The sequence below is a fragment of the Alosa alosa genome, chromosome 7 (genome assembly GCF_017589495.1).
Source record: "Alosa alosa isolate M-15738 ecotype Scorff River chromosome 7, AALO_Geno_1.1, whole genome shotgun sequence".
NCBI classification, from domain to species: Eukaryota; Metazoa; Chordata; class Actinopteri; order Clupeiformes; family Clupeidae; genus Alosa; species Alosa alosa.
In genome coordinates, this window is record NC_063195.1 from 13,061,221 (window position 1) to 13,129,212 (window position 67,992).

General features: G+C 41.0%; 2 protein-coding genes and 1 pseudogene across 3 annotated transcripts; 1 reads left to right on the forward strand and 2 right to left on the reverse strand.

The window, feature by feature from the left end:
• Positions 1-11,459: 11,459 nt before the first annotated feature.
• LOC125298238 (serine/arginine repetitive matrix protein 1-like) lies at positions 11,460-15,063 on the forward strand. The gene is made up of 11 exons (XM_048248943.1): positions 11,460-11,483; positions 11,828-11,839; positions 11,931-12,006; positions 12,123-12,236; positions 12,336-12,428; positions 12,692-12,772; positions 12,859-12,915; positions 13,552-13,721; positions 13,867-13,932; positions 14,569-14,663; positions 14,928-15,063. Exons 1-10 carry the CDS (start codon positions 11,460-11,462, stop codon positions 14,632-14,634), a joined length of 759 nt encoding a protein of 252 aa, XP_048104900.1. The 3' UTR covers positions 14,635-14,663; positions 14,928-15,063.
• A 17,461-nt stretch (positions 15,064-32,524) lies between these two features.
• Positions 32,525-45,942, reverse strand: LOC125298460 (annotated as a pseudogene).
• A 7,562-nt stretch (positions 45,943-53,504) lies between these two features.
• LOC125298461 (GTPase IMAP family member 9-like) lies at positions 53,505-56,416 on the reverse strand. Of its 2 annotated transcripts, none has more exons than XM_048249210.1 (3): positions 56,326-56,416; positions 55,095-55,221; positions 53,505-54,684 (listed from the first exon to the last, which is right to left on the reverse strand). In XM_048249210.1, exons 2-3 carry the CDS (start codon positions 55,105-55,107, stop codon positions 53,684-53,686), a joined length of 1,014 nt encoding a protein of 337 aa, XP_048105167.1. In that variant the 5' UTR covers positions 55,108-55,221; positions 56,326-56,416; the 3' UTR covers positions 53,505-53,683. The 2 variants fall into 2 exon arrangements, with proteins under 2 accessions (XP_048105167.1, XP_048105168.1); XM_048249211.1 differs by having other exon boundaries at positions 55,095-55,181; positions 56,326-56,410.
• Positions 56,417-67,992: the final 11,576 nt, after the last annotated feature.

Here is a 67,992-nt window from a genome sequence, read left to right on the forward strand (position 1 = left end):
CAATGTCCAGGATGTTATGTAGCTGAGGGTGGAGGGGGGAGAGGAGGGAGAGAGTTCAGCATCCTTACAGCTTGGTGTATGAAGCTGTTGGTGAGTCTGGTAGTGCGGGAGCGCAGGCTTCTGTACCTCTTCCCAGAGGGCAGTAGATCAAACAGATTGTGAGCGGGGTGACTTGCATCACTCACAATTTTGGTCGCCTTTGGCGGGTGAGGTGGGTGGTGTAAATGTCCTTCAGGGAGGGGAGTGAAGCACCAATGATCCTTCCAGCTGTGTTCACTATGCTTCGCAGGGCTTTCCTGTTGTATTCAGTGCAGCTTCCGCCCCACACAGCGCATACAGCTGGAGAGGATGCTCTCAATGGTGCCTCGGTAGAATGTGGTCATGATGGCTGGTGGAGCACTTGCTCGCCTGAGTTTCCGCGAGGAAGTACAGGCGCGCTGAGCTCTTCGCCAGTGATGCAGTGTTGGTGGTCCAGGAGAGGTCTTGGGCTGATGTGCACCCCCAGGAATTTGGTGCTGCTCGCTCTTCCACCACAGCACCGCCGATGGTCAGTGGCAGGTGTTGGGTGTGACCTCTCCGAAGTCAACAACAATCTCTTTGGTCTTGCTGACGCTCAGCAGGAGGTTGTTGTCCCTGCACCACGTGGTCAGATGGTCGACCTCCAACCTGTATTGAGTCTCGCCGTCAGCCCTTGGTGATGAGACCCACCAGAGTTGTGTCGCCAGCAAATTTCACTATGTGATTGTTGCTGTAGGTTGCAGTGCAGTCATGCGTCAGCAGGGTGAAGAGCAGCGGACTGAGCACGCAGCCTTGGGGGGCCCCTGTGCTCAGTGTGATGCTGCTTGAGGTATTGTTGCCAACACGTACTACTTGGGGCCTCTGACAGAGGAAGTCCAGTAGCCAGTTGCAGAGGTAGGTACTGAGTCCCAGTTTGTCGAAGTTTGCAGATGAGTTGTTGTGGTATTATGGTGTTGAATGCAGAACTGAAGTCTATAAACAGCAATCTCACATATGAGTCTCTTTTTTCCAGGTGGGTGAGGGCTGGGTGGAGGGCAGAGCAGATTGCATCCTCTGTAGACCGCTTGGCTCGGTATGCAAACTGGAAGGGGTCCAGGGTGGGGGGAGAATGGCTTTGATATGTGACATGACAAGCCGCTCAAAGCACTTCATGATGATGGGTGTCAGTGCCACAGGGCGGTAGTCATTGAAGCAGGATGGAGCAGTTTTCTTCGGCACAGGTATGATGGTGGCAGCTTTGAAACATGATGGGACGATGGCTTGCTTCAGGGAAGTGTTAAAGATGTCTGTGAAGACATCCTTAAGCTCCCCTGCGCAGTCCTTCAGCGCACGACCTGGGATGTTGTCTGGACCTGTTGCCTTACGGGTGTTGATAGCAGCAAGTGTCCTCTTCACGCTGTCGGCAGAGAGGCACAGGGGCTGCTCATGTAGAGGGGGATGGGTCTTCTGTGGGCAGGTGCTGTTTTGTGCTTCAAAGCCCAGCAAAGAAGCGGTTCAGGTTGTTGAGCAGAGGGATGTTGCTCTCACAGCTCTGTGGCGGGCTTGTAGTCCGTGAGGGCCTGAATACCCTGCCATAGGCTTTGTGAGTTCCTGCTGTCTTTGAAGTGGGTGGTTATCTTGTGAGTGTATTCCTTTTTTGCTTCCTTGATGCCACGGGACAGGTTGGCTCTCGCTGTTTTCATGCCAGCTTCATCCCCAGCTCTGTAGGCTTTGTCTCTGGCCCTCAGCAGCCTGAGGACATCCCCTGTCAGCCATGGCTTCCAGTTAGCCCGAAAGTGATGATGTCTTTTTGTGTGGGTCACATCATCGATGCACTTGGTGATGTAAGAGGTTACAGTGTCTGTATACTCCTCTATGTCTGTCCGGTTGTTGTAAGTGGCTGCCTGCTTAAACATTTCCCAGTCTGTTGTGTCAAAGCAGTCTTGAAGAGCATCGGAGGCTCCCTCAGGCCACACTTTTACCTGCTTACTTAACCGGTTTGTTCGCTTTTACCCTTTGTCTGTATGCGGCATTAGCATAACAGTGATATGGTCTGAAAGTCCAATGTGGGGAGGGGGTGGCTTTGTATGCTCCTTTGTGTGTAGTGTAGACCAGGTCCAGGATGTTATCTCCTCTTGTTGGAAAATCAACATGCTGGTGTAGCTTTGGAAGTACAGTTTTGAGATCAGCATGGTTAAAATCTCCAGTGAAGATGGTGAAACCGCCTGGGTGTGCCGCCTGTTGTTCACTGACAGCCTGGTACAGTTCACTAAGAGCCGCGTTCTTATCGCTGTTGTTGTTGGTAGAAGGGATGTATACCGCGACTAGCAGAATCGCAGTAATTTCCCTTTGGCAGGTAAAAAAGGACGGCACTTTATGATCATAAACTCTGCCAGTGGTGAGCAGTGTTTGCATACTACTACAGTGTCCCGCACCATTCGGCCACGGATGTAAACACAGATTCCTCCTCCTCGTGATTTACCTCCCTTTACAATGGCCCTGTCTGCTCGATAGCATGCTAGCTGCTCCAGTTGTACAGCAGAGTCCGGAATGTTGTCATTTAACCAAGTCTCAGTGAAGACGAAAGCACACAGCAGTTACTTACTGTCCGGGTTCGTTGATCTCAGCAGTCGATGTGATCCATTTTGTTGTCCAGTGATCGTACATTTGCCAGGAGAATGGATGGTATGGTTGGGCGAAGTTGGGCTGGCCGCTAGCCTGGGCCGGACGCCCGCTTTGCCCCTCTTCTGCTTCCTCGCACACCGCTTCCGGACGCTTTCCGGGAGGAGTAGCAGGCGAAGTCCGGTGTTGTTGCAGGCCGGAGTAGTCCGAAGTTCCTTTAGCGCCTCTGTTGCAAAGTCCAGAACGCTGCAAAACTTGCTTTTGCAGATGTCAATTAAAACTGCCTGCTGTAATTTGTAGTACGACGTAGTAAGACAAGACGAACACGTAAAACTTTCGGACAAACACTTTTAAACTTAACAAAACACCGCAGACGGTTGGGACAGAGAGGTCGCTATGCGTGCGTGCAGCGCCGCCATCTTGGATCCAAGGACACTGTAGTGTCTGTATGTAATGTATGTCTGTATGTAATGTATGTGAGTGATGACAGTGAAGATGTGTGTGTGGGCGGGAGTGGAGTGGAGCAGTGACTGTGTGTGTGTGTGTAGTGTGTGTGTGGGTAGGTGGGGGCAGTGTGCTGTAAGTATGTAGAGGATGTGTGTTGGAGAAGATCCTGAAGACAATGTGCTGTGTATGTGGGGGGGCAGTGTGCAGCAAGTATGTAGAGGAGGCTTACTGTAGCAAGCAGTGTGCTGTATGTATGTGAAGTGATGACAGTGATGATGTAAGTGTGTGTGTTGGGGGGGGCAGAAAGGCTAGGCAATCAAGGACATGGGTAGATGGAGGAGAAATCAAAAATAATAAATAAAAAGTTCTATGGAGATGTGCAAAAGTTGGAGAAAGTCAGATATGTGTGTGTGTGTGTGCGTGTGTGTGTGTGTTTTGACGTGTGATGAAATAAGAAAATAAATGGTCTGTAGCATAGGGAGAGGGATGTAAAAGTGCTAAAAGTATTGTAGGTGTGTGTGTGTGTGTGTGTGTGTGGGGGTCTTCTTGATTTCAGCGGTAGGAATAATCCATTGTTAGGATGAGAAGAGTCCTTCAGAATCTTTTGGGCTCTTAGGAGTACTCTTCTGGAATAGATATCTTGTAGAGCAGGGAGTTGAGTTCTTATAGTAATGCGTTCAGCTGAGCACTACTCTCTGCAGAGTACTACAATCTCTAACTATGGAGTTCCCATACCAGGTGATGATGCTACCAGTTAGAACACTCTCAACCGCTGAAGTGTAGAAGGCCTTCATGATGGATGTAGAAACTTTGAATTTCCTTAGCTGACGAAGGAAGTATAGTCGTTGTCTGGACTTCTTCAGAACATATTGAGTGTTAACAGTCCATGTTAGGTCTTCAGTAATGTGGACACCAAGGTATTTAAAACTTGTGACTCTCTCTACAGGTTGCCCGCTGATCATTAGTGGGGTGTAACTGTAGTTCTGCTGCTGCCTTCTGTAATCCACTACCATTTCCTTGGTTTTATTGATATTCAGTGTCAAGCTGTTAGATTGACACCACTGTGCCACCTCATCAACCTGATCCAAGTAGAGCTGTTCATTGTTGTTACTAATCAGGCCCAAGATCACTGTCATCTGCAAACTTGATGATGGAGGTATGACTACTGTTGGCTTTGCAGTCATGTGTGTACAGTAGATGTTGTACAGCAGTGGACTCAAAGCACAGCCTTGGGGAGCAGCAGTGCTGATGGTTAATGGGTCAGATGTCAGACCCCCCACTCTAACCACTTGTGAACGGTTGGTGAGGAAGTCAAATATCCAGTGACACAGGGTGGTGTTCAGTCTTAAGGCCTTCATCTTTGTGACCAAGGTGAGAGGTACTATCGTGTTGAATGCTGAACTAAAGTCAATGAACAGCATCCTCACATAATTCCCATTCCCCTCCTCCAGGTGAGTTAAGGTGGTGTGCATAAGGTTTGAGATGGCATCCTCTGTAGACCTGTTGGCTCTGTAAGCAAATTGGAGGGGGTCGAAGGAGGCAGGGAGGGATGAGCAGATAATGTTTTTCACAAGCTTTTCAAAACACTTCATCACTGTAGACGTCAGGGCTACTGGGCGGTAGTCATTCAGACATGATGGACTTTTGTTTTTCGGTACTGTAACAATAACAGGCTGCTTGAGGCAAGTAGGCACTGTCTCTTGAGCCAATGATGTGTTAAAGATATAAGTGAACACAGAAGCTAACTGAGCAGCGCAGGATTTCAAAACCCTGTTAAAAATTCCATCCGGTCCAGTAGCTTTTCTACAATTTACCCTCCTAAAGGCATTGCTCACATCGACCTCAGATACACAGAAAGGTGCATCCTCATTTGCTTCACATGCTGCAGCTAGTCCAATATAGTCTGTGTTTTTCATGTCAAAGCGAGCACAAAAAGCATTAAGTTCATCAGGGAGGGCTTTACTCACATTCATCAGGAGGGGACTTTCTTTCAAAGCCAGTGATGGTTCGGAGTCCTTTCCACACTCGTGCTGGAAACCCTCCAAGAAATCAGCTTCAACTCTGTCTCTATAGCGCCGCTTAGCATCTTTAATAGCTCTACGTAAACTATAAGATGCTGCTTTGTAATCCGTCATATCCCCTGAAATAAGCCCAGCATTATAAGTCATGGTGCGTGTCTTTAATGCCGTGCTCACTTCTCTATCCACCCATGGCTTCTGGTTAGGGAAGCTTCGGATCTTTACAGTTGGGATGATGGAATCAGTTAGCATATTGATGTAACTCAATGATACTTCCGTAAACTCATTGATGTCAGCAGAGTTCGTCTTGAACATCTCCCAGTCAACGTTGCTAAGGGCTGCCCTGTAGCCTGGCTTCCGATTGGTCAGTCCAGCTTGACCTCCTTCGTCACTGGGGGTCCGTCCGACTTCTCTGTTTGTACATAGGCAGTAGGAAAACAGCGGCATGATCTGATTTTCAAAGCTGGTAGAGACTTCGCTTTGTAACTGTTCTTGAACTGTGTGTAGCAGTGATCCAGTGTGTTGTCACCACGTGTAGGGAAGTGAATGTGTTGAATAAATTCAGGCATGGACCGTTCAGATGTACTTGATTGAAATCACCGGGCCACAATAAGCGCAGCTTCAGGGTGCGGTGTTGTTGTCTATTTAACACTTCTTGCAATTCTGAAACCGCAGCATCTGTGTTGGCTTGTGGAGGAATGTAGACAGCGTTGAATATTACCGAAGTAAACTCACAGGGCAGGTAGAAGGGTCGACAGACGATCGCTAGATGTTCTAGATGAGGCGAGCAGGACTGAGAGAACGGTGACATTTCTAGGATCACACCACTTACTGTTCGTCATGATGCAAACACCGCCACCTTTCGATTTTCCAGATTCCTCAGTCCTGTCAGAGCGAGCAGCAGCAGAAAAAACTCCACCGGAGTGATGGCACTGTCGGTACAAGTTCAGTTAGCCATGTCTCAGTAAAGCATAGAATGTTAGTCCCTGATGTCTCTTTGAAACTGTCTCCTCGCTCTTAGTTCATCCATCTTGTTCACAAGAGACTGGACATTGGCTAGGAGAATGCTAGGCAGTGGAGGCCTATGAGCTCTATTCCTCAATCGTTTTCCTCTGTGTTTTTTCCTTTTGCGCCGAGATGAGTCTCCATGGTTCCCTGATGCATCTCTGAGAATCTCAGTCGGCCAGGTAGAATCGTCAATTAAAACATCCCGAAACAAAAAAGGCAATTCATTTCCGATGTTTCCGATGATCACATGATATACATTGTGACAGATAACAACACAATATACAAAACAACTATAGAAATAAGACATAATACCAATATAAGTACACATGGAGTGTGATGTAGAGTGCAAAGTAATAGTGCAAATGTAGTGTGCAAGACACATATTGGAATGATAAAGTATGTAATGTGCAGGTGAATGGATGACCCCACTTATCTGCAGTTCAGGAGAGTGACGGCAGTGGGAAGAGAGTTGTTCTTGTGTCTGGTTGTTTTTGTGTGCAGGGATCTGTAGCGCCTGCCAGAGGGGAGGAAGTTAAAGAGTGTGTGATGTGGAGTCTTTGGTGATGTACTCTGGGACCTAAGCGGGCAGAGACCAAGTCCTGGAGGGAGGGCATTTTGTTCCTCCTCTCCTGCAGCTCAGTGACTGTCGAGCAGGACGACAGCAATAGGTCATCGACTGGAGCAGAGGGAGGTGACTGGGAGCTCCTTAAGAGCATGAGCAGCTCATCCATCTTCTCCTCATATGCGTCCATTCACTGTGCCATGCGGTAATGGTTGTCCTTATTGCTATGGAAAAATGGATGGTGTTAGTTTTAGTTGTTAAATGCATTTGAGCATGATGTTTGAGCATCTTGCAATGTTAATAAAAATGCACCTTCCTGTGTAGACTACAGTAAAGAGCAAAACTTGTGAAAGTTAGGTGTGTTTTATGGGGAAATGTTTTGGATATCATAGAAATGATGGTCATATAAAGGACAGATATACACACGAGGCATTTAATCAATGATATACCAGCTTGCCTTTTTATGTAAGCTTGCCTTTTATGTAGGTACATTGTAAAAGGCAATCTTACATAAAAAGCCAAGCTGGTATATCATTGATTAAATGCCTTGTGTGTATGTGTCCTTCATATGACCATAATTTGTATGATATCCAAAACATTTCCCCATAGAAACACACAAGTAGCAAATTGTTGCAACTCTATGGAAGACAAAGCTCTTATTTCTTTCCCAAAAGTTTTAGTTGTTGTTCCTCGAGTTAAGGTTCTGAAACTTTTGCTAATATGTTCCACTCACCGTGCTATTACTAACACTACTTCGGCCAGCAAGACTGCGGGGATATGCTGTTTTGTGTGTTGGTAGAGGACTCTAATCACAGTGTTGCACATGCCATGCACTCAGGTAAACGTAACCTAACCAGTTGTTCATTAAAAAAACAAAAACATCGGGACGCTGCAGAGTGAAATCCACATTATATATGCCCTATAAAAGGTTAATGTCAAAGTAACAAGTAAACAAGAAACATATTTTATTGAAAAACTTGGACATCATAGAAATACACAACATGGAACAATACATGAACACCCAAAATGAACACAATGAACAAACTATAAACCAATTATATATGTACATGTTCGGATTCAGTGATTATTACTAACAACTTAGCATGTGGGAGTGTATGGGGTCTGTGTAACGCTTTGCAGTGCTATGTTCTATTTGCAGAATTCACATGAAAAAATATAAAAATAGGCTTAAAAATCCATTATCCATTCTTTAGGACGGCACAGTAAATGGGATTGTTGCATATTTTGATTTTCAATTGAGCACAGTTACGGTTTTCTGTTGAGAAGTTAAACATTGAAATGATGCATCAATTTTTTAATTTTCCTTTTTTGAGCTTTTGGTTGGACTGAACCACGAGCACCGGGGGGAGAACAGCATCTAGCTGGGCCAGGCTAGATGGTGGAAGAGAGCGCTGCCTGAAGTTGTGCGTGATTTTGACTCATTACTTTAGAGATTAATAATGGGAGATGGCACGTTAAACATAACTTTCAGCCTATGTTGAACATATCTACAGTATATTTGAATACCATGGCCATGCCATACCATAGCAAATAATTCCCCAAAGCAGAAGACGTCAGTCTACAGGCTACCCCAAGCACTGTTTGACGTGGGACATTTTTGCTTATTTAACACTTTACGCTAGACCAGGTTTCATTAGGCTAAACGAAGACACAACAGTGAGTATGCCTAATTTATCAGTTTATCCATTTATTAATTTCAACAGCAAATAGCCTACATTGCTACTACGGCTCAAGTCCATTGGATCATGTAGGCAAAGATCCTTGATTACTCCGCTTGAACCCTCTCTGTAGGTCTCCAAAGCCTCCCAGAACATGAACATTCTACACACGTATATCAGGATGCAGCAATGTCTCCCTCTGCATCTGAAGTTCTGATCTCGAGACATTATCAATCGCTTGGCACCTTGATGCAAGCTGAACTGTGTTTGATAGCCCTCCATCTTTACATCCGCTGATAAAATGTGATCAACACCGCGCGCCAATATGTATCAGGTCACCCCCCTACGCTTGTGGTTCACCCCAACAAAAACGGTAAAAAAGGCAAAAATCCAATATTAACTGAATTTTACTTTTGTTTCCAATCCAGTTTCTGTTTTTTTTCTGTATCTTGCATGACTAATGACACATTTAGAAAATAGCAGCAATTATCTATTTGCTGACCAGTTAAAAAAATTGAAAATTGGATTATTGAACACATTTTTATTTGCATCAGATGGATGGAGCAAATAGAACAAAGCACTGCAAAGCGTTACACGGACCGTATGGGTGCGTGCGTATGCATATAGAAGAGCAGGGAAGTGAAAATACTCATGTGACATCACCAGCACCTCCAGTTCCACTATCCTCGTGTGAGCTGCATCCAATGCACCTACCTGATGTAAAAAAATAGACAAGTAGAGAAATCACAGATCACAGCGCCGCATTGGCTAACAAACTTACCCATAAGTCAGTAAATGAGCTGTTGCACATTCTACAACGACATGGACATGAAGATTTGCCAAGGGACTCGAGGACCCTTCTGTCAAATCCAAAAGTAGTGAGCTTGCAGGAGCGATGTAATGGCCGCTACATTTACTATGATTTAGAGAGAGGCACACAAAGAGCACTTCAACAGTCTCCTGCCTGTATAGACCGAATTTCCTTGTGCATAAATGTGGATGGTGTGCCAATTGGGACTCAGTTCTGGCCCATCCTGGCAAAGGCAGAGGAATCAGAGCCATTCATAGTCACACTTTACAGTGGCACATCCAAGCCTGAGCCTCTACAAGAGTACTTAAAAGACTTGGTGGAAGACATCAATAATCTCTCAACTAGTGGCTTTCAATATAACGGGGCAATTGTGAAAATTCTGGTCAAAACCTTCATCTGTGATGCCCCAGCAAGGGCTTTTCTTAAAAACATCATCTATCATACAGGCTATAATAGCTGTGAGGAGCTGGGTGAATGGAAAGGAAGAGTGGTGTTCAACTCAAGAGAAATTCCCTAGTAGGACAGATTAAAAGTTCTGCCAGGTAGCCTACAAAGGACACCAACATGGAGAGACCCCACTGTTAAGAGCAGGAGTACCATGTGTGACGTCATTCGTCCTCGATAATATGCACCTTGTGTGCCTTGGTGTTGTAAGGTGAATTCTGCATTTTCTCTGCCGTGTGACCAACCCCCGGAAACTATCTACCAGGCAGAGATCTGAATTGTCTACAAGACTTGTAGGGCTAAGAAATGAAATGCGAAGTGAGGTGGCAAGGAAGCCCAGGGCAGTCACCGAGTTGGATCGATGGAAGGCGACAGAGTTCCGCCAGTTCCTTCTTTACACGGGACCTGTGGTCCTTGATGGACTGGTTGATCAAGATGTGTACGATCATTTTCTCTGTCTGACAGTGGGAATGTCCATCCTGCTCACCACCGATGCCAACAGGAGGAACACTCTACTCCAATATGCAGCTGACCTGCTGACCTATTTTGTTAACAGTTGTCAAGATATCTATGGAGACAGATTCACAGTCTACAATGTGCATGCGTTAAAGCACATTCATGAGGATGTTGCACATTTCGGTTGCTCTTTGAATGAGATTTCTGCCTTTCCATTTGAGAATTTCATGCAAACCATCAAGAAAATGGTCAGAACAAGTCATGATCCGCTGACGCAAGTGGCAAAGTGACTGGCAGAGAGGCAGGATCTACAGGGGGCAAAATCAAAACAGGCCAAAGAAAGACTTACCGTTTCAGTGAGGCTCAAGGATGCCTGCTTCGTCCTAGGGGACAAGAGTGTGGCCATCATAGAAGAAGTTGGAGAAAATGGAAATTTCAATTGCAGATTTATTCCTGAAAAGCACACGTCAAACCTTTTCATAACGCCATGTGAATCAAAGCTGATAGATATAGCATTTATTGGCAATACCACATACCGCATGGCAAGGACAAAAATCCTTCAATCCAGTGACCTAAAGAGGAAAGCTGTGTGCATCCCATACAGAGGGGGGCATGCAATTTTTCCACTTCTGCATAATTGAACAACGAGGTACAGTGTTTCCCACAGAAAATTAGTTAGTCAAGGTGGGGGTTTGCAGGGTTCTGATGGGGATGTTAGTCCGCATCACTAAATAATATAGGAATCCTGTCGCGCCACTATTTTATATTGTGTTCACAATAAGTCTGTTGCATAATAACTCTACTTTTATTTGTTTCAGATTATGGCGTTTGCGAGGGCTGTGTGGCAGGAGGGCGATAAAGTTTTTGAAGGGGTGCTGCCAATAAATTGGATTGACAAAGAAAGAAAAGTCCTCAGATGGCCAAAAAAGGGACGGGCGTCGGCCTGGAAAAACAAAACGAATCCTGCTGGACTTTCCCCTCATAAAAATAAAATGTACTTCAGGTATGTGATGCTTAAGGCGAGACACGGCAGGTGAAAACATCGATTTTTCATGACCTGGTCAAATTTGAGATTTTGGGCTAGTTTACATCCATGTAATTTTTCACACTGCTATAAAGAAAATTTCCAAATAACACATGTCGGTTGGTTTACATGACTTTGCAACTTCTGACTTTTTTACAGAAAGTGAAAAGGAGTGCACTGAGTTTAATTATACATCGTCAGCACAGACAGATTCAGAAGACCCTCCAGAACTGGGGAAAAGGGCAGTAAAAAGAAAGCAATTTTCTGATTGTATTGAAGGCAAGCATACTTACAGCTGTATGTAATCCATCACATTCCAAATGTTGAAACATTTGTATTCCTGGAATGTAAATTAACTTTTGTTGTAGTTCATTAGAACCAGAACTATCAGATGAAGAACCCAGACCCCAAAAAAGTGAGTCTGTGCACCTTTCTTACATTTTTATTGTTTTTGCACATCGCCAGGGTTGTTTAATGTAAAAAGTCTTAAATATGTCTTTGCCAAACAAATACTGTTTGCGACATGAATACTTTCTCTGTTTCTATGTAGGCAAAAGCACAGGACTGCTCAGCAAGCCACCAAATATGACTAATGGTAAGTCAAGTGGACTAGTTAAGAATGTCAAAAGAAATCCAAATCAGTTAGCAGGGAGAGAGTTCAACATTTTTTGGCATGATCATTTATATTTGTTACAGAGACACCCAGTGTCAGAAACCAATCAGAGGACCAGACCTCTTTGGATAATACCCCAACTCTAGATTCATCATATAGTAAGTTTGCCTAAATGGACTAAAAAAAGAAATGTATGGATGAATGACTCAATTCAACATGTTCTCTCACTTTGTCACACCCCACCCCCAGAGGAGCCCCTCCCCCTCCAATCATTCTGATGTTGGGGGTGAGTCCTGGCAGGATAGCTCACCTTCATCTCCAAGGAGTAAGTTAACCGAATTGAACTCAAGAATAAAGTGCCATCTACTTTCTGTCCACTTTCACCACTTTCTGTCTAACACACGACCCCAAAATGTTCCCTGTCTCTCACTCTTGTCACAGACCAGTCCATAAGGAGCCCCACTCCCTCATCCAGGAGCCCCTCTCCCTCATCCAGTCATTCCGGGAACCACAGAGGAGGCTCTCGTCCTGGTGGTCCTCCCAGAGCCTCAAACAGTAAGTTGGCCTAAATGAACTGAAGCAAAGAATGCTGTCTGAACGTTACTGTATAGCACACAAGCCCAACATGTTCCCCGTCTCTCACCCTTGTCACAGGCCAGTCCATAAGGACCCCCTCTCCCTCATCCAGTCATTCCGGGAACCACAGAGGAGGCTCACATCCTGGTGGTTCTTCTCGAAGTTCAAACAGTAAGTTGACCTAAATGAATTGAAGGAAAGAATGCCATTTGAACCTTATTGTCTAGCACAGTGGCACAGTGGTTCTCAAAGTGCGGTCCAGGGACCACTGGTTGCTTAAGATGTTGTTCTTTGAATACAAAGAGGCTCCCGTTCTGGTGGTTCTCCTCGAGCCTCAAACAGTAAGTAAATGAACTGAAGCAAAGAATGCTGTCTGAACGTTACAGTCTAGAACACGACCCCAATATGTTCCCTGTCTCTCACCCTTGTCACAGGCCAGTCCATGAGGAGCCCCTCTCCCTCACCCAGGAACCACAGAGGCTCCCGTCCTGGTGGTTCTCCTTTAGCTTCAAACAGTAAGTTGATCTAAAAGTAATGAATGTGTCTGTATAGCACATAACACTTAATCTAACATTTTCAATGTCTGATGTTCTTGTCACAGGCATCAGGGCCCGCTCCCCCAGAGAGAGGAACAGTGTATTCCCCATGGAAAATGACAGTGAGTTTTAAATATTCTTGCTACAACCAGATGTTTGAGCAATCTAGAGCTCTAATCACATTTGTTCACATAATCACTATTGTTGATTTTCATCAGTTCAAATTGGAAATATGTCAATCTGTTGCATTAAAGTGTATTCATGGCAAAAATTGACCCAAGGGTGTTTTTCTGCATTAAAACACATCAAATAAGCCGTGGAGACAGTATTTTTTGTTGATCAGCCACTACAGAGCTTGGCCATAGCCCCATATAGTGGTTGATCAACAAAAATGACTGTCTCCAGTAGGGCACATTGGCCTGAAAACATGCCATTTTTAAAGGGGCAGGTATGGCTCCAAGGAACTGACTTGAATGTTATACAATTTTATCTTTGAAAAGATGGAATGTTCATGTTGCACAATTTAATACAAAACACTGCAGTTCACCTGAGTAAAGATATTCTGGAATACCAGTGTCATGCAGTAATCGTATGTTTACACATATCAGACATGATCCTGAAAGATAGTCTTTGAATTCTATGAATATGGCACTAGATCTAGATGCTAGATTTATCTTACATGTATAACCAAATCACTAGGCTATAGGAAGAGATTGAATAGATGAGAAGATAACTAATCCGAAAATGTCACATTTCAGAATTCCAGAGATGTGTGATGAAAAAATTGGTGGAGATCATGGAGGTGGTGAAAAGAATTGAGGCGGACCACCAAAGGGGAGGGACATACCTATTAAAAACCATGTTGACCATGGACGAGGTCCTCATGTTAGAAGACAAGCTCAATCAGGAGGAGGAGAGACAGGCTCTGGTAAGATATCATATACCACTTACCACAACCAATGCAAACTGATGAGGGCATTGATGAGGTGTTGTCCTATGCCCTCATCAGTAGGTTATTGACTTAATAATTGGCTTAAGATTCTATATTTACTGTCTATTTACTTCTTTCACAGTTGGCACAGTTAAGCAAGGTCGGGGGGGAAGGACATAAAAGACTGTGTTGCAAAAATTTTGAACAGGTATGTTCAGATACAGAGTACAGTACTTCTTGAAAATGTAGTTTTTGCTGTTTAACCTTATTTGGCCTGTGGCCTCTGATGTTTCAGTCTCTCTTGTGTGCCTTGGTCTATTGCATTGTCTCTTTCCTATTTAATGAAATCCGGATCGGTTTTAAGTATAAGTATAAATACTCTTTTGATCCCGTGAGGGAAATTTGGTCTCTGCATTTATCCCAATCTGTGAAACACACTCAGCACACAGTGAAGTGAAGCACACACTAATCCCAGCGCAGTGAGCTGCCTGCTACAACAGTCTGGAATAGCAGGAGACTTGTCATGGTTGCTACAACAGCGGCGCTCGGGGAGCAGTGAGGGGTTAGGAGCCTTGCTCAAGGGCACCTCAGCCATTCCTACTGGTCGGGGTTTGAACCGGCAACCCTCCAGTTACAAGTCTGAAGCGCTAACCAGTAGGCCATGGCTGCCCCTAATTTTAGTTTTATTGTAGAAAGAATGAACATGAAGTTGTAATCAGATTAGCGGGAGTGCACTGCACACATTATAGAGACTCCACAACAGTCTAAAAAAAATCTAGTGGAAAAAGTAATCTCATTTTGAATTTGTATATACAAATGTAACTTTATGTGCTAATCTTTTCAGATTGATGACGAATGGCCTTATGTCCCATTTCAATATGATGGGCCATGGTGGGAAGACAGCTTTTAAAGCAATGACTCTCTATGGCGTCCTAACAGGTATGGATCTCTGATACTGGGTTATTTATCTTTCATTTGTTTGTTCAACTTGCACAAACATATTTTGAACAAGGAAGAGCACAGCAGGGGCTACACTCTGCATTAACACATTTGTTCATTGTCCATTCATTTCTCAAGTTTTTTAAAGTCTCGATTAGAGCAGTTTCACATGTTCGAGTGCTGAATCTGCCATCGGAGTTGTCTTTGCAATATTGCCACTTCAGCACACCTAGTCTAATGAAAATGTTTTTCTTGTCATTTCAGCTGCTGTTGAAAAATGGAGTGAAAGGGCCACCGACCATGACATCGGGAGAGCTGTGGCAGACCAATTAAAACATGCGCCTGGACGCTCCGGTGGTGGAGGCTTTAAGAACAATTAATAAAGGGATAAAGAAAGCAATCAGTTATTAAAATGTTTTGTTTGACTTATAGGCCTGTAATGATATCGATATTTCAGAATATGATTATCGCAACAAAATATATCACAATAACATTATTATTGTGATATCAATAGTAATCATTATAAGAAAGCAAACACTTAAAGTATATTACATTTCTTATTAAATGTCTCTCTATTCAAAAACATAAAATTTTACAGAACTCTCATAAAACAAAATTCCCAAACCAGGTCAACAACAATAGTTATTTTCGACTGAAAAGACAAATTTGAACATGAAATTGAAACTAGGCCTATATATATTCACTGTAGTTATAAATACCTGTAGTTTCGTTGTTTCTATAGGCATAATTCTAATTGCAGGTAGGCTATCTGGAATGGCAGGAGACTCGTCATGGTTGCACAAACTGACAGCTCATGGACAAACGATAGCCTACATAACTTACCTCCTGTCAGAGCAGCTTAATTAGTGATAACGTGTGGTGATGCTGTTATCGCTTTGATAGCTCATAAATATCACTATACATAGGTATGTTTTTAAGCCTACTTATTTATTATACATTTTTTACAAAGAAACGTTTAGCATGATCTTCAAATTCATAGTGATGCTATGGGCATCATCATACGAATGGAAGATGGGAGTTACATTACAGCCTACTTACTTTGCATAACATTTCCAATAGGCCATGTTTATGTTAGTTAGGCTAGTTAGTTCATTAATAGAATTAGATACAATCTCTTGATATCGCCTTTTACTGCGCAGCGTACGTGCATGTACACACGTGCATTTTCTAGCTGCGGGGCAGAGCAGTATAGAGACTGGAGGATAAATGTTTTTCCATCCCCTGCATTCTCCATCATGTCCGGCAGTCTGGCATGTTTTCAAGCCTACACAATCAAAAGTTTGGCGTTGCTATGACATCAGGTTTGCGTGTGTGACATTGAAGGGAGCAAGTGAGGAGACATCACGGGAGAGAAGCCTAACAGGGAAGCTATACAGGCGTGTAACTGAGCGTTCGATCAGCGTGAAAAACGATCTTTTCAACGACCGGGAAAAGACGTCGTTTCACCTTTCACTTTTCAACCAAACTCAAACGTTGTTTCGACGACTTGAAAAGACGTCTTTTCAACGTAATTTTGCTGGGTGGGCTTCTCCCTCCTCCCCAGTCTCTTCAGCCCCAGGACCGAGGCGTTGAGGTGGCGTGAATTCGGCGTGCCCGGTCTGCAATCCTGCCTTTCAGTAAGGTAAGTGTAAGTCTTGTAACACTGTTTAGCCTATGTTTCTGATATTTAAAACTCAAAATATATTACATAAAGGTGTCATCAGTAGGGCTGTAACGATATACGATTCGAGCCCGAAATCGCGACATTCATATCCACGATACTGTGTCGCGGTGTGAAAAGGCAGAATCGCGACACACCCTTTCTAGTGTTTCACGCACTGCTTTGCAGCTTACGCGGCCGCAAAAGCAACCCACATCTCCCGCTTTACTTATCGGTAGTCTACGTGGTCCAAAAACAAATAAATAAATAATTGCATACCTCTCCTTGCTTTTGTAACAAGGTGATACATAGGAAGGGCCAAGGGGCCAATCACAGTAGCCTGACTACGCCACCCTAAAGCCTAATGCGTCAGGGAATCTTTAAGAGCTTGTACCGCTTTCAGGTTCGTAACTACACAACACTGGTGGGCCTCATCACTAAGGGCGATGAGGCTCACTACAGAGAAGTAGTAGACCTGCTGGCTAAATGGTGCAAAGACAACAACCTCCTGCTAAATGTCAGCAAGACCAAGGAGATTGTTGTCAACTTTCAGAGAGGCCACAAACAACTGCCACCACTGTCCATCGACGGAGATGCTGTGGAGAGAGTGAGCAGCACAAAATTTCTGGGGGTGCACATCAGCGGCGACCTCTCCTGGACCACCAACACAGCATCACTGGCTAAGAAAGCCCAGCAGCCTCTACTTCTTTAAGAAATTGAAGAAGGCAAGTGCCACGCCCCCTGTCATGACTACATTCTACAGAGGGACCATCGAGAGCATCGTCTCCAGCAGCATCACAGTGTGGGGGGAAGCTGCACAGATCAGAACAGGAAGACCCTCCAGCGCACTGTTAACACAGCTAAGAGGATCATTGGAGCACCACTCCCCTCCCTGCAGGACATTTACACCACCCGCCTCACCCACCAAAGCACTAATGATTGTCAAGGATACAACCCACCCTGCACACAAACTGTTCAGCCTCCTGCCCTCTGGAAAGCGGTACAGGAGCCTCCGGCTCCGCACCACCAGACTGGCAAGTAGCTTCATCCACCAAGCAATCAGGATGCTGAACACTCTACCCACTCTCCCATCACTGACAGCCCCCCCACCCACCCACCAGCCAGGAACCTAGGGAAACTAGGATCCTGTCTACCCTAACCCCCCCTCCCCCCAACACCGCCCTGTGGAACTGCACTGTGACTGGCAAGAGCCTAACGTGTTGCTGCTTCACATCAAGCCTGATATACTTGAAATTACTGCATACTGCATATCAATGTAAATATACAGGTCACACAAGCACAAGTTTAAACTTCATGTAACTGTTAAGACTATATAAATATACACAACACAACTACCTCTATTTTTTTTATATATATGTCCTATATTTCTATTTTGATACATACATGTTCTATATTTCAGTCTTGCACTTTAATTTAATGTTTATTGTCTATGGCTATGTCTATAGTATGTCTATGTCTGTATTTAAAGCATGTCTATGTCTGCATGGGAAAGTAAGAAACGAAATTTCAATTCTTTGTATGACCAGTGCATGTAAAGAAATTGACAATAAAAAGCCGACTTGACTACACGGTGGAGACATGAATTCCAGAAAAACAATATTTATTAAGACAAAGGGTTGGGCAGTGGGGATCTGAGGGTGGCAACTATGGACGTCCAAATATTTTACGTGAAAGCATAAAGAAAAGCTCACCTATTACACAGCAAAGGCACACCGCAAAGCGATAAGCAATACACAAAACCACACCACACGTATGCTTAGAGTAGCCCCCCTCAGAGCCACCTCCCTACTAAATAAACATAAAAGTTACAAACAGAAGGACAAGACAGGCAACACAAAAACCAAACATAAAATAACCAAAGCAAAACCAAGACAAGACAAGACAAGACAAGACAGCAGCACGACCCATGTTCCCCATCAGCATGACTGTGCTGCCTAAAAGACCAGAACACAGAAGATTAAACAAAGAACACACCACAACATACATAACAAAAAACCACAACTGTTTATGGGGAGACAGCATACCTGACGGTAGCAGACAGGGGCTACACCAGTGGAGTCTACATTGCTACTGGCTGCTGCCCCTCTTAAGTAGCACTCCACTGGTGCCAGATTGAGCAAATGCCTATGCCCCGCCCCCTTCATTAGTACTTCCAGGTGCTATGGGGAAATAGCTGGCAGAGAAGGTCTACCTGCTACACTTTCATTGTAGACTATGTGTGCAACTTTACCAAACAGTATATAAGTAAACCCCCTCTCCTTGCCCCGGTCTCTCTCGCGCTCCCTCCCTCTCCTGCTCAATGAACACGCCGTGGCGACTTAAATAAAACATTCACAATCGTGGAAAGCAAGGACGATAGAAGACTAATTAGCTAAATTACTATTAAATCCGCTTAGCATCATTAGCTATCATTGCTGTACATATTTGTTTAAAACTCTTGCATTGAAGTTGACTGATCATCTCAATACCAACGTTTCCCAAAAGGGCCTGTCCCAAGGAGAACAAGTATTATCTTGAAACTTCAACACACGTGGGGAAACTGAACAGTCCAATCAGTAGACTATGATAGGCTAAACTAGCCAACTATGCTACTTTGTTTACAACATTTCCAGGCTTCAACCAGACAGCTGAATTAAAGAGGTAGAGTTGTAATAAAAAATAGTAGGCCTAGGCTATAGGCTAATCTGCATAAAGTGCATAAAGTCATTAATATCAGTCATTCAGAAAAATATAAAGGATATAAAATAAAAGATATTTAATAAAATGTCTTTTAAAATGTCTGTCTTCAGCCCCAGGACCGAGGTGTTGAGGTGGCGTGACTGGCGTGAATTCGGCGTGCCCTGTCTGCAATCCTGCCTTTCAGTAAGGTAAGTGTAAGTCTTGTAGCACTGTTTAGCCTATGTTTCTGACATTTAAAACTCAAAACCAAAATATATTACATAAAGGTGTTATCAGGATTAAAATTCTCGTTCAGATGACGGACAATCGTCATTTGGAAATTCGAAGTCCCCGTGGTGCACTCATAATCAAAGATAACTGTCTCTCTAAAAGCTGAATGTGGAACGCTGTTTTTTTGCTTAAATTGTTTGAACAGGGATAGAAATAGACATTCCACTTTGTCTTCTAATTTGTACCCTCCATTTTCACATTTTTCAAATTTTCTTGTTCCAAGACTAAGACTTGTCATCTTTCTCAAACAAGATTTGTACATTTCCAATCTAGTGGAAGCATTACACACTGCATCACAAATCATTCATTCTCAAATTCAACTCAAATCATCTTGACAAAACTATCTTGATAATGTTGAGTAATGTCATTTTTGTACAGGAAGCATTAGCCAAGGATTGTCATGTGTGCTGATTTGCCTTTCTTGTCTCAACAGGAGCAGTAAGGACAAGATCCACCCACCACCCAGTGCATGCTACATATGTGTGTGTAATAAATTGAGAGGGAAAGTGTGTGTGATAAATGAAATTTAATAAAGTAAGTAAAATTTTGAATTTGTGCTTCTTTTCTGAAATACATTAGTACAAGGTTTTGATTTTTAGATAATTTATTCCAAGATGTTGATAATTTAACACTCAATATACATGATCAAACTACTGGCTACTGAGTTCAACTAAGGGTATTGGATGTTACTGTTTAAAAAGCTTTATTAGTAATCCTTTATACATTTGACAATCTTAACTTTTTAAAGCTATCGAATACTCATCTGGTCTGGATCTGGCCCAGATCATTATGATAAAGCGCACATTTGGCCCAAATAAGGGCCGCAATCGCCACTATCGAACACTCATCTGGTCCGGATCTGGCCCAGATCATTATGATAAAGTGCACATTTGGCCCATTTGGCCCGCTTCTTGTTCTCGGTGATATGAACATCCACTTAGATGCTCCAGGCTCAGCAGACTTTTTGGCCCTGATCCACTCCTTTGACCTCAAACTGGTTCAAAGCCCACCAACTCACAAAGCTGGCAAAGAGCTTGACTTTATCTTCACTCAGAACTGCAGCACAGACACCCTCATGGTGACGCCTCTCCATCTTTCTGACCACTTCTTCATCCAGTTCAACGTCAGCCTGACAGAACAGCCTCCGGCTCCTCAGCCGATGGTCACGTTCCGCCGCAACATCCGGAACCTGTCTCCAACGCACTTCTCCTCTCTGGTTGCCTCCGGTCTACCTCCACTCAACACCTTCTCCTCTCTGGAGGTTAATGAGGCCACAGACTCGCTCTGCTCCACACTGACCTCGTGTCTAGACGAGCTATGCCCTCTTACCACAAGGCCAGCTCGATCCAAACACTCTCATCCATGGCTAAATGATACCCCCTCCGACGAGCGCTATTCAAACTCAGAGCCGCGGAGAGGAAATGGCACAAATCCAAACTAACTGATGACCTCAAAAGCTACCAGACACTTCCTGACCTCCTTCTCAGCCAGCATCACTGCTGCTAAGACGGCTTTCTACAATGACAAAATCAACAGCGCTACAGACACCTCGAAAACTTTTTCTCAACCTTCAAATTGCTACTCAACCCTCAGCTGCCTCCTCCTCCATCCAGCCTTACTGCAGATACCCTCGCCTCATTTTTTTACAAACAAAGTGGCGGCAATCAGCAGTCAATACTCTACATGCCCACTCAACGCATCTGACTCAGATACTGCACTCCTACTACCTCTAGGGACTTCTGGAACATCTTTTTTCAGCATTCACGCTTCTCCGAGAGTGAAGTATCTAGACTCCTGACATGCAGCCGCCCTACCACATGCTCGCTGGACCCTATACCTACGAGCCTACTTCAGTCCATCGGCCCGACCATCGCTCCAGCTATCACACATGTGATCAATGCTCGCTAACCTCCCGCACATTTCCAACAGCGTTCAAATGGCCCGGTAACACCGTTACTTAAGAAAGCTTCTCTCAACCCTGCTCAAGTCGAGAACTACCGCCTCTGTCTCACTCCTGCCTTTCCTATCCAAAGGCATTGAACGAGCAGTCTCCAGACAGGTCTCTGACTTCCTTTCACAGAACAACCTCCTGGATCCAAATCAATCTGGGTTCTGTAACAGAAGCCTTAAAAGAAGCCAAGGCGACCGCTCGGTCATCAGTACTCATTCTGCTTGACTTATCGGCTGCCTTTGACACGGTTAATCACCGTGATCCTTTCTCTCTATACTCGCTAACATGGGAATCTCCCGTTCTGCTCTCTCCTGGTTTGAATCCTACCTCACAGGACGCCTGTTTAATTATCATGGCTTGGTCAGCTATCTGCACCTCACCATCTCACCACAGGGGTCCCCCAGGGCTCAGTGCTGGGCCCCCTTCTCTTTGCTATCTACACCACCTCCTTGGGACAGATTATCCGTTCGCATGGCTTCTCATACCACTGCTATGCAGACGACACACAGCTCTATCTGTCCTTTCCACCTGATGACCCCTTGGTTTCAGCACGGATCTCGGATTGCCTCTCAGACATAGCTACATGGATGAAGGCACACCACCTCCAGTTGAACCTCTCAAAGACTGAACTGCTGGTCCTCCCAGCTAAACCTACCATACATCACGACATCAACATCAAATTTGACTCCCTGTCTGTTTCACCTACCAGGACTGCAAAGAATCTAGGAGTTGTTCTCGACAACCAACTAAACTTCTCAGATCATGTTGCCTCAGTCACCCGGTCTTGCCGTTTCGCGACTCTACAACATAATGGAAAATCAGGACTTACTTGACTCAAGATGCTACCCAACTTCTGGTTCAGGCAATAGTCATCTCACGACTCGACTACTGCAATGCCCTCCTGACAGGTCTCCCAGCCTGCGCAATGAAACCACCACCACAGATGATCCAGAACGCGGCGGCGTGCCTGGTCTACAACCAACCCAAAAGGGCACATGTTACCCCGCTGCTCATCCAGCTACACTGGCTACCTATGGCGGCCCGCATCAAATTCAAGGCTCTAACGCTTGCCTACAAAGTAGTCTCCGGTTCTGCTCCCACCTACTTGAATGCCCTCATACAGACATACGCTACCTCCAGACCGCTGCGCTCCTCAGATCTAACGACGCCTAGCTCTACCACCCGGCACGCTCAAGCCAATCCAAACCTTTCTCATCTGTTGTTCCTCGTTGGTGGAACACACTGCCAGCTCCTACAAGGGCAGAGAAATTCTTCTCCATTTTCAGAAAACTCCTGAAGACCCAGCTCTTTAGAGAACATCTCCTCTCATAGCAACACTTACAACAAGTCTTACTGATCCTAGCACTCACCAGCCGTCTCAAACTGACAAGTAACTGTTAAAAACAGCACTCACTGATGCACTTATTCTTACTGTACTCTACTGTTTTTAAATTGTCCTAAAATTGTTGAGAACTGCTCTAAAACTTAAACTGTTTACTATGTTGTTAGTCGCTTTGGCTAAAAAGCGTCAGCCAAATGTAATGTAATGTAATGTAAAATAAGGGCCGCAATCGCCACTATCGAACACTTATCTGGTCCGGATCTGGCCCAGATCATGACGATAATTTGCACATTTGGCCCGGATCCGCCAAATAAAAAACACATCCGGTTCAGAGCCGTCCCAGAGCTGGGCCAGTTCATGAAAACGGATGCGGAACGGTATTGGCCCGTTGTGCCAAAAGACATCGGCCTAGGTCCGTTTTGCGAATCCGGCCCAGATCCACCTTCAGATCCGGGCCAAATACATTTTGCTATCTGGGACACAACTCCCGTTTATATTTTTTTGAAAGACAGGTCCCTTGTAGCGGAAGTAAAACGGAAGTCACTGGGACACTCAAAAAATCATGTAATGCACCCAGTGCCTGGGTAATTTTAACCCAGTCATTGGTCATTATAATATAGTCTACCAGTTGGATTGACAATAGCAAAGACATGAAGACAACAGTCTTGTACCCCTGCCATTGTGGAACAGTGTTCTAGAATCTTTGATTGCAACCGTTGGTCCTCCACATCAAACGACAAGCCGGCAGTGAAAGCTCGAAGGTATGTTGAACTTGTGTAAAATCCGTATGCCACAATTTATATGATGATATATGATATGATATTTGGTAGAATGCATAGACTAATCCGGTGTAGGCTATCTTTTTGAAGATAGTAACGTTATATTAAGGTTAACATTAACGGTGACGTTAACGTTGCTACACAAGCTATTTGGTTATGTTAGCTGCTAACGTTAGCTGCTAACTTGCATACTGTAGGCCAACTGGCTAACTTAGGATAACACATAAGTAAACTCATTGTAGAAGTGTTTTTAATCAGATACTGTATTCTATGATGTCTGTTGTGGTTAGAAAGTGCTTTAACGGGATGTGTTTTCAGCAAACGTTAGGTAGGTAGAAGCTAGCTAGTTAGCGTTAACGTTAGCTTGCCACTTCGCTGGCCATAGCAGGGAGTCATAGCAGAGGTGAAGTTCGGCACTTCTTTTGAATCTGAGGGACTAGAGGTGACTACATATTTGGCATTTACGTTCAATTTAAACAGAACAGAAACAGTAAAGCGGAACTTCAAGCGGAACTCTGCCAAAATGCAGCCTAAGGTGTTTTTGGGAATGTACCTGAATCAAACTTCAGTTTAAAACCATAATTATGTCCGAAGCGCCATTTTTAAGCTTCTATGAGTTGTCGTTTTCGGGTGGGGTGGCCTTTTGAATGCACTACTATTTCGATACATGATCGTGTCAAAATCTGTATTTTTAAAACACTAAGAAGGCACAACACAACTTGAAACTTTGATCGAAGTATTATCAGTGTCTATACACATGAACTCGAGCATTGAGAACATTGTTCGTGTACACATAGTTTACTAAAATGAAAGGGTTTTGTTTTAAAATAGCGCTTAGCGATTTGATGCGATCATGTATAAAAGTAGTAGTGCCCCTATCATCAAAAGGCCATTTCACCTGAAAACGACAATGCAAGCTTAGAAGTGGCGCTTCGGACGTAATTTTGCTTTTTTGACATCCTCTACATTCACATTGCACAGTAGCCTAGATCACAATCGACATATTTGTCATATAATGTATTGATAACAAGGTCCTCAAATTGTCTATAAACTAATGCTCCGTACATGATTATCTGTTCCACAGGCAATGTTCAGCCCCACTCATATTCCAGATCCTGCCCAGTTTACAGCTGCAACACAGGTACACAGTAAAACCTTGACCATCATCACCCTAGCATCTATAATTTGGTTCTTAGCTGAAGTTCACTTGGTTTCAGTCATGTGAAGTTTGTCATCAGGAACACAATATATGAGCAGATAGATCCAACTAGCCTACTATTCAAACATTGCCTCACATACTGAAATCCACTGCTTCATCAATCCCTTATTTAATCAAATACATCCCTGTTTGTTCCCTACATTTACTATGTGTGTCTGTTTCATAGCCATGTACAGTTACTCCCAACAGCAGCAATTGTTTTTTACTGGATGTATTGTACAGCTCAGCTGTGCTGTTGCCGTTTTCGTTGCTGTGCTGCTCAATAATGGAATAATAACCATAATTTAGGTCAAAATTGAAATCACAATTATTTAGCCTAAATCAGGAGTTCTCAACATTTTCTATCCCATGGCACACCTAGACATACTTGTAACAAAACAGGGCCTGGTAAATACAGTAGCCTATTGTTAACATACTGTATGTGAATGTTAGCCTCTTATATTGACCGGGGTTAAGATGAGTTGCATGTGTGACAATTACTCAGCCCACTGACTTTAGTTTATCTAATTGTGATAAACTTGACGTACTGTTCACTCCAATAATTTAGTTTTTCTTTATTTTCTAGTGACACCGGATAATGACGAAGGACTGTTACAGCGACCTCCACACCACCCTCTTCCAGAGCTCCTTCAGAAGACTAACGATAGTAAGATATTTTACATGTAATGTATGTTATCATTTCATAGTGACAACTGTTAATTGGCAGAAGGAAGCCAAATATGAAGGGCTGGGCTCTCCTGAACGTAAGCTATTTAGCATGCAGATGGAGAACACACTGACACAGGCACACACACACAAAATACACAGCACAGGTGTGGGGTCACTCGTTTAGCTCTGTTAGTTGGACCTGGGTGATGCTGTTATTTGTGTAACGGCCCCTTTTTCTGTATTTCCTAGTGGCACAAGATGATTGGCAACAAGAGACACCCAGTGATGAGCTCTCCTGAATGTAAGTTAATTAACACGCAGACACAGAACAGAGTCTGTAAAGCAACTTTGTAAGTAATTAAAGCTGTGTCACTCACAGACACTCATTTCGGTTACATTACCTGTACAGTCTAGTATGTTCTCCTGCAATCAAACTAGCTGTCTTAGTCTAAAACTACATACAGTCAAGTTAGTTTGACCCGAGAGCATGGTGGCTAGCTAGCAGGTATCTTTATATTAAAGACAATGTTTCTACTACTAGGCTGATAGAGATTCCACTTGGTAGTCACTAGAGTAGCTGGCTGCCTGTTTCGGTTTTAATTTTGGGTAGGAAGAAAAGTCTCTCTATATCTCTCTCTCTCTCTCTCTCTATCTCTCTCTCTATCTCTCTCATAGGCTAGGCTGTGCAGAGTCCAAAAAGGCTGCCCTCATTCATACGTCATTCTGACTGAATCCGATATGATCTGACACTGATTACCTAAAAGAATCATTAATCTTTGTTTTAACCTTTTTAATCTTTGTGTTTCAAGTGTCCCATCTATCCCGTCCAGACCTTCCACACAGGATCCCTCAAAGTAAGACATATTTTAGTGTATGATGTGTTTCATGTGTCTATACTTTTTACTCTGTGTTATGGTAGGCTAGAGGCTGAGAGAGAGTAGTCACTAGAGTAGCTGGCTGCCTGTTTGGGACAAGACACATTTCATCCATTTTATTTTTGTTAACACCTATATTTTTTCTGTTTTCCACAGGTCAAAGATTTCCCAGATCAGCTCCTGCAGGATGCACAGGTATTTTGGACAAGTTATCTCTACTGTTGTCACTACACTACTGTATTATGAGCATTGCTAGTTAATTGTTTTTTTTTGTGTATATTTTTTGAGTTTTTTGTAAAATGTTTTTTAGATTTTAGTAAAATTGTTGTTCAAAATGAAATGAAACAGTGTTTGAATGAAATGAAACAGTGTTTTTTACTTTTGTACTGTAGCCCATTTGTGGCAATCAATAAAAAATATAAAAATGAATATAATGTATTCTCCTATGTCTATTCAGCTGATTTTTTCAGCCCAATTTCACCTTGATGTACATAAGTAAAATAAAGTAAAGAAATGTGTTTTTGGAAATCCATAAGCAAAAAAACAGAACACCCAATAGTGGGTCAAATATATAACCCAACAGAGAGGTAAATATGAACCAGTAATGGGCTGGTAGGTCATATCCATTTTTCTGGGTTATTTTGACCCATCATGTTAGTAAGAATGACCCATAGTTGGTTTGATAAAAGTAACCCAATTTAGAGTTAAAGTCACCAACCTCATAGATTATGTTATTTTAACCCAACATGGGGTCGGTCCAATAGTGACCCAGGTACCTGGGCTAGGAATAACCCAATTTGGGTTGTTTCCAAACCAGCATTTTTAAGAGTGTATAGTAAGTGTAACAGTTCATCAATTCAAGACAAAAAGGTGACTTGTCACTTGTACAGTGTCAATGGGTTCATCAACAGCATCTGTTATTTACAGTTCACAGAAAGGTTCCAGCCCCAATGAAGAGATTAAATAAAAAGGAATTAAGAAACATTTTAGAAACTGCTAAGATCAGGCCCGTTCATTGCAATCAGTGGGAGTCTCTTCACAGGCTCAGTGAGACAGAGGTTACCTTCATGCAGTTGGTTCTATGATTTCGACAACTGGTGCATGTCATTTTGTATGTTCCCACCTTGCTAAAATTGCTTGGATACACTTTGGCTGAGAACAAAAGTGCTTCAGACAGCAGGTGGCAAATAAGATGGCATAGTGAAACTGGGTAAACTCCATAAAAGAGGACTGAGTCAACCAGACGATGGGGAAAATGGGACACAGAGTGGCGAATGCAGGTGATGAAGGTGGAGCACATAAATCAAACATTCAGTCACAGTGTAGCAGATGCCCTGAGGGGTATTCCAGAAAGCAGGTTTACTGGCTTAACTGGGTATGTAAACCCAGAGTAAACGGTAAACCTGGGATTTCAGTTCCAGAAAGCTCAAAAATGATCAGGCAATGTAAGTAACTATGGTAACATAGGCTCTGAACTTAACCTGGTAGGGGTAGGTTTTGTTCAGGTTATGTTCGGTTATTTTAGTGCATGTTCAACCAGGCCGCTATTTTTACACTTGTCACACAATGACGTTTCATTTTGAAGAAGGGCCGATTGACAAAGAAGCACAAAATCATGTAATATTTATCCGTGGAATTAGCCGTGAGAGGGCGATAAGACCACGACATCACATGATAGCCCATCCTTTCTTTTCCAAACGAGTTTTTCAAGCGCGCTATAGTTTTTCCGCTGAATCCTAAATTGGGCTAGGCTACTTGAAAAGCATTCTCTACTCCATCCCTACATTAGGCTATGCATGGATTAGAATAGAATAAAATAAATCTTAGCTAGCCAACACCATAGACATTTGCCTTTGGCTCACCAGACATCGGATGGACAAAAAACATATCAGGCACACTGAAGATATAATTACAGTGCAGTAGGCTACAAAAAAGGGAAAACATAGAAAATGAATAAATAAGTTTAAATATAGACTAGGCCTACACAACAGCTCAGCCAGGTATGCGTGTTGTCACTAGTTTGGTTAAGAATGCCGATGGCATTTGGGATAAAATAGTTTTTCAATAGGCTACACTTTTTGCCTCTCTCCAAATACTTGAAATTATGTGCATCGATGATCGCTCTCCGACAGGGAATTTAGTAGGCCTATTGCAGACGCAGAGCATATCGGCAAGCTGTCGGTTGGTGCGTAAAGTTTGCCTTGCGCTAAAGCAGTTCCTGCACAACTTCATTCGTTTTCCTGGACACAAACCCACGAGGATCATTAGAGTGTAATTTCACCAACTGACAGGTCAGCATCACTTATTAAATTTTCCAAATGTGCACCGAAATGTGTCCAATAGGCTACCCATGCCTTCCGACATTCTTCACCCTTCCGATGACGGAGGTGAATGTGTGTGTGTGTGTGTGTAAACATCTTGTAGATGACTCAGAAATGACATCGGAAGACGAAGGAGTGAATAGTGGCAAGAGGCAAGCCGAAGGCTGCTGACAAGGGCCCGACGCTATTGTAAAGCAATTTACAAAAGATTCACGGAACAAAAATGCTTATGTGGTACATGAAAATTTAGCTAAAAATGTGGAGAATGCAATGCAATCGGGCATTTTGGACGATAGGCTATATGGCACACAGGATAGGCAACAGTCCGATGTGCGTTTTATTTGGAGACTGTTTTGCGAGACAGAGACTGAGTTTGCTGCTGATATTCTGGGGATAGGCTACAACATAGCCAATGTTGGACTTTAGCCTTTTGATATATTTGCTGCATTGGATCAGTCTTTCCAGAAAGAACAGGCAAGAGCTTTCTAGCCTCACGTCAGCAGCGCCGCATCCCATATACATTAAAACACAGCGGATGGCGGGCGGGTGCGGTTTTGAAAATTGGTCAAAAAACTTTGCTGATGGATGGATGGTTTTGCTATGCAAAACTTTCTTCATGTGTGGCCCTATTACATACATACATAGTATGTATGTTACTGAACTGACAGAAAGTCATGAAAAAGAAGTAGAATGAAATGATGTGTATTCTCTATGCTTTAAGTAGACCGAATTGGCAGCATGGTTGGAAAGTTGTGGAAAAGGAGGGACTAATTACAATTCAGTAGATTATAATTAATTCATGACCTGTTGTTAAGCCACAACCATCTTTTTAGGGTGGCATAATTTAATGAAGGATTGTGTGACATATGATTCAGTGACCTATAAATCTGATTAAACACACAAAAAAAAAAACTTTCCTAGGCCATCTTTGATGCCATTTTTAAAATGGCAAGTCTTTGAAAATGATGAACTGATACTTAAGTCTGACATATATGAATCAGTGACCTCTAAATCTGATTGAACACGAAAAACACTTTCCTAGGCTGAATAATGCGTCAGATATAGCCAATATTAGCTTCTGGTGGCCATCTTGGACGCCATCTTGAAAATTATAAGTCTTTTTAAATGATGAACTGATACTTTAGTGAGATATGATTCAGTGACCGCTAAATCTGATTAAACATGAAAAACACTTTCCTAGGCTGAATAATGCTTCAGATATAGCCAAAATTAGCTTCTGGTGGCCATCTTGGACGCCATCTTCAAAATGACAAGTCTTTGAAAATGATGAACTGATACTTTAGTCTGACATGTATGAATCAGTGACCTCTAAATCTGATTAAACACGAAAAACACTTTCCAAGGCTGAATAATGCTTCAGATATCCCAAATTAGCTTCTGGTGGCAATCTTGGACGTCATCTTGAAAATGACCCTTTTGTTGGGGTCAGATTTTACTAGATTAGATTTAATATGTTATTAAGTACATCTAAAAGTAATCATAATCAGTTGAAAAAACGTTTGTATCAATTTTTTTGAGGTTAGGTGTTTTTTTGTCATATATTGACCCGCCTACTGGCTTGAGCTTCAGAAGAGTGGAGACCAGACGTCAAAGCCAGTCTCAGAGTAAGGGCTTACTTTCAGAAGTAACCTGTTTGCCTTTTGTGGAACGTTGAACCTTGTGATTTTGTTGAAGTGGAACGTAGCTGAAGTGATTGTGCTGCTGGAAGATACGACGGCTGGAACAGGAAAGAGGGCCTGAAGAATTGTGAACAAAATCTACCAAAACAACCAAGAGGGCTGGGTGACAAGGTCAGTGGCAGGGACCCAACTCTCCACTAACGTTGTCCTGTGTGTCTCTCTCTCTCTCCTTTATCTCAGAAGCCGATATGAGTCCTCTGACTGCCTCGATCCAACCTGAAGATCTGAGTTGACCTCTGCTCCCCATCCCCTTTCCCCACACATTATAAATAAATTAGACATTATAAATAAAGTTTGTTTCACTGCAACCTCTGCATCTGACTGCTTTGCTCCAATTGGTTGACCCACTATTCTGTCTCGCACGGCCAGGCGGCCACAGTACATCTGTTCCTGTCTCTAGCACAAGCAATACTTTAAACCCTATGCACAGGATTAAGTTGTTGTGGATGGTCATCTACTTGATGGTTTGTGGCACCAACAAACAATTACATGACTGACAACAACAGTATAGACAGTATTTTTATTGCCAATTTCAGTAAGGCTTTATATGTGATCTCTTTAAGAATATGTTGACTATGACATTCTGGGAACAAACTTCCGGTAATAGACCTCTGAAGTTTGCCTACAAAAAGTACCCAAAGCTGCCAGCTTTGCCCATATAAGGATATCTGGGAGACTGGGTGGTACCCTTAAAGTACAGATTAATACCTTTTTAGGGTATATACAGATACACTTCAGTCATTGCAGGTACACAAGTGTACCTTGATGGGTACCGACTTAAGTACTTGCATTTCTTAGAGTTAACAACACTAGGTTGAGAGATGCAAGTAAGCAGATCATTATCGTTAGCCTTCTTTTCTTGACACTAAAACTGCAGGACGAACATGTTATACTGTAGGGTGGTCTCTGCAGAAGTGAGTGTGGCATCTGGCTCAAATACAAAATTGCAAAGTCGGCCAGAATTTGCGGGGATTGGTTGAATTTGCGTTAATTGTTGCGATCACAACATTGTGAATTCCTGGAGGACTGGTTGATGAGTATGTCAGATTTGTACGTCTCAATCTGTCCATTTATTTTCCACAAAAAACTCACCAGAAGATTTAATTTAAGGGGCCCAGTGGCTCATAATCCGTCCATGCCTACAAATAAAGTACTTCGATTTTTTTGTAATACTTTTCGGATTATTTTTCATAAGAATAAAGATAGGTCTTACTACCCTTAGCTGCCCTCAATTAAAAAAAAAATTTAAAAAATAAATACTTGCAACCATTTTTGCAATTTTCAGTTCCTCCTGCAATTTCTTTGCAGCAAACTCTTAAAAATACTCTTTAAAATAATTTCAATCACAATTTTTTACAAAAGTTGCTGCAAAATCATAACCTGACAATAGCCAGATGAATTTCGCTCCGCCTAGCTCCACTCATCCATCTGGAACCGATCCATTGAAGTGTTGCTTCAGAAGGCTGGGCCTAATCAAAAAATGCTTGCATATGATTGAATAAGCCACTTGTCCGTCATCTATTGACGTGCTACTTCAACCACTCACATCGAAGCCAACCCGTGACGCTGATAACAGTCTAACAGTCGCTTCTACGCTTATGTCACATCTATGAAACTCCGCCCCTCGCCCTGATTGGCTGAACCATAAAGTCGGTTGCAGAAATCACTCTCAATGGAAGAGGTCCCAGATGGATGTGAGTGAAGCTAGGCGGAGCTAAGCGGAACGACATTCATCTGGTTATTGTCAGGTTAGCAAAATCAGGCATTTTAGGTTGAAACATTCTCAAAAATGGCTTGCGGAATTCTGGAGGGACAAGGCATCTTCCTGTGAAAAAAGATGCCGATTACAAAGCATGATTATCACACATAGTGTGACCTGTGTGGGACTATTCAGATATCAGGGGTGGAGAACATAGTAGTGACTTCACACAGAGGCTTGAGCTTCACGGCCCCCTGAGCCCTGACCTTACCGAACATAAAGGTGTAAAGCATTCCCATGTACAGTTAGGTAATCCAGTTTTTAATGTGCAGAAATGTTCTACATGTCTCCAACTTTGCACTTTAAGTTTCACAATGGGTTAAAATGATTCAATACATGATTTCATAACAGGCCAAACACAAAATAAATGTTAGAAATATCACCTAGATATCTAATATTAAAATCAGAGGATACACAGCTGACTAATAGTTTGTCAAAAGTAGCCTTAATGATCACAAAATGCATGTATGTAAGCTATGAGTTTCTTAAAGCAGCGCTGTATGATCACAAAATACATATGTAGGCTATATGTACTGTAAGCTGCTCTGTGCTTAAATGGTTCAAAACATGATTTTATAACAGACAAAATAGAAAATAAATATATAACCTAGATGTCTGTAAATATTAAAATCAGATGATTTACAGTTTTGTTACATATGTCATGCTTCATGTTTTTGTAATGTTTCATACAGAGATGCAGGTCTACTGCTGAGAATAGGCTAAAAACAACAGTGGTCATTTTTATGTAACCTACTGTATAGTTTAACTTTGGCCTTGGTGCCCTGACGTGTGGCCTTTGTGCCCCCTGCCAAATATGCCCAACAGAAGGTCAAGTGGCCTTGCCCCTAAAATTATGTAATTCCAAGCCTTGTGAGAAGATGTGACATCTTTATTTTTAAAAAGCCAATCCATGTGTACACAGGTCATGTAAAAAAATATTTTTTGAAGTCAATCCATGTCAAACAAATCTTTGTAGATCTGTAGACCATGTACATGACCTGTATACACATGGATTGGATTTGATTGCCTTTAATAAAATTGACTTCTTAAAAAAAAAATCTTAAACTGACTGCATTACGTGATTATTTCTGACATTCTGATACGTTTTTAACCATGACGTATGCACAATTCCGGTTTGAAAACATATCAGAATCTCATAAAATAATCATGTTATGCAGTCAGCTTAAGACGGCTGCAGGCAGCTACATGAAGTCGAATCGCCCTATTGATTGGCTTTAACCCTAGCAACCACCATAGCAACTGTGTTATTTAGCATAGCAACCACCAGTACCCTAGCAACCATTTTAATTTACATAGCAACAACCTAGCAACCACCGCTATAATATCAACCTAGCAACGCCCTAGAAACACCCTAGCAACCATGCTAATTACCCTAGCAACCACCACTATAATTCGACCCTATCAACTACCATTGCAACAAGCATGAATACTCTAGCAACCAACATAGCAACCTCGTTTTTTAAGCATTTTGGCTTTTTGGATGTTTTGTTAATGCAGATAACTTTTGATCTGTGTGCTCGATTTTCAAAAATGAGGTACCGTTGAAATCTTTTTGTCAAACTGCACCTGATCGAACTCACTCTTGCAGTTCCTCGGAATAGCAATTCTAGTTTACTTTTGTTCTCTTGTGTCAACCTCTAATCATTGTGTGGATGACCTATGAGCTTCATTTTTTCATATTAGTCTCCAAGCAATATTTACTCGAGACTCAAATTCCCTTAAAACATTAATTTTCATTTTGATCGTGATTCACTAATGGCAACGTGTCATCTGTTTCCCCCCTCATCTGTGTTTCTCCTCTTAACTTCTCTTGCTCTCCTACGTTTTTTTATCAGTGATTCCTGCCATGGCTGCTACTGTAAATACTAACCCAAGTACTCCTACTGCCACTCCTATAGGTGCTCCCACTACCGCGACAGCTCCCACAGCTGCTCCCCCTCCTACCATTCCCGCAACCAATACATTTTGTTTCTTTTTAGCTTCCTCTCTCTTTTTCCTCTCCTCTTCTGCAATCTTTTCAGCTTCCTCTCTCTTTTTCCTCTCCTCTTCTGTAATCTTTTCAGCTTTCTCTCTCTTTTTCCTCTCTTTTTCAATCTTTTCAGCTTCCTCTCTCTTTTTCCTCTCCTCTTCTGCAATCTTTTCAGCTTTCACTCTCATTTTCTTTTCCTCTTCCCTGATCTTGTCATCATACTCCTTTCTTTTTCTCTCCTCCTCCTGTCTCTTCCTCTCCTCCTCTTCTCTAATCTTTTCCTGAGTCTCCTGGTACGTCTGGTTTGTGTAGTATTCTCCTCCATTCTTCTCCACCATGGATTCAATCTTCTCCAGCAGCTTGTTCACTTGAGTCTGGTCTTCTTTTTCTTTATTACTGAAGACATGATATCCACCACCACATCTTTTGATGATATCTTGAATCTCAGAATACTTTACAGCATCTTCCAATAGCATCCCATTCAGCTGATCAGCATGAGTGAACAGCACCATGGTGAACTGTGCCGCTCTCTCACCAAAGTTCTCCTGAATCCACTTCACTGCATTTCTCTCCTCCTCTGTGAATCTCACCCCTAATCTGATCACCAGCAGGAACACATGGGGCCCAGGACAAGATGACTCAACACATTTCTCTATCTCACTCTTCAGCTCATCTCCTGTCTTTCTTGTATCAAACAATCCTGGGATATCGACCACTGTAATCTGTCTACCTCTCCAAAATGTGTTTTGCATTCATTAGTAACAGATCCAAAACCAGCATTTTCTTCAAAGACCTTTAGTCCCATGATGGTGTTTCCTGAGGCACTCTTTCCTGCTCCAGTTTTACCCAGTAGAACAATCCTCAGGTCTGAAAAGCAATTAAAAACAGTGTAAATTCCTCAATTACTCTCTCTATGAAAACTGTGTAAATTCCTCAATTACTTAATCTATGAATCAGAATGTGTAATTCATTAACAAATCGACATAACAATGTAAGAGAAGGACATTGTTTGCTTTATTTTCTAAATGTATTCCATACTTGATGAAATTAACATAAATATATATTTCATTTTCGTTTCCATTCTTATCTTTCCTCTGTAAGTGACTTGGTGGCTATACTGTTCCAACTTCCTGTTTGATATGGTGGGTTTTATATAGCCAATGTCAATGCCTCCGACAAACTCACCAAACGAGAAAACTACCTCAAAACCTTGTTGCACATTATGCACACCGTTCCGACCAAATATGTTATTCAATCAGGAAATCAGAGTGAAACCAAAGATTCTATAGTTAACTAAGATGAATCATAAGATGATTCACCAATGGAATGAAATGGTACTAGTTCCGGACTCCTAAATAGGCGTGTCAAAACATAAACTTTTCTCTGAATAAGCAATAATAACATATAAATATAATATTGTATACTACTTTACAGTCATTGTTTGTGTGTGATGCCAATAAAACACTCTTTTGGACACGGAATGAATAATTTAATTTTGCCCCGTTAACGAGCTAGCTAGCTAGCTAGCTAACATTAGCACAGTAAACGGAAAGTGAATGGGAATGTTCGGAATTTGTTTAGTTGGAAAATACAATGTCAAAGTCGGAATGTTAGGGAGACATGTGGCTTGTAGAAAATGGGTTCAAAACTTACATTGCTGAATGTAGGGCTAAGGGATTGGTCATATTCCGAGAAAATATTAATTTCTCCCATAGGAATACATAGACACTGGGCCTCCCGCTAGACTCCTAAATGGGCGTGACAGCTTCGAACCCCATGTCACACCGTGCCAGAATTTACCCTCTTATGAATCGTCTCACTTTATCAACTGTCTCTGGTGAAACGGTGCAAAATGTTTTGATTTTTACCTAGCCCCAGGTACACTCAAAACAATAATCAAGCCAACAACTTAGACTTTATGTAATGACTTTATGTAATTCAATTACATGACGATTTTCCATGTATTTATATTACATAAGTTTAATGTAAAGGGTAAAGTTTAATGGTATGTTTTTCTATCATGTTGAGTAAATGTGAATTAATCAAATAAAATCACAATTGATTACTTTAAAGGAGAATTCCAAAAGGCATTCTTTAGAAATGTAAAAGAGTTGACCAAAAGACGGGGCTTACACTACAAACAGGTAATTGTTTACCTTAGGCTATGGAATGACTTTGGAAACAAATACATTTTTCAATGAATATTATTCAAATAATAATTAGGCAAACATTATGTCACAAGAAATTTCTCTTCTAAATTGGATGCATCCAAATGTAGTAGGTTTAACTCTATTAGAGTCAATAATAGTTAACACTGTCATTTTAATTCTTGGAATTTTACTGTGTATGCCTACCAAATCTGCCTCTTGGATGCTAGTTCAGTTAGTCACAGAAAGTGGAATGTCTATGGGGTCCGCTCAATTGTGCATATTAGGGGTTTGTTTTTACTGTCAAATTCTGAAACATCTTATGGAAATCAGTGCATACCACCACCTACTGTGCTGGAGTGTCACACACATAACTACCTTAGATGATTTAGTCAAATAAAGTTTACCTGATTTGTACAGATTCAGTTGACACTGAGCACACTGTCAGTTAGCATGGCGCCACCTGCGCTGCGATTTAAAACCATACTCCTTAAAACCGAGGTTTTGGAGTTTAACACGCAGCTGAGCATGAAGCTGAACGTGAGTGTAATGACTCACACAGGATTAGCTGATTCCAAGTTAAACTCGGGTTAAACCAGAACTATACTCTGATTTTGAGTTTTAACCCACCAGATGCATGGTGGACGCATTTCAGGATCTTGGGGGATATGTTTTTATGATTGTGTTGGGGGGATATGTTTTTATGATTTATGACTGCACTCACATTCCACCATGGCACCGTGCGTAATCCAGCCTTTACGGATCAACGTAAGGCTACAGTACATCCCCTGATATTTGGTCTGCCTAAACATAACAAATATACACTAGGCAAAATGCATTTGTGCGGTGTAGGCAGATAATTAATATCACAACTGACTTTAACGCCTGTGGAACATTTTGATGTGTCAAATAGTGGAGAAGACGTTTTTCAGTAATATTAGTAAGTAATAACATTATTTTTATAATATTAACATTTCTATTACAGCTCTATAAACTCTCAAATGGTTTGCGATAACAACATGCACATTCGCAATGTAACCTAGTAGCGAGATGGACCGGCAGTGTGCATGATGCACGCATTTTCAACAGCAGTCTACGAACCACACCACAAAGCAACATAATAGTCCTCCACAATTTGGCAATCGACTGGGATGAGCCCCGTTTCCCTCAGCCACAAGGCCTTGGAGGACTTCTAGGTCCTTCTAGGCTACTTCTGGCCTGATGCTGCTGATCTAGCAGCCAGGCAGTGCATTCGTCAAGCCAATATTGCTAACCATTTCCGTAGACTGCATAAATGGGACTTTACCTTTTATGTTTTGTATAACTACTATCTACTGTGAGTCCATTTATTTTACTGACAAATAATCTGTTTTTGTCTATTTTAGTTAGGCATTTGCCTATTTAAGCAACTCCTGTTTTGTAGCCTTTATTGTAGGCTACTGCATCTGGTGTAATAAGACCAAATGTAGTAGACGTTGTGTATGTAGTAGCCTATGTGTCAGTTATAATGGAGCCTATATAATAATATAATATAGGTCTCATCCAACTATGGTTTAGTCTCTCCTAAAACCATGTCTGTTTTGAGATTAGACTAACACGTGAATACACCCTCTAGTGTGTTATGTGAATTTCCTTGAAGACACAGCAATTGAGATCAAGGTGAAACGCAGCAGCAGGTAAAACCACAGGTACATATGACACAGCATTGGAGCTTAAGACGTCACGTGAGTTCTTACGTCACTGGCGAGTTTAAAACTGTGTTAAACTCTAAAAAGTGACTAAGCTAGTGATAGAGCCCTACATGTTTATGTGTTTTGTATGAATAAACGTTTTACTTGATGCATTTCAGTTACATTTTACCTACACTTATTCTTAATGTTTACTGGGACCAAGAATGATTTTTTTTTATGTGTAAGGTGTATTTATGTTTGAGCCACTGCTAAGTGACCTAGCTGGTAGCATATAGCCTATAACCCTTAACACAACTACTATCAATTTGTGGTGCTCTTTTCTTTGGTGTGGTGTGCTGGGAGAAGGGCAGGGGCAGCAGGGCAGTTAAACACAAAATTATTTTGTGATTAAAACATCAAATGTGGTATAAAAACTCACAAAGGGGGTCTGATCAGATTTAGAATCATAGGCGCCTCGGATTTGGCCCATGGGAGCCATTGCAGACATTTTTATAAAAATAGCCGACAAATATGGGTTTCGTTTTGGTAAAAAAGGGATTGAAAGTACAGTCAAATATTTGCCCATAAATCTTTGTCATTTTTCACACACTCATAAACATTAAATATTATGTATATATTTAAATGATTAAAAATAACAAATGTATACTACAATTTGGCCCCCGCAATACCAAATAGTAGGCCTACTGTATGTACATTCATGTAGTGATATCAGAATTTGTGTAGTCAGAATTAAAAATCATTCAAGAATTTACATTTAGCTGACTTTTATCCAAAGCTTTCAATTCAGAACTGAACAAGGGAATCAAAAGGTTATGTATCTTCAACCTCAAGTACAGTATGCAGCTAATAAGGAAATAGAATTGTTATTTAGACAAGGTGAACTTCTCCCAACTGTGGAATGTAGAAAGGGGCTACAAGGACGGGAATCCAAACACACTCAACAATTTACCATCTGTTGACATATGTCATTTTTTTTCTGTTAAGGATTGGCATAGAGGCAATAGGACTAGTTGCCGCTGTCAATGCCCTTTTCTCTGTGAACTTGCTCATCACTGAAATACTGTGAATCAGGGGCAGTCGTGGCCTACTGGTTAGCGCTTCAGACTTGTTACCGGAGGGTTGCCGGTTCGAACCCCGACCAGTAGGCACGGCTGAAGTGCCCTTGAGCAAGACACCTAACCCCTCACTGCTCCCCGAGCGCCGCTGTTGTTGCAGGCAGATCACTGCGCTGGGATTAGTGTGTGCTTCACCTCACTGTGTGTTTCACTAATTCACGGATTGGGTATACTTATGTATACAGCCTTAGTGTTGTACCTCCAATCCAGTTTATTGTCTGCACATATTTGTAGTTCTCAACAACTTCAGGATCAAAAGAGTATATATACTTATACTTACTTATAATCAGGGGTGGCCAAATTTTTACAATTCAAGGGTGTGGGCTGCACAATTTATTTTATATATATATATATATATATATATATATATATATGGTGCACTGTCACTTTAAGAGCATTTAAGAGCATGTTTAGTTCTCACTGATCTTTTGCCAGCTCCACTCAAATATAACCTATGGTTAGTGCTGCCCCCTCTGACAGTTAATAAATGGTCAGTAGTGGGAACTACTGCTGCCTTCATGATTTCCTTTTTAAAGTTTTGTTATAAAAAGGGGATACCAATTATCAACAGTGACAGGCCAGCTGGGTCCGTGTATTATTCGTTCATTTGATATTCAATTGAGAATCCAAAATGAAAAAACGAAAAAAGGACTTGTTTTTTCATTATCTGTTTATGAATGTGATACAAACCAACAAATAATGCTTTGTTTTTCAGACTTTTGATTTCATGATCAGATCAAAAGTTTTGATATTTATTTTTTCCGATTGCTCTGACCCGGAAATTATTTATTGACTTACATTGCCAGCTGCTGCTTCTGTTTTGCAGTGTTAAATCGGACTAGGCCTACCAGACAATAGATTGACCATATTGTAGGCCTACAACTGCAAAGCCTTATCATATGCATGTTACATTCATGACATGAAAAGTAGAACTTATTGAACAAAAATGGCCAATTACGCAGTCGTCTAAACATTTTAAACTTGCGCAAAATGGCATGAACCCAGCAACGGTGCGTCGCATAACTTAAAACATAAACTGAAGCAACAGCTTGGACAATCCTACTGCAAAGCCTTTCCTTCCATAGGCATGCAACGTCTATGACATAAAAAGTGGAATATGAACGCATTTCACACCTGACAATTAAACGGAGCTGCCGCCTGTTCGCGATTTGACTGTTTCTTGAGCTCTCAGAGCAGTGTTGACTTGCACGTCTTTTTTAGATGGTGAACGTAGGCCTAGTTGGACGGGCAAGACTGGCAAGTAGACGGGCCTAGGCCCGCCTATGGCTCGATTTGAATTATTAAGTGTGCTTGCAAGCACACTTATTGTTCTTCTTAAGTTTTATTTTTCCCGTCTCCCTAATTTTTTGTCAGCTCTAGCGCCTAGGCCCTTTGAGACAGAGACACCGTTCCAACTTTAAAACGTCCGGTCAGTACTGGTGTAATTTGCTCGCGAAGATGACGTCAGGTGGGCGTGTTGTTCGTCCGCCATATTGGATTGAACAGAAAGCGAAACAAAATTTTCACAGGTCACAAATTTGGTCCGAACGCCACGAAACTTGACGTACATTATCCTTGGACCAAGCCTCACAAAAGTTACCAGAAGGATTTTTGATTTTCGAAAGCGTTTGCCCATCACAGCCAAACGAAATCGGCGGCGAAGCTCCAAAACAGGAAGTCGTCCATATCTCAGAATTAAATGTTGTTCAAGGTCTCATCTGTGATTCTGTTATGTTTTCGCTATCTTTCAGCAATGGAGTATTTGTATTTGGTGAAACTGATTGGTTATTGATCTTATCTCTAATTGTTTGATATACAATCATTATACTGACATACAATCATACTGTTGAAAATAACTGTTTTGTGAACTTTATTCAACATAGCCAGTGATTTAGGCAAAAGGTATGGTGTTAATTACAGTGAAATATACAATTACATCATTTTTCTCCATGTTCAATGACCTCTAAAGACAGTCCAACCACTCTCCAAAAATTAACATTTCAAACCCACAGAAACCACATAGGCCCCCTGACTAATAGTAACACGACTAAAGTAAAAAGTTGTTAGAAAAATAAAAAACTAAAGTACAAATACCTGAAAATGCTACAGCACTTAAGTATATGTACTTACAGTAGTTGCTTCTGTACTACTGTATATCCTCTATTTTTAATGATATCTAGGCAATATGTGTAACATTTATTTTGTATTTGGCATGTTATGAAATCATGTATTGAACAATGTTAACACATTGTGAAACTTAAAGCCCAAAGTTAGAGACATGCATGTAGAAATTTGCTGCAAACTCAAAACCAGATTACTCTGGAACGGATAACTGTACAGGGGACTGCTTTACACCTTTCTGTTCGGTAAGGTCTGCTGTTTATTCTGATATGTGGTTTGTCATGTGTTGAGTGAAGAGTTTGTAAAGTATTCAACTGTGATGAATGGGTAGGGAAATGGGTACAGAACTGTCCCCTGTAAAGCAGTCCCCTGTACAGTTAGCCGTTCCAGAGTAATCTAGTTTTGAATTTGCAGTAAATTTCGACATGCATGGATGTCTCCAAATTTGGGCTTTACGTTTTACAATGTGTTTAAATTGTTCCACATGATTTCATAACGGGCCAAATACAAAATAAATGTTACAAATATCGCCTATATTGGTAAATCATAGGACAGCTGACTAAGAGTTTGTGAAAGTAGCCTTAATGATCACAAAATGCTAAGCATGCATCTAGGCTATTTGAGTTAAATCTTAAAGCTGAGCTGTGCTTAAATTGTTCAATACATGATTTCATAACAGGCCAAATATAAAATAAATGTTATATATAGCCTAGATATCTGCAAATATTAGATGATCAGATGATTTACAGTTCTATGTAATATGTCATGTTTCATGTTTTTGTAATGTTTCATATAGTGATGCAGGTCTACTGCAGTGAATAGGCTAAATACAACTTTGATCATTTTTATAGCCTACTACTGTATAGTTAACTTTGGCCTTGGTGCCCTGACGTGTGGCCTTTGTGCCCACCACCAAATATGCCCAACTGAAGGCCAAGTGGCCTTGCCCCCAGAATGGTGAAATTCCAAGCCTGGTTAGGTGCCTTGCTCAAGGGCACTTCAGCCGTGCCTACCCTCCGGTAACAAGTCCCAAGCGCTAACCAGTAGGCCACGGCTGCCCAACAGGCAGAACAGGCAAGATGGGGGTGGGGTTGTGTAAAATGTATTTTACATGTGAAATCTATTAACTAATCATGTTTTGGTACTTGTTTGTCTAGCAGATATCAGTGAGAATTGAGTGTGCATAATGCAATTCAGTGAGACAGAATCATATATGCCTTTCACCTTTTATTTTTAGCCAGCAGCCAGACCAGCAAATACCCTGACTTTGATGAATTACTGAAGCTAAGCAGGCTTAGTTAGTACTTGGATAAGAAACCTCCTTGGAAGAGTAGGTTCCTGCTGGAAGTGGTGTTGGTGGCTGGCCAGTAGGTGGCACTCTTCCACCAAACAAATATCAATCCCAATTCCCTATTGCAGTGACAGGGACACTATACTGCAGGAGATGTTTTCCTTTGCATGAATGTTAAATTGATGGTTATAGATCCCATGGCACTTATCGCAAAGAGTAGGTGGTTCCCTGATTTGCTTTATTTATGTACACATACATAAAGACACACACACATGCACACACACACACACACACACACACACACATAAAAACACACAAACACAAAGACACATAAACACACACACACACTACACATGCGCACACACATACATGCACACCCATGACACGCACACAAACACATAAACACACATAAACACACACACACCCTTACACACATGCACCCACACATACAAACACACCTACATACACAAACACACACAAAACACACACAAAACACATACATAGAAACAACCACACACTCTGCACACACTCAATTAGAAACACAAAAAAGGAACCAAGTAGGAAATGAACACAATTTGACAAGCGTGACTTATTTTTGTGAAAAATAAAAGTTTGTTATTTAATTTCTTATAAATTACTAGTCGGCTATTCCACGTGACAGAACAACTCTATATCTGTTAGGGATGTCACACATGAAACAATGCTGCAGAAACACGAAAAAATGACTTTGATATGAGTAGGCTATCATATGAGTTCCTGTTGATATGTAGCCTAGTGCACGATGGAAATAATTTAAAGGAATCTAGTAGCAGTCTTGTACTGTAAATAGTGACCCTGCATAATTCCTAGCCTAGTTGTTGCAAAATGTGACTGTGACTAGTCTGTGACTCAACAACTCTACCACTTGTCTTTAGATGTGAGAGGATCTGAGACTGTAGTCTTTCGAAAATCTTTTCCAAATCTTTGCAAAGTCTTTCAGTGTAAGGAGGGCATAAGCTGTTAGGTGCTTAGGTGCTGCTTTTAGGGCTAAAATGCTTTGTGAATTACTCTTAGTTCAAACAAATAGGACTCCTAATGTTACGATTTATACGTCCATTATTTTAGGAGTTTCCTAAATTTGCCAGTTAGGAGCTACTGTTAGCTTTAAAATTATTTGTGAATACGGCCCCTATATATTGTAGGTCTGAACTGAGTAAAAGGTGCACTGGATAGAGTGAAATACCACCAAAAAGAGAAAAAAAATAACACCGAATTGAGGAAAGTTGACTCTAGAAAAACACCTCTATCAAAAGAGTAACTTTTACTCTTTTGAGAGAGGGACCAAATGTTATCTGGCAAAGTACATTTTTACTCAATTTGAGTACATTTACTCAGGCAAATTTTCTTTGTACCTTATCATTGTACTCACTGTGATATGATCCGTGTCCTGCCTGCATTCTCCTTTTATTCTGTAATCTCCAACACAGAACTCCAACAGAAGTCTATAAAGGCAAACAATGCGGAATGTGCCCAGTTCTACCAAAAAATAAAACCTGTAAAATATGTCCACTATTCGGATCTAGCAATCGACAAGTCATACTTACATGGACGTAGTTGCTATTAGAAGATAGTTCTTTTGAGTATCGCAAAGCCAACTTTTTATATGTGTGTCTTGTTTGACCTAAGACACTATGTAAGCACTTTGTGTCTGCACCTAGGTTTGCAGCTCATCATATAATCTGATGCCCTTTGCATCTGTCTTAAACTAATTGACGTCTTTAAACACTAAACATATCGGTGTCAAATGTTGAGTTACTCCAGACTAGATTTTTTGAAGCGAATCACTCCTATGATGTATTTCTATTGTCTAACCAAAGTAAAGTACTGTTTCTAAGTTAACTGATGGTCAAATCAACCAAAAATCCTATAGGCTATGTGTTGCACCTTCAAGTCTGTCTGTGACGGAATAGAATAGCCTATAAATGATAGCTAAGGAGCCAGAAGAAACACACATGAATAGGTATAAAAACGGTGCTTTCAACGCGACAAAACACAACACTTGTAGTCTTTAGCCCTTGAGCCAGCTCCTTGGGCTACTAATGGCGATGCGGCGTTTGTTTGCACATGAACAGCATTACGTAGGCCTACCCAAAACACACAGGCTATTGTGTCAACCAGCATCAAGTCAACCTCTGACCATTAAAACAAGTTGTCAATCTCATAGTTTCTCATAGTTTATCTCGTGCCTGCTTAACGTTTACATCTGACGTCACAGTAGCTGAGAGCTACTTTCACTTTTGAAGAATCGATACTTAGCGTGTAGCCAACTCGATAAGGAAAAAAAATAGACCATTCATTTAAAATGGATTTTACGCGTCGCGAAAGGAACGCTTCAGTTAGGCGCCTGGTGTAGCTCATACCTAACTTTAAATACAATGGTTAAACATTTCCCATGCAATTTTCTTACCTTCTTCCTCAAATTATGTGGTTCAGTCTGGCTGTGGGCTAACTGTGTTCCGTTGAAACACCCATAAAGGCGGAGTGAGGGATCCCGTCATATTAACCCTTCTTCTTCTGTCAGGTTTTATAGTCCAGGCAAAAAGACTAATTGTAAAATATTTTTTTGCAGCTTAAATAATTTCTATGAGGTGTAAAAAGCAGATAGCCTACTTTGAAAAGTTGGGCTGTGTCTTAGTCCAACCGCAGGCTGGCTAATCATGTCAAAAGATTGATCGTGAGCAAACCAAAGATCCTTGATTAATGTTACTGCTCGGACTTCTGCATGCGTGGCAAGAAAATGGGGTTGTCTCATAGCACTGACACAGATCTGACACAAACAACAATTGACGACGTATACCACTGCTAGGTATAATAAAAAATAATGAAACAAGCATTTGATCAATACTGAGCCTACTATATCTTCTTTTCCAGTCTTACTGTAGTAATGAAGTGGCCATGGGAACATAGTGCACCCCCATGGTTTCTAAATTTGTCTCATTCCAAAATACCTTTTTTTAGCAGCCAGTTGACAATGAAGTAGGGAAAGGACAGTCAATTTAGCAGAATCAGCACCTTAATTAATTATTCTAGATATAGAATATCAGTTAATCAAGATTCAAACCCACTCTGATCACAGCAACTCAAAACAAGCCTGGAAACAAGCAGTCAGCGCCCTGCTACAGCCAGTGGTCCTTCACGATTATCTCAGATTTGACTTAATAAATAAGATAAAATGGTTCTTTATTTAAATATTACAACAAGTTTTTACTTTTAAATTGAATGGATAAAAAAAAAAAATCAGTGTTACCACACATCTAATGAACTCAGGTATGCTAGACCGCTGGCTGAGCCACCTGGGTGAGGTAGACGGCAAGCGGAGTCTCAGCACAGGTCGGCCGCCCTGACTTTGACAAAAGTAAATTACACAAACAAAATCAAGAGTCAAGCACTGATTAAGACTGTTACATTTGGCTACCACATGTACTGGAAGTTGAGAAAACACTACACATCCACAGTTACCAGACTATTATGGTGGACTTGTTCTACTATTAGACATCAACCAAGAACTAAAGTCACACATTGACAGCACAATACATGGTACAACAGCAACCAAACAACACAGCTTAACAAACAAACAAAACCAACTGCACGCCATCCACCTTACCCACAGAGCACATGGGAGACCAACAAGAGGGGGTGGGGCTATTGTTGCCACCATTGGCTGTCTTCTTCTCCCCTAATGGCTTAGGCACTTCCTGTCTGAGTGCACTGGCTCCCCCCAAAGCACTGGTCCCAATACTACACCCCATGCCCACAGACCATCCTGTTACATAAATATATATTTTTAACAAAAACACTTTGCCCACAATTATTTTCCATCTTAGAGTTGACTACACGTTTCAGTAGTTGTCTAAGCATCACTCTCAGTAAACCCACCACCACCTCCCGATGACTTCACATTCGTCCATTGGGGGAGTTCCAGCAGCAAAATGTCATGTACAGCCAGGGGAGGGGAGACAGAAAGGGGAAGTCCAGAAGCTCTGTGGTGAGTCGGAAAAACACCTTCTCTGGCAGGGGATTTTTAAGAGTCAAGTGTTGCTAATTAAGCAAAAAAAAAAACGATTTCATTCGTTTAGTCTCCTACAGTTCTTCTCATCTTTATTTTCTCTTCTGTGCGCCACGTTTATGCTTACTAATTCAGGGCTGCCAACTCTCACGCACAGAGGTGATTCTAGAGTCTGTGAGGGCCCCAAGCAAAAATTTAAAGGGGGCCCTACCGACAAGTGTTATCACCATTATGTTATATCACCATTAGGTTATTATGTTAAATAATAAAAATACAAAAACATGTATCTTACCACTGCAAGCTGGCAGCTCGACTTGTCTTACATGTGTGTGTAGAACAGACCAGAGATGGCAAAAGTACTCACTTTCCATACTCAAGTAGAAGTACAAATACTTGTGTTAAAAACATACTCTGGTAAAAGTAGAAGTACTGGTTTAACTCATTTACTCAAGTAAAAGTAACAAAGTACAGGCTTGGAAATTTACTTAAAGTATAAAAGTATAAGTAGTCTTGTGAATGACAACCATTTTTTATGCAACAGCACCGGGACCACACAAATGTTACCAGAGTGCAAGAGTGCCAGTCTCTCTTTTTAAATCTTCCCATAACCTGTTTGGCCATTTATTGGCTTTCTCCCCCAACATTGCACTGCCTATTTCAGAGGGCAGTGTGTTCTTTTGGCCTACCATCAAATGCTGGACATCTTTAGAAAGCTAAGATCCTGTAGTTTCTTAGGAAGCACTGGCACAGAGTTACAGAGCCTAGACTATTGTTTTTTTTTCTTTCTGCGAGATAACAAGCATCTCTGAACTGACTACATTGATTTCAGCCTTCTAGGTCACTTGATATTAGCCTGGCTGTCAGACTCATTGAGATGGGGTCTGGGAACTAGGCATTCATTTTCTCGTATTTGAAACGTGGTTTACGAATGCCCAGAGCCGTTTATTGGGCGCTACGAATGTCTATTAAATGCATCTGTATGTAGCTCATAACGGCTTCGATGTGTCGTCGTTAACGTTACTGCCATCAAGCTGCAATGATTTGCCGCGAATGAATGCCGCCCAAATCAAGTCATCTTGTAGTGGTGCGTCGAGTGCAACGTAGCCTATATCTGCTATTGATGACGCAAAAAATAATAACGGTAGGCTGAAATTATTTGAAACTAAAGAAACGAGCCAGTTTTGTAAAATGTAAGGAGTAGGAAGTACCAATATTTGTGTTAAAATGTAAGGAGTAAAAGTAAAAAGTCGCCTCAAAAATAAATAGTAAGGTAAAGTAAAAATATCTGACAAATCTACTTTTATTTGTATTTGTACTTTGTTACTTCCCATCTCTGGAGCAGACTGTCCTGAATCTGGCAATGTCATTGCCATGGTGGAGGGATTCTCTGGGGCTGAGCAAATTACAGACATATGTGGTGTGCACCTTACAGAAATAAATGCCATTTTTTTATTTAGTGATGAAAAATGACCTTTCTGTGTTCCATATCTGTGACACGAACTGATCTGACCTGACTTGACCCAAGTTTGCCTGTTAGCCTGTGTGTGCCTATGGTGTATATGCACTCATAATGATTCTTCTGAAAAAAACTTTTTACTGCATTACCATGAACAAAGCAGAGGCAAAAAAAGGGGTTTCTTTGTTGAACAAATTGGGATGCAATGTGAGCCTTGAATTGGATGCCATGCAGGAATTTGCTAGGGTCTCAAAACCAGATTATGAACATGCTTTGCCATAGAGAGAAACACACAATAGCGTTGGATTATAAAACATGCTTTGCCACAAAAACAAATAAAAACGTGAGGTAAGAAGTCAAGCTATATGAAGTTATTATTTCACGATACCAAAATTATGACTTTGATACGATACTGTAATGCATTGTCCATCGGGTTCCATTAAGTGGCATACGTTAACACGGCTGCCATATTGCTGAGTAGTGTTGTCACGATACCAAAATTATGACTTCGATACGATACCTGCCATAAATATCACAATGCTCGATACTGAAATGATACTACGCCGAGATCCTAAGATATCTGGAAAAAAAGGACTCATACTTCCTCCAAATGTATTAAGTCATTTGTGTTGAATTCGGTGCACTTTTGTAGTGTGCAGGTCAATTCTGGGTTCTAAACTTCCTACATAATTATTATTTTTATAGTCAGTAAAATACTGTAGTAGGCCTACTTTGTGTGATTAAGTCCTTTATTGTTTGTTATAGTTCATTTACATTGTGTTGTGTTTAGGTAATACAGTAAAGTAGCTTTAAATAGCCAAACTAGGCTAGATCAAGGTCAGTGTTGAAATTACTGCATGCAAATCACTGAATGCTATGCAGAGGGGCCTAATCTTTAGGCCATCTGATGTACAGTATAGGCTACCCTAGGCCTTCCCGTGTTCATGGGATTTCTTTGACAGTTGCAAAGGGAAAAATGTGAGGATAGTCATTCTTTACGCCCAGTGTACAAGTACGACGTTCCAACCACTCAGGTCTTCGTCAGATAGGCCTACACCATTACCTGTTGCAATATGTCTTTGTGCATTCCTACATTACGTCTATTTCTTTGATAACATGATTTGCTATTACGTAACAAAAAGCTGCTATTATTATTAGGACTCAACACACTTTGGTGGTATTATGCTGTGGGCTTTAATTAGCGCATTTCGGGTAGCCTATCCTACATCTGGGAAATAATTATTGAAAAAATTGCAGTCTACATGCCATGACAAATATTACCAGTAGTACTGATCGAACATAAAATAGATTGTTTACAAGTTATGGTAATGTTATTCTGGGGTGAACATTGCGCTTTCATCACGTTAGCCCCCTATGATGCTCGTAATGTCTCGTCAAAATGATTACAGCTCGTTGTCTCGTCAATTCATTGATGAAGGAAGGTTCGCTTTATCCCAGAGATTGAGAACCATACTCGTTTTCACTTTAATTCCATTAATATGTCTGCGAGGTGTTTAGCCAAGTTCCATGCGTAGCCCACTGCTTTTAAATTACTTTGAAACATATTTTAAAAACGGGCCTCTGTGTACCTGATGGCTTGCCTTCACTATTTGCGATGTATCCGAAATAGTTGCAGATTTCACTTCACCTTTTGTTTTATCCACAAGGCCAAGGACTGTCGGCAAAGAACTATGTTGACGTTGGCTGCGCACTCACTCACTCAGAGCTGCCTGCTTGACACGCCCACTTGCCTAGATGCTTGCAAGGAGCGGTGAGAGCAGTTCACCAGACACAGAACGTTAATTTTAATAAAGTATCGATTCTAAAAACGTCGGAAATCGTATCGTTTTTTGCGTGAAGGCATTGTGATACCTTTTTAGTATCGATACACCGTGCAACACTAGGCAGGATGGACTGGGGTTGAATCCAGCCATCCGCCTTCTCATTTGGTTATGGTTGGTTCTCTTCTTTTCTATCCAGTTCATGGTTGGCTCACATTATGTCTTTGGTGGCCAATCATGTCACAAGGGAGATGTTATAGCTCGAACATACCCCTAGGGCAGCACGCAACGCCAGAAGTTTGTATTGTTTGGGTTTACCTGATTTCCGGTTGTGTCGCAGGAATGTAAAGGCCTACCACAAATGGTTTACCGTTGCCCAGCTTGCTCGTGGCTTCGATCGAGCTCCGATCTTTTATAGAACTCTCTGCTGTGTCGTGGCTACCTCGTCTTACATCAGATTGAGCGGAATAACGCATTGTTACTCTCATTGACTCGCACACCAAGCATTGCCTGCAAGCTTTGTGTATCAACACGCTGTGGCTCAGGTAGGTCTTTTCCATTCGGGCTAGGTGGTTACTTTATTTGGGTGGTAGCTTAATAGGCCTATTATTGTGTGTTTCAGGGATCTACCATACAGTAGCAAGAAAGTGTTTGCCGACCTGCCTTAGAACGACTGCTGCTTTGCCTAGCCGCTGTTAGCACACCACCATCTATCTGTTGTGCTACTTACCAGGATCAAGCTAATTGATTGAGCCCATTGACCTGAACGAACTGTATCATAGGCCTCCGGTGCGGCCGCCCGAGCACCTGCCCTCTGACCTGAATGAATGTGTTTGTTACGTGGTGTAGTGACTGTTTGAGTGGGTTGTGCATCCTTGTCCCCTAAATTGTGAATTTATTTGGGTTGTTTGTTTTCTTTCAGTTGTTTTGTGGTGTTTGTGTCCTTCGGCAGGAGGCCGTTTGCTCAGTGCTGTGGAATGCCAGGAACCTAGTTTACTTTGTCAATTGTTTCCATGTAATGTTATTATTTGTCATTTGAGTTGCATCATCGAGAGGAGGCGATTATCGCTGCAGAGCATCAGTGCTGCCGTTGTTTCACAAACATCATTTCATTGTTTGTTTGTTTGTTTGTTTGGTTTGTTTGGTTCATTTATTTCTACTGACTTGATCTGTCTGTGTCCGTGTCTGTTTCCGTGTTGGTGTGTCCTCTTCAGTGTGTAGTGTGGGTGCCCTCACAGTGTGACCGTAGCCGTGCTGTGTGTGTTTGCGTGGCCTTGCACGTGTGCCTGGGGTGGATTCTTTGGATACTCATACCTGAGTCGCTGGACGCCCACCGGTAAGCTTCAGTCTGGTTCTGTGAGTGTGTGTGTGTGCGTGAGACTCTATGCCAGTACACTGACCCATGTACCACCCTTATGTGGTGTTTGTTGTTGTGCATTATTGATGACAATGAATTGTTTGATCTCTATTGAATTGCTAAGATTTGGTGACATTGTAGTGATATTATAGTGACTCATACTACGTGTAAAGTGTTTTTACCATTGCTGACGTCAGCTTTTAGAGTGCCTACTACTTTGCTGTGTTTTTGGACTAATAAAATTGTATTTTTTTATGGAACCACGTCTCTGTTTATTCATTACCTGAACCTGATTGCCTAATTTGATCTAAGTCTTAGTCATAATTTGATAGAAGTCTTAGTCATTTACAGTTCCCGGGTTAGACCCTGGGGTGGCGTAGTCGAAGTCCATTACTGCTGCCGCTACATGTGCATTCTTAATATAATCTGATACTATGTGGTAAATTATAGCTCTGTGTATACGTGTGCGTGTACTCATCACATTTGGGAACCTAGTCAAACCTTTCCTCTCGCAGCTTCCATCGACACAGATAGATTACAGTTTTTCTTGATCGTTTCAATGCTTGTGTTAACACCATTTTATCAACACCAACAATTATCAGGTCTTAACAATTATCAGGTCTTAACAAAATTACTCTAGCCAAAATGACACATTTTATACAGCCATACACAAATACAGCCATCAATATGAACCGGTGTAGCTTTACATGTCATGTTTGCTACCAGTGTCATTTCCTCATGACACTGGCATAGACATCTGAGTTTTGCAAAAGGGTGTGATGTCATCTGTGAAATGAAAGCAAAAAAAACTGTAACCACATCCTCACATCTGCAGACCTTTTGCTGGAAATCATTGTTGCTGATTGGAAATCGTTGCCTGTGAAAATAGGTCAAAATCTAGGTCACATAGGCAGACATGTGCCGGATGTCTATGGGTGGAAGCAGACTGTATGTAGCTGTGGTTAAGAAGCAAGCTAACAGGAAACATTAGGGTGCTTATACGGGTGCTGTCATAATATTTTGCTTGCAAAATATCAGACAATTCAAAATTAGTTGAGATAAATAGCAGGAATATATGCTTGTTTTTATATTTGCTTATAACAAGACATGTTTGCATTTGATTTGAATTTTTTAATTTTTTTGACCATAGTACAAGTGAAAATGTTCTTGTTCTATTGGCAAATATTGCATGTGAAGGTGTCTTGTTTGGTGGAAATGCTACTTAAAATAAGCAAATTGTCTTCAAATAAACATGTGATATCTGTCAACACATACAAACAGTAACTATCAACAAATGCCACCAAAGTGAACAAAGTTCCACAACGTTCCCTGTGGTTGTGTGCATGTGAACCGCTCACATCAAGCGGGAAAAAAGGCTTCCCTTCTATTCTCTAGGTGGTCTATTCTCGTGGTTGTAGCATGATTCAAGCCTGAGAGACGTGAAAGACCTGATGCTATTATTCATAATAATGATTTCATAATTTATTGAATATATTTCCTTCATTAGTATACCAGTAACCAGATAGTTAGGCCTATTCTAACACAATATCCCACCTTGATTAGAACTTGCTAAATGTCCTATTGTCTTTGTGAAAAATGAATATTGGACAATTTATCATTTATAATTTTTTGAAATCCTCAAATATCAAAGTTGGTATGGGTCTTTAAATTCCCATATCAGTCGGGCTCTACTGACCAAAGTGTCTGAATCTGTCCCCAGAGGACTAATTTGTTTTTAGGGCCAAAATAATGCAACATTCTAAAAAACATAGTTCCTGTCCTTGATTATGATTTGTTGAATTACATTTGATGCCCAGCACAACCCCTCATATTGAGCGTGTTTCGTTCCATTACTGCGCTACAAGAATTGATACAAGAGTCTCAACATTGCTTGGCAACCATTTTAATGGAGGAGATACAGTATCTCTCATCAGCCTGGTCACAACACACTTTATGAATAATACAAATATGACATGTATGTATATATTTAGAAGAGTGACATCAAGTAACAATACATGGGTGCTTGGATAAATAATAAATAATATAAAACTTGAAAAAAAAAAGATTTTGAATAAAATGATGTTTTTTTAAATAAAAAAAGATTAAAAAAAAAAGATACAGAAACTGCATTTATGGGATGCACAGAATGCAAATGCTCACTGGCTTCAATCCAAATCAAATAAATGAAAATGTAAACATTGTTACACGCATATATTTATTTTCTGTACATAGAGCACCCATGGCCTTATGGTGCCGGGGAAGAAGAGTTGAAGAATTGCTAATTCATTCATTCATTCAATCTTTATTTATTCTTGGAGATTCATTGAGGGTCGTCCTCATTTTCAGTAAAGCTGAGATTACACAGTAACAATGGAATAACAAGAGATATAGTATAATAATTGTAGAAAATAAAACAAAATAAAACAAATACTAAGATAACCTGCATAACATTATAAATGAGGAAGAGAAAATAAAAAATACAGAAAATATTAAAAATAACATACATAAAACAGGTACAATTTGACATATAAAGGTTTGTGATTACAGATCTGAATTGATTATAGGAAAGTAGTACAGTTCATTTTTATGTTACATTGGAGATTATTCCAGGAAGTAGGGGCACTATAACAAAAGGCCTACTTTCCCAACTCTAAGAAATATAAATAATAAGATATATTATATATATAATATATTAAATAAGAAAGTTGTTATTAAATGTTCAGCTATTCTGAAATGCTTTTTACAGCCTTGCTTGTTACACAGAACATTATGGTCATCATTATTGTGCATAATGTCAGAAAGTCATGTTGGAGAAGGCAATACCTTGTTTGGCCAGGCGGGGTCCTTCGTCCCTTTCCTGTTACGCTTCCTGGCTTTCTGATGCTTTATTTCTACCTTCAGTTGTCCAATCTGGATTACATTTGGCTCTTTGGATTCAGATCCTAATCCTTCTAGCTGCCATTTTCTATCAGCATAGTCCTCATTTATTTGTTTGTATTTCTTTATCTGTTCAGCTATTAACCAAGATGTAGTGCTGGCAAATATTGTTGTAAATCCTGCTAGTACAGTAATATAGGTCATTACAGGAATTGTTGGACCTACTATCATAAGTCCGGTTGCTAATGCTATCCCAGCCCCTAAAACAAACAGAACTTTTGTGACATAATCAATTACAGTTTCATCTTTCTCACATGTTAGCTTTGCCTGAGCCTTCTCATAGATTTCACTGCTATAATGCTTTCCTCCATTGACACAACGCATGTCATTGATCTTTTTCAGCAACTCTGTAACCTCAAGTTTGTTATTATTAATGTTGTTGAACACATGGTATCTCTCCCCACATTTGTTAATAATTTCAACAAAATTGGAATGAATATATTTATCTACCGATCTTTCCCCTAGCCAATCAGCATGAGTAAACAGGATGATCATATGGAGAAGAGCCTCTTCTCCAAAGTTTTCTTTGATCCACTCGATGGCCTTAAAGTCCTTATCTGTGAATCTTATATCTAGCCTGATCACCAGCAGGAAAGCATGAGGTCCAGGTGCAGACAACTCAATACAGCGTTTTAGTTCTTTCCTCAGATCGTTTTCCTCAAGTGTGATGTCAGAGATACCTGGTGTATCAATGACACTGACAAATGTTTTTTCAACTTGTGCTGATGACACCTGGCATGCTCTTGTTATAGGTACAGGAACACACTTTGATTTGAATTCAGATTTCCCTAAAATCCTGTTTCCATTTGTGCTTTTTCCTGATCCAGTTTTCCCCAGAAGCACAATCCTCAAGGGTTCATTTGGCACTATAAATCAAGCAGAATGTCACTGTTCAGTAAGGTGTGTTAAATTTGTAACACAACTATAAGAATGGGTATATTAGATAGCAGTGAACTTTGTAATTGTTCCTCACTATCTTAGCAATTCCATTTTCTACTTGTAAACCCACACATATTCTGACTCAAACCGATTTACATTTTCAATTACTGAGTGCAATGAAGCTACTTTTATCAAACCATCATGTGATGAGATGAAAAATCAAGACTTTTCTGAAACTTTCTGAAGGTACTTTACTAAATAAAGTATAAGTAAGTATGATAACACAATCCAACAAAATACAGATTCATTAATTAGGCTCTTGATGTTGTAAAATTATGTTTTTGTATAGTTTATTTCAGTGTCTACGTTGAAAATTGTGAACAAAAAAAATACTCACAGTGTTTCTCCATTACAAGTACAAGTGACACAAGCTGTTGTCCTCAGAAACACAGACGAGAGTGAACTGTTATCTGTAGGCTGACTCCTACACAAAGTAGACAGCCAATCACATGTCGATTTGATTTCTGTCCCAAGCAGATCAGAGAAAAATACCTTATACACACAATTTCTATAGGCCCTGTACACACATAGTCTTGTCAGTGATAGGCAGACAGGATGCTTTTTTGAATGGAATTAGAATATTATTATTTTGGTGGTAATTGATGCTTGATTCTTGATTCTCATAGAAACAAATAATGGAAAAGTACACCATTTGTAAGTGATTCCATCTTTTTTATTCATTCATATATATACAGTATATATATATATATATAAGGGATGGGTAACTTTGATGATAGAGAGGGTCACAACATTTTCTTGTCGCTGTCAGAGGGCCAGATGTGACTGCGAATGTCCACCACTGGGATATCAGGAATCAGGAGTATAAAAATATATATACAGTAGCCTATGTCTGCACGGTTTATTAAACCAACATGCATTAATTTAATATTTCTATACTCAAATGCATTTTTATTATTGTTTCTATTCACCAATGAACTTTAAATAAACTAAAACATATTACACATTCACAACCTTTTTCCCACTGTAATGGGTAATAGCTCTTGTAAAAAGGCTCTGTTAGTGTATCTTTACCAGGGTTCCCACTCTAAGTCAAATGTAAAATTCCATGACTTTTCCCTGACAAAAATCCTGAATTCCATGACCAAATCGGGTAATTGAAAATGGCCATTGAAAAAAACAGGTAAGGCTAACCACTCAAGCAAGTAGTAATGGAAAATGCTGATAACCTTAAACACCAATGTTGCGTGTAAATATGGTATTATTATGCCTAATGTATTTTGTCAAGTCAATTTTGAACTCCTACAACAAAATTCGCTGATATTCCATTGCCCCCCCTAAGATATAATTCCCTGACGTTCCATGCCTTGAATAGACTTTATTAAAATGCTGATCGTATTCTTCAAATTCCATGACCCGTGGGAACCTTGCTTTAATTTGAGGTCGGCTAGCGACTCTAGCAGCTCCGATGTAGCCTGCTTTTAGTTATCTTGCATCGTGCATGGTGTTGTAGTGTTGACTTAAGTTCGCGGCTGATTTCGTTTCTAAGCATAGCCTACTAAACACAAAAGTTGACTTTGAATTCTGTGATAAGATCAGCTGTTTCTCACCTTGTCTACGATTTTGAGTTTTGTTTAAATAAGCCGTTCTCTGTCTCTTCCTCATTCGCTAGTGAAGAAAGCTCGACTTCGCTCAACCAGCACACCCAGAGAACACAGTACACGCAGAGAATGTCTAATGGGGAGGGGAGAACTTTCATTCTCGGGAAACTTCCGGTTTCTGAACTGATTGCAGTTCCATCTGTGGGCGCTCGCATGAGGGCGCTCGCAGGCGAGTCCAGAATGAATGGAGGTCTATAGGACTGTACCCCTCAAAATCCACTTTTCTCGGGATATAATTTTTTTCCAAGTAATTTTAATATTTTGTATTCGAAAGGGGAGGCAAAGAAAGTACACTTGGTTGAGTATTATATTTTTTAAAGCCACTTAATTGTTCTAAAAAGCCTTTCAAACGTGTCAATGACGTCATTCATTAGCACAGTGTTTCTTAAACTTTTTGCGACCCCACAAAAAAGTATGGCGAGGTCTGGCGACCCCACTTTCCCCAAACCCATTCTAAGTCCTTACTCAAATACCTCTCTCAAACGTTAATAACTAAATCAAGCAAAAACTAGAAAGCAAAGTCATTTGTTTTATTTACTCCATATGAACAAGAACCGAGAAAACCAAACAATCATGATTAAACAAGTGTAGGCTGCCGCCATATCAGATCAGAGTGCTATGTGCGTAGCGGGCGCACACACAAGCACGCACACACACATACACATGCAGCATTAGGCCTACAACGTTACATTAATTATATTTATGGCGATAACAATAACAATATTTTTTATTTCCCTTTTCTGGTTTACTATCTTTAACAATTTCAATGGGAAGGGTGGGCATGCTTCCGTGAACATAGCAAGTTAATTCTAGGAGGAATGCTGCATACGGCGACACAGAGATTTTCATCCACGGTGCTGAGCTGACATCTGTATTTTGAGATGTCGTTTCATTTTGACAGGTTTTAAGTTCTCATTCGCCAGAACATCGCCGCAAATCACACATTGTGGGTGGTCGAGGTCATCTTTAACTTGGCAAGTGAATGCATTTTTCAGAAATTCTTTCTGATAAAGCCGACGCGCCGTTTGTTTGTTATTTATTTTCACCGGCCGTTAGACTTGTCCCATCTGAGGATCACGGAGGAGTAGAAGCACTGGTACAGTAGATGGCACTTCCGAGCTTTTGTTCAATTTTTTAAGCAGCCACCTGTCCATTTTGGCTAATAGGCTACCTATATACATTGTTTCTATCAGCGGACCAGTAGCCCATAGGCTGAACCAGATCTCGTTGAAAGACGAAAACATTTCTCTCTCTTCTCTTAACTGCGTGTAAATAACAAAAAGGCAGAAAAGGCCAATATTATTTTCCTTTGTTTCACCTAATAATAATTTCAGACTGAATACAGAAAATAATTGGCGACCCCACGGAAGTTTTTGGCGACCCCTAGTTTAAGAATCACTGCATTAGCACAATGCTAGCGTATTATGGGCAACAACGACCCAACCTGTAAGAAAACGAAGGACATGACTCACGGATTATTTCACTTTTGATTGATAATCCATTTACATTTTGCGAAAAATAAAATAAAATCTGAGGGTTTCAGTCGTTAAATAGGTGAAAACAATAAATTTAGCCATGTAGCTCCATAGGACCCCATGTATTTTGGACTCGCCCGCGATCGCCATCTAGGTGAACTCTGGTGAACTGCAACCAAATTCGGTATATGGAATTAATAGAGAGTGGGGAGGCTCTCCATAGACGGGATTTTTTAAATATAGAAAGCACCCCTATCGGTGGATCGTATCATTACAATAAGGATCCTGTTCAGACGTGAAACCAACATTTTAATGACATTTCAAAACTGGTCCGCGGGCCGCACTGAGTGAGGAGGAGGGCGGCATGCGGCCCGCGGGCCGCCAGTTGCCCATCCCTGTCCTACGATATGAGAAACAAACAATTGAATATTTGATGTGCTTACAGTCTAGTTCAGGACATGTAAGTGTTTGATGTATTAAATACGTTATTTTATCCAGCAGGGCACAATTTGTTATATTTTGTAAAATATACCTCTCAAAGTATGTAGCACATTCATTAGTTTCATGTTTACATTTAGCAGACACTTTTATATGAAGTGACTTAGGCCTACATATGTATTACAATTGACAATTACCATTGTCCCTGGAGCAACGAGGGGTAAAGTGTCTTGTTCATGGCCACAATGATAGAAGCTGGTAATTGAACCCACAACTTTTCTGGCATGCAAATGTATGCTAACCCAGCTCCTTAACCCATGCGCTATCACCGCTCATGTTGTTTGGTTACAAGAGCTCTGAACATTAATATGAATCTATGAACCCCACAATGTTTAGTAGTAGATATGTAATCTGTTCTTGCTTATGTAGACTTGTGTAAACTTCACAAAATTCTAAAAGTTTGCACAAAACCCTAGCCTTTCCAGACCCCACAATGTCCTCAACACTGAAGGAAGTGCTGAGGAACACTCTGGAAAACCTCACGGGAGCTGACTTTAAGAAGTTTAAGCACTACCTACGAGACCAGGGTCAATTTGCATGTTGGAAGTTGGAGGAGGCTGACAGAGGCGATGCCGTGGAGTTGATGGTGCAGGTGTACTACATGGGAGCTGGGGGCATCACGGTGACCATCTTGCATAAGATGAAACACAACCAGCTGGCCATGGAGTTGAAGAGGGATCTGGCAAAATGTATGTGTAGCTGATAGTCTCTCATAAGGCACCAGCAAATATTCTAGAACAGAGCAAGATGGATTACTGGCAGGAAAATACATTGGATATGTTGAAGTACGTTCTATGACTCTATGGGCGCCATTTTAGTAGGCTCAGGTGTCATCACAGACGCTGGCTACCGTGGGAATCCTATGGCGCTGATCCTAAAATGTTAACAATATTTTGTTCTGTAAAGCTGTATGTTGAAATTACGAGAAACCCAATAGACCACACCATGTCTAGACCAGTTAAATATATTGTATAAAGACAATGTCAAATTATTTCCGAGGGTAAATTAGGCTAGGGCACTGACATCTGTCCATCATCCACCAAAACTAAGTTCAATGGGCCTATAGTGTTGGAGATAACGCGTTACTGTAATTTCGTTTCGTTCAACTTTATTGGGAAACAAAGTAGTCTAAAGGTAAATTTAAATTTCAGTAATTCGTTACAGTTACTGAATAACTGTAACGTCCATTCCTGCATTAGGTCTAGGCTACTCACAATATCTGTCTAGCCTATTAACTTATTGTCTCCATGATTGCTTATTATGACCGCCGCTAAGCGAAGCGGTCATATAATGATTGTCAAAGTTGTTTTTTTTTTTTTCCCGTCATCTACTTCCTGAATTTTTGGCCAACGATACCCGGGACACACCGAAACACCGGTGCACATGAAATTTGGTGGGTATGTAGCCCCACTAGACTTTTACGGAAAAATTCGTTTTGTCCCCGGGGGCCACTCCCCCACCGTGCTGGGCCCCCCGAACCGCAAAAAAAGCCATTTTTCCTAAATAACTACCTGAACCGTGGCACTGAGGATGAAGAATCTTTTATGGTATGTTGGTCTTAAGGGCCCACATCAACCTGGCCCAACTCATTTGTGATTTGCACCCCCCCGGTAAAAAATGAAAATGCAATATTATTCTGCTTTAATCGCCCCTATCTTCAGTTAAGATGTTCAGAACTGCACCAAATTGTATGTGTATGATTGACCTGGCATTCTCTGGGGGTATGCCAAGTTTCGTAGAATTTCATCCATGGGGGGGTCTAAAAAAAATCAGGTTATGTGTACATTTAGTGACTGTACACTCATTGGCCTGTAGATGGCGGTGCACACATATACACATACACACACACACACAGGCACCCACATACTATCGGTATTAGAACGGCCGATACATAATTACAAATTCAGTAGGATTAAAAGAAAGCCAAATATTCATCATCATCATGGCTGCATTTCCAGTATTGGCGATAAGTAGGCTAGTCGTTTGTCCACTAGATGGCGCATCGTTGCAGTGAGACGTAATTTTGTTGGAAGTTAAAAGTGGGTTGGAAAAACAATCGACGCTTCCTACAAGGACTGTAGTTTACCGCAGAGAACGTCTAATAAGGATAGGACGATGTTCACATGAAATGTAATTCCCATTTCTTCTTGAAGCCGAAATAAATCTGAGGATGTTTATCGGACATGCTTGGTTTTTACTGCAGGTACGTTAATCTTATAATATCAATAAGGACCTAGGTACAATAATGTTACCGTTAGCGTTGGTTGAGTGATGGAGGCCAATTTGATTGATTACATTTGTAGAAAACTACATGCGGTTATACCAAGCAAATTGATAGCAGCACTGTAATTGTATCTTTCGACTGTCATTTGTTGCACGTGCTACAAAAATCATTCTGTGCAATGGAAGATTTACCAATGTTACACCGGTCTGATACAGTTTTGCCTATACATGCGTGAGACTGAGACGCCTGTTTATTTGTTTTAAGTGCGTGCAGGGTGTGAGAGGGGAATCGATGTGCTTTGATTCCAGCTTGGTAGTTGTAGTCTGTGAAATTAAAAAGTACGTGTGTGTGAAGTATCCAAACAATGACACCTTCATTTCATTATGGCTGCTTTAGCAACACACCTTAAGCTACTGTGTAGTGGGTCGAAGTGGCTACTTCATTCGCGCTTTCCTTGACTCATGGAGCTGCGTGAATTTTATTACAACTTTTCGCCACGATATGGCAGTTTAAGTCCGCTTGATACTGTAAGGCGTAAGCCATTGGTTTCCAAAGGAGATTTTATTTGTGTCACCAGCCTATTGACAATTTATGTTGTAAATATAGGCCTACCTTATAAGCCTACCTGTAGCTTAGGGAAGCTAACAGCTTTCTATTAGGATCTAGTTTGTTAGTTACAGTTTTGTCATAACTCCCTGATGCGTTTTTGCATTTAGAATAGCCAGAGCGTGGATATCTGAATCGGAAAATTAAACAATATCGGGTGCCTATGGACTAGGCTGGGTGAACCCAGCCTGATCTGCCCGCTGTTTATTTTTTGATTTCTTAAAAGATTGAGCTTGGTCTGGTCTGGCTTGGAAAGCCAGACTAGCCATGGACCTCAGTTACACAATGCAAAGGAACATGAATCAGCCTATATTTGCACGAACAATAACGGACAACAGCTCTTCAACTTTGGCCCGTTAAAATGTGTATGAACAGACTAGCGACGCATTTCATCAAGGCCCATTTGGACATGTCAGTTATTTGCACCACTGGTTAGATGTAAAACCGCATTTTGTTTCAGACTACTGTTACTTAATTTGTGCATTAACAATAACGTTTCAGACTACTGTTACTTAATTTGTGCATTGACAATAAAGTATCACATGAACTAAAGATGACTAAAATCTTATGTAGAAGAAGAAACATTCACAAAAAATCCATCCATCCAAAAATGACCTTTGTCAAAACGGCATGGAACTGACAGAGATGTTTTTGTTTATTAATAAATAAATAAATAAATAACATTATGCTGATACCTTTTGCTTTTCCCAAATACAATGTAGCCTACAGGTGTAAGTGACCTTTCATCAATCCAGTTGCAATGGATGAACTGTGATGAACTGCCCTACTTGTGATTGTTTAGAGATTTTACAGGTTTTATAACAATGCTACATCTTCTTTGGCTATTCTACAATCTATTCACCTTTTCAGCACCAGTAGGCTACTTTCTGTGCAGCCGCACACACACACTCAGGCATGCCAAACAAGCATACACAAAAGTTTCAAGAGTGGGGGATGGAGTAAAAGATGGAGACAAATTGAAGTGTGATTTATTTTCGCGGAACGGATGAACAAGACTGAGTGGCGGTCATATTTTGTACCGCTATGCGGTACATCTAGTTTAAAATATGGATTAGCCTTGATAGCCTAGGCTACATTATTTCATAGAGATTTCCGTAGTGTAGAGCACGCATTCTCTCCCTGCACCTCTCTCCCTCAAACGGGTTCAGCCTGCATCTCCCCTAAGCAAATCAAAACGGTGGCTTGTGCAATAACTTTTCATGCAGACTTCAACTGGCGCGGTGTAGCATACACAACTTTGTTCAAAATTGATGCATTCAAGTTGACTTTGCAAAGTTAGTATTATAGCCTATTTATCACAACGTTGTCAGTCGCGAGGTCAATCGCAAATGTATTCAAACGGCTAAGGAATTAACTGTAGTTTAATTTGTGGAGGTCGAAGAGAAAGCACCTGTTTGACTTAGGCCTACGCGTCCAGGCCCGTCTACTTGTCAGTCTTGCCCATCCGATTAGAGGGCTTTCCTTCGTTTAGGCCTACGCTCACCATCTTAAAAAGACGCGCAAGTCAACACTGCGCTGAAACTTAGGAATCAGTCAAATTGCGAGCAGCCACAACTCCGTTTAATTGTCAGGTGTGATGAAATGCGTTCATATTCCACTTTTTATGTAATAAACGTTGCATGCCTATGGAAAGGTTTTGTGGTTGGATTGTCCAATGGTCAAGCTGTTGCTTCAGTTTGTGTTTTAATTTATGCGACGCACCGATGCTGGGTTTATCAGTTTTGCGCAAGTTTAAAACGTTTAGCCGACTGCGTAATTTGTCATTTTCGTTCTATAAGTTCCACTTTTCATGTCATGAATGAATGCGTATGATTAGGCTTTGCAGTTGTACAATATGGTCAATCTATTGTCTCAACTGAGATTTATGTGATGCTCGCACTGATGCTGGGTTCATGCACTTGGCCTAGAACGCAATAAACACTTTTTAATTAAACGTAGGCCTAATTCACAAAGACATCGTAAAACACTGAAAGTTAATATTTACACCACGAGTCTCACGTCGCTCTCAAGCTCAGTCGCTTACTACCCTCTTTTGAGCTTGCGAGAGGCTGAAGCAGTCATACACATTTGCACAATTGTTGCCGCGACGCAGCCTACAAATTTAATTCAAAGTAAATAATGCTTAATTAAATAAAGGCATGTGCTTACACAGCCTATAAGTAAATAAAAGAGCCCGGTCATAATTTGAGGATTTACAGTAGATGAGTATAGGCCTAAATAATAGGACTACAGCTAATTTATAAGTCAAGCAAATGTTTTCATTCATTGCACAAATTAAGACGGTTAGACGGTTAGATTTATCTGGATAAATCTGGAGATTTATCTGTTTTAGACTATGTTGGCTGCAGCCTGTAAATAGGCTAATGATTTTGAAATGATTTGAAAACAAAAAAAACCATTTGCATTTATTTAAGTTATGAACATCAGACGCTTGAGTGAAATCTCGACCTTATTAGTGATTGATAGGCTATCTATCAGCCTATAGGCGCTGTGTTTAAGCAGGCCGTGAACAAAGGGTTAATGTATAGCCTACAGGTAGAAAACAGAAAAATTGTGATAATATAACGTTAGCTAAGTTAGTTTGCCTGCTAGCTAGCTTATAAGTAGGCTATACAGTCTCTCAATGAGATTTTATGTGGTCTATAATTTACAAGTAGGCCTACAATAGCTACTTCTGTCTAAATAATAGGCCTTTACCTTATTCAGTGTAAACTTGGAAAAGATCAATCGGGCCTTTCACACTGTCAATTCTTGCAGTTCATTACAGAGTAAAAAAACAGCTGGCAACGTTAAAAACAGCTGTTCAGGTGGGCTCATAGAATTGGAACTGTATATGAAATGTTGCGCTGAGCTTACCAAAATGGCGCCCTGTCGGGCTCAGAGCGTACTTCATGCATATGACGTAACTGATCTATCTGGCTCCGCTCTAGAATCTTTGGGCACCAGTTTGTTTCTTCCTTCTTCTGACTTTCTCTTTGATCTACAATATCACAGACCAGTCTGGAGAGATGGTGAATGTTCCACCCATGCAACGTCAAGAAGGAGGTAATGACACTGTCAACTCACAGGGAGGTACCACATTTAGATCGGAAAGCATAGTAACTGCAAAATGCATATTCACACAGACAGACAGACAAACACACACACACACACACACACACACACACACACACACACAAACACATGCACAGACACACTATTACCAAATGGCAACTGGTAGATGTTTATGCATTTATTTGTTCTTCTCACTTGGGTATAGATGCAGTCAGTTATATGCCAGCTCTGACAGTCGTGCTATTGGGCAAGGCTGGATCAGGAAAGACTGCAACAGCAAATACTATCTTGAAGAGAGAGGTCCCTGAGAGAGGGATATCTGTGACTACGCATTGTGAGAGGAAACAAGGAATGTTTAGGAGAAGGTCCATCACTGTGATTGATACTCCAGGCCTGTCAAGTGATTTTAATGACCAATTACGCATTGAAATTAAGGATTATCTGGAACCTGGGCCCCATGTTTTTCTGCTGGTGATCAGGTTGGGTGACGTGGTCACAAGTGAAGATGTTGACACTGTGAAATGGGTGGAGGAGAACTTGGGGAAGGATGTTTTTTGTCACATCATCGTACTCTTCACTTTTGCTGACCAGCTACGGGAAATAGAAATCGAGGACTATTTCAGACAGAGCAAATTTCTCCGATCTCTGATCAATGTCTGTGGAGGTAGACGTCATTCATTAATTAATGGTGAAAGACAGGGTGACCCTCAAGATTTGATACAAAAGATTGACGAGTTGGTGTGGTGGAACTTTAACGAGGGGACTTATAACAGAAAGTGCTATGATGAGGCCCAGAGAGAAATAATGAAGAAGCAGAAGGAAGCAGAGAATCAAAGGAGATGGATGTGTATTCTATGTGTAGTTACAGTCCTGGCTGTAATAGTAGTAATAGGTGGACTCATATACATCAACGTTATTGGCACCACGTATTAATTGATTTAAAAAAAAGAAAAGAATGAATCTCCATTTAGTGGTGTTTAGTGGCCGTCAGGTTTTCCTGTGGTGCTTTGGTAGCTAGAATTGGCCCTGAATAAGGCCTATGCTGATAAGAAGCAAGGCACACTGAGCCTGTTTGTTCTAAATAAGTTTGTACTGAAATGGACTGCAACCAGAACTGTTATATCCCAAATTTGTCTGTTGAGGGTAGAGAACCCCAGGGATTGTGTGTGCATTGCCAGTTTTGCCAGGTTTAGTCTCAGTTATGAATTAAAATGTGTTTAATGCAATAAATATAAACTAGAGATGCAACCTGGTCATTAAAATGATTACAAATGGGATTTTTTTTTCTTTCAGTTTTTTTTTTTCTCCCCCCCCCCTTTGGCGGCCCTCAGTTCAATGTTGGGTTCCTGGATTGGCCCTCACCAATCAAAGCTTTGAGAACCCCTGATTTAAATAAATAACTAAATGAATAAATAAATCAATAAATGTGTTTTTATTTGGTTCTATGCCTCTATGCTTATTTTGTCATCTGTCCTAATTCTACAATATAAAAACAAGCTTCTTGGGGGTTGCTGTTGCGCAACTGGCTACAACGTCTGTACCATGTTTGGGCTCGAGTGCCTAGGACCCAGGTCCATTTCCTTATAGCACCCTATCTCCCAGAGTCCTGATTTGACTATATTTGCATGGGTACAGGCAGTCTGGCCTCGGTGATAACTAAATGCCTGCCAAGAGTCTTGATTCAACCCCTGACTGCTCCCCAGGTATGTGTCAAAAATGCCTATCCACCTCTCTCTCTTTCTGTGTTTGTGCTGTGTGTGTGTGTTGAAGACCTGCCAAGACATATTATAGTTCTCTTCCTCCTGCCGGAGGGAATATTTGATTGTTTTCTCTCCCCCGGATTACTTCTGCGATCGGTAGGTTTCTGTCAAGTCAAGTCAAGTCAATTTTATATAGCACATTTAAACGAACAACAATTGACCCAAAGTGCTTTACAGGTTAGAGTAGGGAAGGCGGAACCAATATGCCTTGAAGATACACACAGGTGTGCAAGACTTCATGAATATGTAAGGGATAATGTATAGAACGCCGGTCATTATTGGGAAAACAAGTCCCGACAGGGCGAACCGGACCCCGACACGCCAGAGAATCACGCGTGAAGCCGGACAATTGAATGTATAACCCACTGTAGTTGCCTGATCTCTTGTGTTCAGTTTTGCTGTCATGCACTTTTTTTCATTATGTGTCCATTACCTTGCCACTCACAAAGGAATTTATCATCTATATATTAACATTATGCCATCAGAAGCAAAAATAATTTGGCATTTTAATCTCAACAGCTAAGGTTATTTTCATTTGCTTATCCTGGAATGGATTAGGAACAGAAAAAACAACAACATGTGTCTGTAGAAAACAGATGTGAAAGTGCTGTCAATGGTCAGTGTAAGATGTGGAATCCAAATGTCTTGCAAAAGTGAACAACAACAAACTTAGTTCTAAAACTGTACTTTCAAACTTAAATTAGAGAAGTACGTTATAAAACACCTGGTCAGTGGTCTAATTGATCTGAATTGGTTGATGTTTCTCCTGGTAGCCTGTGCTCACCTGTGCTGCGTGCGTATACGGCCATATGGCTGTTGCGGTCGTGGGCGCGCGTGCATGTTACTCCCTGGCCCAGAATAACGTAGGATCGCCCTGTCTAAAATCAAAAGACTATAGCACTAACTGTTAACGTTAACTAACGTTAACTTCTGGTCTTGACTCACTGCAGAATGCACCGGCTTGTTCACTGCACTGGAGAATCCAGCTAAACAAGTTAAAGAATAGGAAACGAAACATCATATTTTTAGAGCCTCTAAAATCAAATTGACTATTGAAATCGAGGCTTAGGATGGAGTGATGTGTAGGAGTGATGACGCATCCCCCCTCAGATTTTTTCACAAATCGCACCCTGACAAGGTTGGCCTGTCAGTCAGTGTGGAACGCAACCTCAGACCAACGCAGATGGCAAAATAAGGAACTGCAACCTAATTTCAGTGGCTAAAGCTCTCCGGAACATTTCTAGTGGTTCTCATATGCATTGACCGTAGATTTCAAAAGTAATAACTGAACCAAATAAAAGTGTTGGAACCAGTTTGGAGGGATGCGGGGTAATACCACTGGTAATTTAAAGTATTTGTGAAGGTGCTCTTTGGTAAAAAAATATATGTATAAGGATCTTCAATTTTAAAAAAGCTTTAATAAATAAGCTTAATCATAGTTGATCATGTTAGAATTGCCAACATGTTTCGGCCTTGGCTAGGCCTTCATCAGGGCGAAATCCATTACAGGAAAGTTGTTCAGACCTCTTTCCTGCAATGGATTTTGCCCTGATGAAGGCCTAGCCAAGGTAAATAAAAGGTAAATAATTACATATTTGAGCATTAAAGAAGCCATACTATAGTTGCATGATTACAGTTAACATGTAATAAACTCTAATCAAAACACAACCATATTTTTATTGCTAACATAGTGAGCCACTCACATGGTTTTTAATGCATTTCATCACAATAACAAGTTGCACAGATAACCTTCAACTCAGAATATATCCTACAGTACATATGAACTTAGATAGCAGGAATAAGCCTAATGCAGAACTGCATCTATCGTCAGCAACAACCGACAAGTAAAAAACATTTTACTTCTAGTAACACTGGATTTGGTATGTGTGCTTGCCTCCATACTAAAGCTTGATAAAGTGCTCCACGCTCCAACAAAATTCCATCCGGTCGACTCCTCGCTCGGTCGTGCGGATGGTCT

Bases quoted from the DNA above. Each gene is read 5' to 3' on its own strand.
- LOC125298238 (XM_048248943.1), top strand. From the start codon at position 11,460: ATGAAGAACCCAGACCCCAAAAAA. The intron at 12,237-12,335 runs GTAAGTTGGCCT...CCCTTGTCACAG, and splicing joins TCCTCCCAGAGCCTCAAACA to GCCAGTCCATAAGGACCCCC. The intron at 13,933-14,568 runs GTATGTTCAGAT...TAATCTTTTCAG, and splicing joins GTTGCAAAAATTTTGAACAG to ATTGATGACGAATGGCCTTA.